Source organism: Camellia sinensis, chromosome 15 (assembly GCF_055761805.1).
Source record: "Camellia sinensis isolate YWXY chromosome 15, ASM5576180v1, whole genome shotgun sequence".
Classification (NCBI taxonomy): domain Eukaryota; kingdom Viridiplantae; phylum Streptophyta; class Magnoliopsida; order Ericales; family Theaceae; genus Camellia; species Camellia sinensis.
In genome coordinates this window covers 15,297,710-15,369,798 of record NC_138975.1, presented here as the reverse complement: position 1 = coordinate 15,369,798, position 72,089 = coordinate 15,297,710, and the positions used below count along the sequence as shown (strand labels likewise).

General features: G+C 37.4%; 3 protein-coding genes and 2 long non-coding RNA genes across 6 annotated transcripts; 4 read left to right on the top strand and 1 right to left on the bottom strand.

Moving 5' to 3' along the window:
- Positions 1 to 16,107: 16,107 nt before the first annotated feature.
- Positions 16,108 to 29,460, top strand: HSP60-3A (heat shock protein 60-3A). Its single transcript, XM_082909562.1, has 17 exons — positions 16,108 to 16,342; positions 16,473 to 16,604; positions 17,101 to 17,260; positions 17,660 to 17,835; positions 18,271 to 18,366; positions 25,810 to 25,914; positions 26,381 to 26,467; positions 26,596 to 26,685; positions 26,858 to 26,938; positions 27,015 to 27,083; positions 27,172 to 27,249; positions 27,754 to 27,849; positions 27,930 to 28,029; positions 28,116 to 28,219; positions 28,308 to 28,413; positions 28,883 to 28,961; positions 29,055 to 29,460. The coding sequence occupies exons 1-17, from the start codon at positions 16,283 to 16,285 to the stop codon at positions 29,158 to 29,160; spliced, it is 1,725 nt and encodes a 574-aa protein (XP_082765688.1). The 5' UTR covers positions 16,108 to 16,282; the 3' UTR covers positions 29,161 to 29,460.
- Positions 29,461 to 30,563: 1,103 nt separating this feature from the next.
- Positions 30,564 to 32,862, top strand: LOC114278704 (Pentatricopeptide repeat (PPR-like) superfamily protein). The gene has a single exon (XM_028220808.2). The coding sequence runs from the start codon at positions 30,564 to 30,566 to the stop codon at positions 32,709 to 32,711; it is 2,148 nt and encodes a 715-aa protein (XP_028076609.2). The 3' UTR covers positions 32,712 to 32,862.
- Positions 32,863 to 32,889: 27 nt separating this feature from the next.
- MED9 (mediator of RNA polymerase II transcription subunit-like protein) lies at positions 32,890 to 41,752 on the bottom strand. Of its 2 annotated transcripts, XM_028220809.2 has the most exons (6): positions 41,165 to 41,752; positions 40,978 to 41,040; positions 40,502 to 40,582; positions 39,937 to 39,995; positions 39,771 to 39,852; positions 32,890 to 33,262 (listed from the first exon to the last, which is right to left on the bottom strand). In XM_028220809.2, exons 1-5 carry the CDS (start codon positions 41,459 to 41,461, stop codon positions 39,795 to 39,797), a joined length of 558 nt encoding a protein of 185 aa, XP_028076610.1. In that variant the 5' UTR covers positions 41,462 to 41,752; the 3' UTR covers positions 32,890 to 33,262; positions 39,771 to 39,794. The 2 variants fall into 2 exon arrangements, with proteins under 2 accessions (XP_028076610.1, XP_028076611.1); XM_028220810.2 differs by lacking the exon at positions 40,502 to 40,582.
- Positions 34,705 to 36,643, top strand: LOC145813703 (uncharacterized). Its single transcript, XR_014356922.1, has 2 exons — positions 34,705 to 34,958; positions 35,007 to 36,643. It is a non-coding gene; the product is annotated as an uncharacterized LOC145813703 (long non-coding RNA).
- Positions 41,753 to 50,387: 8,635 nt separating the features above from the next.
- Positions 50,388 to 53,649, top strand: LOC114278706 (uncharacterized). The gene is made up of 2 exons (XR_003635039.2): positions 50,388 to 50,761; positions 53,209 to 53,649. It is a non-coding gene; the product is annotated as an uncharacterized LOC114278706 (long non-coding RNA).
- The last annotated feature ends 18,440 nt before the right edge of the window (positions 53,650 to 72,089 follow it).

Below are 72,089 nucleotides of genomic sequence, written 5' to 3'. Positions count from 1 at the left end.
TTTTACAGTACGCTCGAGCGGGAAAGTTGACGCTCGAGCGTGTACCTTTGTTGCATAACCGCTCGAGCGGGGAAACCTGTGCTCGAGTGAGACTCTGTTTTTCTGAAATTCCGAAACGCCTTTTTGAGTACATCTTTGCATCCTCATCCCATTCTAGGCATTCTTAGGCCTAGTTTAAGACATCTTTGAGGGTATAGATGCAGAACACACCGAGGCATTAGGGTTTAAGCTATTATCTTTCCCAGCTGTGCAGCTTAGTGTGTTCAATCTGTTAACTGTGTAGGGTTGGCGACTGGAGAGACACGCTCTAGCATACTGTAGCCCCAAACTCTGTGAGTAACGATTGTGTAAAGATATGTTCGCAAATGATTATCTTCTGAACAACTGAATTGTACTGTTTTTTGAACTGATTTACTGTTAACTGAATGAATGTATGTCCCATATTCTGAACTGTATTGTGGCATCCTTAGCACCCACTGTTTACTGTTACTGTGACAGAATTCTCTGTCGATTCCCTCGTGGAACCACTACTGTTTACTGACTGATGGCCATCATTACTGTTCGGTCTTTAAGACCTACTGTTTACTGCTATGCTAATGGATGTACCACATATGACTGAATAACTGTTCTGACTGAAAGACTGAAGTATTGTTTAATGAACTGCTTTCATTACTGTAAGGTCATTCATTCTTAACCTCTTTACGCATTATGTTATTCACTGGGCTTTAGCTCACTGCTCATATATATATGTAGGTGTACAGGCACCAGACCGTGGCTAGGGGCGTCAGGGTTACTCCAGTTTTGTCAAGCCAGCCTATGTGCCTCACTGCGAGGTTCCAAGCCTATTTTGCCAAGGCTTAGGGGTGTTTTAGATTCCCTCTTCTGTACTGTCTTACTGTTCTGTATAGACTGAATGTTTACTGTACTGTTATCAAGGGATTAGGTCCCTGTACTGTGTGACTGTAAATGTGGTATAGACTGTACTGTTTGTATGTATGAATGTATGAAAAATCTTTTGGCACACAGACTGTCACAGCTCAATGGACATTATTCATTTACTGTATTGGCTTCCGCCAGGCCCTATACTCTGTTTTACTGTATTACTGTTCTGCAGGCCTTCGGTAATCTCGGATTACTGGCCGGTTACGGTGCTAAACCCATAGGGCCGGGTTTGGGTCGTGACAGATTCGCTAGGTAATTGAGAGTATACCTGTGTAATTCCTTTATATCTTCTTAGTGGATTGTTTTGTGGCTGTTTGACTGTGGTTTTTTTATCACAATTGAAGGTGTCCAATTGTGGTTTTTTCACATAAAATCGTTGTGTCGATTTGTCCTGATTGTTTGATTGGGATTGTTATATACTGCTTAAAATTGATACATAATCACAAATCAAAATCTAGGGGATTTCTAGATTTTTCAAAAGGCATTGTTGACATTAAGCTGCCTTAAGGACCAGCCACGACTGACAGCTAGACTGAGAACAATGCGAACAGTTGTTGGTTTGACAATTGGACTAAATGTGTCATGGTAGTCAATGCTAGGGCGTTGGTGGAAGCCCTTTGCAACCAAGCGAGCCTTGAACCTGTCAACAGAACCATCAGATTTGCGTTTAGTTCTAAAAATCCATTTACATCCAATTAGATTATGACTGGTATCCGGAGGAACCAGTTCCCAAGTGCCATTCATGACTAAAGCATCATACTCTCCAAACATAGCTCGACGCCATTTATGATCTTTGAGAGCTTGGGTGAAGGTGGGTGGTTCAAGATCCGCACCATTGGTTAATTACGTATGAAGATTCAATTTGGTGATGGGTTTGCGAATATTGTTTTTTGCTCTAGTAGTCATGGTGTGGATGGGTTGAGGCGCAGGTGGGTCTAGTGGCGGTGGCGGTGGTGGGGAATTGTGGGTGGTTGATGGGTCAGGGAGTGGAGGTAGAATAGATGTGTTGGGCAGGGTTGGTGATTGTGAAGCTTCACTAGGGAAAGGCGGCAGAGCGTCCATTGCAGATGACGGAGTGAGTGGTGGTACCAAAGACAAGGAGGGAATTCGAAGTGGTGGAGGGATCCAAGTGGCAATAGAATCTGACGAAGAACAAGAGGAAGGAGCAGAGAGACTAGTGAAAGGAAACACAGACTTAACAAATCTGACATGCCGAGAGACATATAGTTTGGAGATGGATGGATCAAGGCAGTAGTAGGCACTTTCACTTAAAGAGTATCCAAGGAATACACATGGTTTGGAACGAGAGTCGAGTTTGTTGAGTGCATATGGTCAAAGCCAGGGATAGCATAAACAGCCAAAGATTTTGAGTTTAGAGTAATTAGGAGTTGTTGCAAAAAAAAATTCATATGGAGAGAGGAGGTTTAGGGTGGGTGTGGGCATGCGATTGATTAAATAAACGGCGGTGGCGAAAGCATAAGTCCAATATCTTAGAGGAAGAGATGCATGAGTTAGTAGTGCTAATCCAATTTTGACAATGTGAAGATGTCTTCGTTCAGAAAAACCATTGTGTTCAGGTGTGTGAGGTGGGGAAGTGAGATGGGAAATGCCATTTGTCGAAAGAAACTGGGCATGCGCAATATATTCACCACCATTGTCAGAGTAAATTGTTTTGATGGTTCTGTCAAAGTGTTTTTCCACAATTGCTTTAAATCTAATAAAAACATCTTTCATGTCAGATTTTTGTTTAAGAGGATAGAACCAAATATATCTGGTGAAATGATCCACGAAAATGACATAATATTTAAACCCATCAAGTGATATAACTGGGGAAGTCCAAACATCAGAAGAAATTGTTTCCAGGGGTTGTGAAGAGACAATTGTGGATTGAGAGAAGGATAATTTGTGGCTTTTATTGCATAAACAAGCATTACATGAAAAATCAGAGGATAACGAAAAGGAGAGATCGAGTTTATTGTTAGACACAATCTGTTTCAAAATGGGAAAAGCTGGGTGTCCTAATCGATGATGCCACTCAGATGCAGTTGTTTTGATGCTGGAAAAAGCAAGCAGTGGTGGAGATACCGGCCACTCATAAACGCCATCTTTAGTTTGGCCCTACAGAAGTGTTGCCCTCGTGTGAATGTCCTTAACAAGAAAAGTAGTTTGTAAGAATTCAATTGAAACATTATTTGAGGTGCAAAATTGAGAGATTGAAATGAGATTTTTTTTCATGGCAGGAACACAGAGGACATTATTCAATTGAAAAGTGTGAAGAGGTGTTTTAAGAGAGGAAGAACCGGTATGAGTGATGGAGAGACCCGATCCATTGCTGATCATAATGTCATCTAAGCCATTGTATGGACCATGCATGGAGAGGTTGTTTAGATCAGCTGTAACATGGTGAGAGGCACCACTATCCAAGAGCCAGGATGTAGGATTGGGATTATTGGTAGCATAATGAGCCCACGGTTGCCATGGAGTAGCAGAGTGATTGTTCGAAGCAGGGCGAGTACTGTTGAATGTGTTAACTGGGACTAGCTGATAGGAAGGGCACCGTTTGGCTGTATGACCTTGAATTCTGCAGATTTGGCAATAACCCATATATGGCCGAGATGGACGAGTTCCTGGAGTTGTGGGTTGTCCGTTGTTTTGGGCAGTAGGATACCTGGGTGGATGGCTATTGGAAGGATGCCATGAATTATTGTTGCTTCCTGAAGATGTAGAGGAGTGCCATGTTGGTAGAGGTTTGCTAGTGGGATTAGCAGTGGCAGGAAACGGAAAGGGGTCTTGTTTGGGAGTGATCATCGAAGCTTCAAAATTAAGTAATTTTTCATGTAGTTCCTCAAATATGATAGGTGTGTCTCGAGCTTGGACAGCACGTGTGAGTTCTTTGTATCCATCGCCAAGGTCATCAAGTATGTGGTCTGTGAGGTCTTCGGCATGAAGTGGTGCTCCAAGAAGAGCAAGCTCATCAGCTTTGGCTTTTATGGCTTGCAGGAATGATGTGACACTGCCAGAGCCTTTGGTGATCATCTTGAGTTGGCTCTTGGCCTGTTTGATGCGGCCACGAGAAGGCGTGGCATAGGTGGTGGCCAAGATGTTCCATGCTTCGCGAGCTGTCTTGACTTGAGCAATAAATGGTATGATAGTGCGGGAAATGGAGCCAATGATGGCATTTAAGATTAACTAGTCCTGCCGTATCTAGAGGATGTGATCAGGGTTGGGTTAAGTTGTGCCATTTTGTGTGAGAGTAGCTGAAAGACATGGCTTAGAGCCATCAATATAGCCTAAGAGATCATAGCCAAGGAGGACGGTGCGAAATTGCAGTTTCCATGAGAGGTAGTTAGTGGAAGTGAGTTTTAGAGGGGTTTGGGCAACAACATTAATGCTGATAAGGGTGTTATCAGATTCATTGGTGTTTAGAATGAAGGGTGAAGGGTTGGCCATGGCGGCTCGAGATAACAAACGGAAGGGGAAAGGAGAGAGAGAAAAAAAAAATTGGAATTTGTTATCTCTATTTTTGCTCTGATACCATGATAGATTATCAAAACCTCTCACAGTAATTATTGATTGATCAGTTGTATAAATACACAAGGAAATAACAAGAAATCCTACAACCTAGGAAGTTGTTACAAACTGAAACTATATCTATGGAAGACAGCTAAGTACATTTGAATAATACAATCTGCTAAGAAAGAATAAGTCAAGCAAAGCAGTTAAGAACTACTGATTTTGTGCTATTACACACCAAATCATCTGCTAGCACAAACTCCAGGCTCCAAGTTGGTAAGTAACCAACATGTAAAGCAAAACGAAAACAAAACAAACAAATCATTCATCCATAAAGAAAACAATCATAGCAGCCCAGCCTAACATAACACACCCCTTGAAGACCATTCATCCATAAACCCCTCTGTTGAAGCATTAGTTCAGCATATAACAATCCACAGCTAAATAAAACAGATCAAAACAGATCATAAAGTTACTATTTCAGCAAAGCACAGAAATAGATTCATGAAGCTGGCATTAGTAGCAGAACAGATCAGCAACAAACCTACTTCTCTGCAGCAACAATAGCAGCAATACTACCTCTGCATCAGCAGCAAACCATTCTCAACCACCAATAGCTTCTGATGATGGACACCAAAACTAGGCTATAGCAGCATCTCACCAAGCAACATCTCATCACCAATGCATTAGCAGCAAACAAAACAAAGTATGTCAAAACTAAGTATATTAAAACAACACCAAAGGCATCACACAGCACAACACCAAAATGAAGATCCCACTCGGATATGTTCCTCTCAAATGCCACAGCTCCTCCATTACTGATACAATACTTCACTTAGTAAATGCCTTCTTCCCCTGCACCAAACAACAACATAAAGGATAATAAACAGAACACCTACTGAATTGGGCACTCAACCAATTTGCCAATTCCCCAAGCACTTCCTGATCTGTCTTAGATTGAAAATAAAGTCTTGGACTGAAAAGTTGAAATCCTTCAATACTAGTTTCAATATTGGATTCAGATTCTATTTAGGTGAAGCTGTAGTTGTACTTTGGTAAATATCCCAACACTTCGGATTATTATGGGTTGACAAACCCTCAATCTGATCAAACTTACTCAAGCTTCGTTTGGTTTTAAATTTTTGATTAAAAAAAATATAAAAATATAAAATTAACTACATAGGTCAATAAAATAAAATGTTACATCTAAATTATAATCATTACATTTTTTCTTTTGCGAAAGTCAAAAAAATCAAAACAAACGAGGCTAAAAAAGTCGACTAAAAAAGCTAATGCCAAACGAAGACTCAATGTATCGCCTTTAGAGTAACTCTAATGGTGTATTTTTTTTATTATATTAAATTTGAGTAAAAATTTGTGTAAAAACTTCATTTGATATTAAGTGCTCTAACGAAGGATTTTGAGTTTTCATCAAAACACTAGTTAACCAAGCGATGTTCGACCAGTCGACTAGCCATTGTATTTTTTTCACACATTTTTGCCTAGAGGTGGTCATCTGGGGGACATCCGGTGATGAAAATCCAACAGCTATGAACATTGATTTGATGAAAGCTCCCAAGCGTCCTCAATTTGGTGAAAATTTTTTGATATCCTCGATTTAATACTAATCTGATGAAACCATTGGAGTAGGAAAAATGTTATTTTTTCATTAAATTTGATGAAAGAATCGGTGAACCATTGGAGATGGTCTTAGGTCTGATTATATTTGTGAAGAATTTTTTTTTAAAAAAAATTAATAAATACAATTTTTTTTTGAGAAAACTGGTGAAAAGTCCACTGTAGCAATTGTCTAAAGCATTAGGTCTAGTCAAGGTTGCAACCAAGCCGAACCGAGTCGAGTTTTAGTATGTTTGGGCTCTCAAGCTCAATAAAAGTTTCACGAATCGAGCTTGAGCTGAGTTGGTTTAGACTTGACTCTAGCTTGAACCTGTTCACGAGCTTTAACGAGTCAAAAAGTTTATAAATTTATACTTGCGTATGAAATTAAAATTACAATTAAGACTTTTTTTATATAATAACATACTAAAAAAAAGTCAATATTTTACCAAAATAATAATATCTATCACCTCTATCTTATAAATGTATTATCTATAGTTAACTATTATTTACATTTATATTTTTTAAATAGATAAATAACATATTTATCTTATTTTTTTATACATATTTTTACATTATTTAATATATAAATAATAAATGTTAAATGAGTCAGCTAACGAGTCGAGTTTTAGTATATTTGGGTTTGTTTAATAAAATATTAATGAGCCCGAGCTCAAGCTCGAATGCAAAAAAAAAAAATCGAATTCGAACGAGCTCTTACCCAGTTGAATTCGAGCCTATCCACGAATGGCTCTGTTCATTTGTAGCCCTAGGTCTAGAGATATTTTTATTAGTGAGAGATCACCATTTGTAAAACAGTTTGGTGAAAAGTTCTTTTATTAGTTTTGGAGAACATTTTACTTTCAATTTTACCTTTTAATTTATCAGTTGATTTTGCATTGACTATCTGATCAAATTTTTTTATTTGTTCAATTTTTTTGTCTATCTGTTCAAATTTTTGTTCTATTTTTTCCTATCTGTGTAAAATTTTATTGGTTGAAATTCTTATCATATCTTTTCCTATTTGTTAAAATTTTTGTTTTAATTTTTTTATCTATTGAAATTCAAACTTTTTTTTTATCTATTTATTTTTTTTTTCGCTTGTCTATTGAAATATATGTTAATTCTTGTTCTAATTTTTATCGATACAAATTTATCTGTTTAATTTTTTATCTATCCAAATTTTATTTCTCTATCTGCTGAAACCAATACTCAAATATTACACTGATATGCATAGATCCAAAACCTTATTTTTTATTTTTTATTTATTTTTATCTGTTGCAATCAACAACAACAACAACAAAAACAAAGAAAAAATGGGTAATCAACAACGACAACAACAATGGATCTATTACAAAACTGAGCTCAAACCTAAGAGGAAAAAGAAAAAAAATTTAACACAGATCTGTTGAAAAAAACAACTCAGGGGCCTTCATCAAACGCAACTGGACTCAACAACTCTTTTGAACGATTGCCAAATCGCTGATTTGAAAGAAAAATAATGGAGAATCCAAAATCAAAAGTAATAATAGATCAATAAGAAAATCACCAACAAAAAACAAGTCAGATCTACATTAAATTTTTGAAAAGTGAACCAAAATGGAAGATCTATGGAAAGGCAAAAATAGACTTCACAGTTAATTGAAAAAGTAAAATTAGACCTTCACAATGAACTCCCAACTCTTGGTAGCATGTACTGCTTACAAGAGCTTGAAGCTTTTTTAAAATTTTTTTTATAATAATTCGCAACAATATATATTAGAAAAGAATAAAAGTATAAGAGATCACCACGACTCTATTTCTCTGGAAGCATAGATTATTGAAGCACCATGACTACAAGCGAAGTCAGGGGCTTTATCACGAGCATAGAGACCATACGAGCTCCGAGAGTTGAGCCAACCCTATTTCTAGGTAATACTTGAGATTTGAGAGATTTCAAAGCTGTCTTTGAAGACGAAGAGGAAAGACTCCAAATATGATGTTGGCATCGCCGGTGGCGAGAGCGGTGAGATGGTTTTGAAGGAAAAGTGTAAGGATCGAACATGTGAGGATCTTGGGCATAGGACGATCGAGGCCCGGCCTTGAGGGCGGGCAAGAGAGGCCTACGCTTTGGGTCCCCAAATTTGGGGTAAAAATAAGGGCCCCAAATATAATTTTGTGTTTTAGATTAAAAAAAAGCTCAAATATTATAGGCCCAATTGAACATGGGGCCCCAAAAAAAAAAAAACACAGTCCATAGATCTTAAGAGCTATAGTCTGCGGCGCCAAACTAAACTAAAAAAAATAAAAAATAAAAAATAATTTAGTTAAATAAACACAAACAAACCAAAAAGAAAGAAAACAAGTTGTTACATTCAACCTCTTTCTCTCCTCCATATCCAGCAGCAGCAAAGAAAGAGATAAGAAACGCAGTGTCAGTCTGTAGACGTCCCCGAACGTCTCGGGAAAAATCCCGTTTTGTTCATTGGGCGTACTACAGTTCGGACTCAATGTCACAGTTCTTAATCTGATCTCACAAAGTGCAATACGAGATTGATAAATCACCAAAGAGTCCAAATCCGGCAAATCATTTTGAAAAACTGTTTTTTAGAAAGAAGTGCCAAACATAGACTGCTTTGTCCGATACAGAGTCGCCATCTAAATATTTTATTTTGGGAAAATTTAGGAAACCCTGACTCGTGCCTAAGGCCACGTGTCTATCATCACCAAAGTTGCCTCGGCTCGGGAACTTGGGTACGATTGGGGAAGGTCATGCAATGAGCACCCCCGCTCGCCCGATCAAAGATCGGCCACTACTAAACATGATATCTTGTTTTTGAAAACGTATGTGTTCTTATTCTGGTTTATTAGCCTAGAATTGCTATGTGATGTGCACAGCATACAAGTATAGACTGGATCGTCTAAGTTGGAACAAAACATCTCATGTTTGTTTTTTAAAGCGGTTTGCTATTCACAAGTAGACTAAAATGCGAATTTTGCCACCCTCAAGTGGACTTAGAAAATATGGTGATTTGCCACTCTCAAGTGGGCTTAAAACTCGCAATCGATGAATTGTTCCAATTTAAATAATCCAACCTTCACCCACAGGCATTCAGGCAGGTGTATCATATAAGCAGTTAGCCTTATGGCAAGCATGCTATCATGGCAGTCACTCACACACATGTAAGGATGCTAAAGCATAAACACTCACCGAGTACTCCAAGCTAAAACAAAAACTAGTTAGTAATCAATGCATGATCCTAGTTCATGTTAAGATAGCTAATGCAACACATGCAAAATGCATCTAAGATAGGCTCGACTATTCTAAGATGGCATATGAGATGTTACAGATAACATGTATTCAACTTGAAATTGAAATACAATGTAGTTAGTATGATGCGCCGAGCCCGGTGCATGCAAGACAGATGAATGAATGCAAGCATGCGAAGCATAAGGATGCTAATTGAAACATGCCCTAAAAATAACCATCGAAAGCAGGTAAGTAAAAGGGAGAAAGACGTGGAGTTGGAAGACATGCATCACACACACGCACACTTATTACAAAATTCGCCCTCTCGACGAAGGGTCCGAATAAATAATACAAAACCAATTAGCTAACCTAAGTTAATCTAATTAAACTAGTTATTACACAACAAAATGAATAATAAGCTACAGTTAATTATTACACAACATTAACTAAGGGCTGGTTTGGGGTATTCTAAAAAAGTGTACTTTTTGTCTTTTTGGACTAAAAAAGTTGAGAAAAAAATATGGAGGTTTGGGTTAATTTTTTAGCTTTTTATGAAAAAATGTGTATTAAAATATTGTATAAAAAAAGTGTGTAAGAGATGATTAGTGAGAGGTGGGCCCCAGCCGTACAACCGGCTGGAGTGAATTGGCTATGGAAATTATTGCCTAATTTTTGTACAAAGCGCTGGACGGTTTTGTTTGGCCTGTGGGGGTTATCACAGGTCCCATTTTAATAATCTGAACCGTTCAATGTGTGTAACTCGTCGAACACTATGTATCTATAAAAAATCACATTAATCGGACATCGATAGCTATCTGATCAGACTTATTTATTTTTCAATCATTAATTATAACACCATCCATTTGTTGTACATAACTGATTTGATCATATAGTTATCGATATCCAATCAATGTGATTTTTTGCAGACATATAGTACTCGACGAGTTCTACACATTTAACGGTTCAGATTATCAAAACAAAATCTGTGATAGGGCCCACAGGCCGAACAGCGGTGTGTGTGCAAATCACACCCAATCCTTTCATTTAGGTGCACTGCCGCTGCACAGCAACTGGCTTGTTGTCAATTCGGTGTGTACTTGGGCAGAAAAAAATTAATTTTTTTTTTTTGGTGAATAGTGATATCTTTTTGGATTTTGGAGTAACTTTTTGGATTTTTGGCTTATATAGTATAAGCCAAACCAGGCCTAAGTAAGCAATCTAAATGAGCATACAAACTAAATGAATGTGGGCTGCCTTAGCTCTGCTTTGAATGACAAAGGATGCATGCATGCTTGAATTACCTTGTTCGAAAATCTCTCACGACGCCCCAACTCGCCTTTGTTTGCAATTGATCTCAGAAACTTGCACAAAGCTCCAGAGAGATGAAACTCCACCCTGGGAATCTGTGGGAAGGCTGCTAACTAGCTTATAGGCATGGGAGACCAACTACCGACCACCTTTTGTGGTGGAAACCAAAAAAAGTGGTCGGCCTGCCAGTAAATCTGGTCGGCCGACCAGTTTCCTCTCCTGGTTTCTGGTTTTCTACAACAAAGAGAAAGAGAGAGGCACGACAAAGTATTTGCAACACGTGTGTGCACGACCACTCTCCCCATCATTGCATAAGCTCAAGGGAGTGTAGTCCTCGACCCTCGGGCCACCAATCACGCATTTCGATCCATGGTGGTCGAGGAGTCGAATTGCATGACTCAATGTGAAATGAATGCACATACAAGCACCTAAAGCCAACAACTCCATCATGGGTAGTCAAGAATGTCGGCGACCGGGAATCGAGGCACGTTTTGTCACTTTGAGTACGAGACGTCCCTTGTTTCCCGTGTTCGGACTAACTCCTATCCCAAACACAATGCAACAAACATGGCATGCACAAATGCAACTCTAGCATGCAATCCTAATGCAATGCAACTAAGTGATGCAAACATGCAAGAGATAACATACAAACATGTAACTAGCATATACAATGCTATAAGCTACATGGCATGCACAATGCTCATGACACTAGCATACACAATGCACATGGAACTAATATGCACAATGAGATGAACAAGGCATGCACAATGCAATGATCAATCATGTGACAACGTGGCATACTCAATGCTATGAACTACAATGGCATACTCGATGCAAAATGGACTTAAACCAAAATGGATGGGCCTCAGCCACACCAAAATCGGTTGCCAAAGATGATGAAAACAAGGCTCCAAAACTCATGCAAACATGCCCAATGCAATGGCTCCAAGCCTAAGGCATAAAACACAACTTTCCAAATGCATTAAAAAGGATGAAATATGGAGTGCAAGGACACATATTCCGACTCTGAAATGGCATACAAAATGACTTCAAATGATGTAAACAACTCACACAATGCATGTTGAATGGCTCAAGCACCGAAACTAGTGAAGTGTATTACACTATAGGCATGCAAGGCAATGCTCAAATGGCCAAACCAAATCCAAATAGACCCTATGTAGGCCAGAATAGTGGCAAAAATGAACTAAGATGATGGCTTGAAAGACACAAAAATGAAGCTCATGCAATGGCTCACAAATGGGGTATAATGATGCAACTCTCAAGCACATTGAAAGAGTGACAAACATGAGAATACGGCCAAGAAATAAGCTCTAAAATAACATTCCTCATAATGCCAAAACATGCAAATACCTCAAGTTAAGCATGCAAAGGACCTTAAAAACTCAAAGCTAGGCAAGGCTATTACACTACAAGCATGCATGGCAAGCATCATTCGACCAAGAGGCCTCAAAACAGAGCTAAGGCAGCCCAAAATATGAACAATCAGTTTGGATCAAAGCCAAAATATGCTAGAATAGAGGGCCAAAACATCATGCATTTCAAGCTAGTAAACATGATTTACACTACAAGCATATGAAGCATATGAGATGCTACCAAACCAGCCAAAAACAGAATCAAGGCATGCCAAATGATGGCCAAAAACCCACTGAGACATGACCAATACATGCAAGAATGAGGTGCTACTTTGATAAACCATGAAAGGGATTATTCTACACATGCAAGAGGCAAACACAAGGTGACCAAACCAGCCATAGACAGAGTCTAGGCAGGTCCCAAAAGTCACCAAAAAGGGCATGAACCAAGCCTTGAGGTATGAAAGTATGTGCTCCTTTGAAAGGCTAAAAATGCAAACAAACAAGGCCAAAAGAGAGAGGGTCTCCCCTCTCTGATTTAGGCCCTCAAAACTATATGCCAAGTGAAGATCAACACAAAGGTCTCATGGCATGGCACAAAACAAGGCTAAATAGAGCATGCAAGAGGGTAGATGACCCTCAACACCAAAAGAGCCTTAAACAAACATGAAAAACACTTAAATATGAAGCTTTTTTCAGTTGACAACAAAGCCTAAATATGCATGCAAGTATGGCTAAGAGAATGATCAAGATAGAGCTCAAAAAGAGGGAAAATGAGTTACCCTTGAAGCTCAGCAAAACTAGCAAGTTTTGGGACCAAAAACCAACTCTTCAACCTCTGAAAATACTCTCCAAGAACCTCAAATCAATGGTGGAGGTGTGTGGCTATGAGGTATGGTGCAATAGGTCAAGAACAATACACACTTTGAGCCAAAATATAGAGATATAGAGAGATATGTATTTTGCCTTCAACAAAATTCTAAACCCCAAGAAGGGAGAGAGGCCTCCCCTCTTGTAGAGAAACAACTCTCAAGCTTCTAGGACAAGCTAAGAGCTTGTTTAAATCCCTCCATACACGTGTATGGAGGATACAGTCTGTGCCCTCCAGCTGGCACAGCTGGCATCCACAGACTTTGCAAAATCTGCAGGAAGGCCGCCGACCAGAAAAAGTGGTCAGCCTGCTACTTTTACTGGTCGGCCGACCACTTTTTCTGGTTTCCCAGAACAAAAGTGGTCGGCCAGGGTAATTAGTGGTCTCCATATTGAAAGCAAGCCAATGGTGTGGTGGGAGACCAATAAATGTGGCTCAAAGATTAAGAAAATCAGTTTCTCGACAAGAAAATCGGCTGGCGGGGAAAAGTGGTCTCCAAGGAGAAAAGGTGGTCTCCCACCCTTGTACCACCTCCCAAACAAGGAAAACAAGGTTCATGCCAAAAATGAACCAACACGGATGCAAAACGAGAGTTCGAGAGGTAAAACGCACGGCCGGGTGCCTCGAAAACTGGCTGTTGAGCACCGAAAGTGGTCTCCCGGGCCACAGTGTCCCTCTAGACAGAGGAAACAAGGTGTGTTCCAAAAACATGCCAAACGGAGAATGTTAAGTGGTCCCAAGCCGAGGCGGGCAGCCGACGGCTCCGAAAATCGGAAACTAGTCTCCAAACGGGAAAGTGGCCTATGACCACGAAAAGTAGCCCATGGCCACTGAGAGGTGATCTACAAGATCTCTCCCTTCCTCCGGGAAGAGAAAACAAGACTTGGTCCATAGACCGAGTCAAAGTACAAAGGGTCCTGAGGCTCGGAGGCAAGGCTCTCAGCCGAAACTTTGAAATCTCAAGACAAGCAGAACATGCACCATCACCGAGCGCTCAATCGATGACGTCTGAGTCTTAAGGTCGGTCAAAAATGGGGTGTCTACACAGTCTGTGATTCCTCTCCTCCATATCTGCCACCAGCAGTAGCAAGAGAAGAGAAGAGAAACACTATGAGTCCTCTCCTCCATATCCGACGCTGAGCATCAACAATTTCGGATAGCAAAACCGTGAGTCCCTCCCCTCCTCTCTTTATTTCTCTCTCTCTCTCTATATATATCACATTTAAATGGAGACAGATGTTGCCCTAATTTTTCCCTAATTTCTGCCCTATATAATTTGTTCTTTAAATTAGTGGCATTTGGAGATAAATTGATGGGTTAGCTTTGTTATCCATTGAAAAGAATATGGTAGATAAATTTGATTATGCAAGCTTCATTAGTGATTTTACAGCTAAAAATGAGAGAAGAGTAATGTTTATGTGATAGTTGGTTCAATTGTAAACTGGATATTGCTAAACTATAAAGCAACAAGACCATATATTTATTTTTTTGAGTATTTGTAATGATTGCTTCTCATCTTAATATATGAAAGTAATTTTTTGTTTATAATTTTAATGATTATATGTGCAAGTAAACTTTTTTTTTATGGCTACAAACAAATAAAAAAGTTGATGTTACTTATCATTTTATCCATGAACTTTCTTCTTCTTTTTTTCAATGTAAGAGGTGTCCCATTTCCGAAGTCTGCCTTGGACCCCCTAAATTAAAAGACCGACATAGAGAAGATAGATGAGAGAGAGAGAGAGAGAAGAGAGGAGAGAGATGAGGTCGTGGTAGAAATTGCTATTGAATTGGGGGTTACGGTTGGAATGGAATTATCGGAGACGAAGCAGTAACATTGTAGAAATCTAGATATATATATATATATATATATAGAGAGAGAGAGAGAGAGAGAGAGAGAGAGAGAGAGAGAGAGAGAGAGAGGACCGGTTTTGATTTTTTGATAGTGTTTTCATATATATATATATATATATAGGATATTTTAGTCATTTAACCTAACCTTGTCCTTATGGACAAGCTAATTCAACACTGGACATTTGGCCAAATAAAATTCAAAATTGAATTTTTGAGCCGAACGTTCATATTTTTATTTTATTATTTTAGTTTATAATTTTTATACTTTTTAAGTATATTTAGATAAATGAATATAAAGAGTAAAAAATTGGTTAAAAATAAAAATAAAAATTACTAAAAAAATGAAAAAATGGATTAAAAGTAAAAAATATTTTTATTTTTTCATTTTATTGTATTTAAGTGAAGTTTTTAATTTAAATTTTTTTTTTCCCTGGAAGCACCTAATCTAACGTATTTAAAAGTAAAAATATTTGTGAAAAAATCTAAAAAAAAATAATAAATACAAAAAATATAAAAAGATGTATTGAATTTTTATATTTAATGAATTTAAAAAAAATTAATTCTATACTTTTTAAATGTATTTATTTTTTAGAGCATGAAAAGTAGATATATTAAAATAAATGAAACAACATATAGATTAAAATAAAAAATCAAGACCCTATAAGGCAAAATAACAAGCAACAAACAATAAAAGTAAATTCGCAAAAAAATTGGCTACGAGTTAGGAAAACCACCTTGCCTCTCATAAATTGGTTTAGAAAGTTAGATATGCATCAACCAAGTAAGATCTACGTCAACATCAGTTGTCGACGTCGATGTTAACATTGACGCCGTCCCTATCATTACTGTCCAATTTCGTCATTGCCACCGCTGTATTTTAGAAACCTCCAAATGCTAGAGTTGAAGAAGAAGAATATCAACAATCGTATGAGAGAAGGTTTGAGAGAAAAGAAAACTATTATGGGTGTCGAAAATTTAAAAATTAATGTCAAAATTGAGAAAAAAACACTCAAAACGTATATTCAAATATAAAAATTCCATATCTACACTTTAAAAGTATAGATCTATACTCTAAAAGTATGGATCTACCTTTTAGAAGTGTAAAGAAGGTCGTCGGAGTATTGGTAAAAATCTTTAGATTTTTTGAACCATTCTTTTTTTTTTTTTTTTGGAACCAGGTAAAAATCTTTAGATAGGAAAGCTCTCAATGTGCTCTCTCTCTCTCTCTCTCTCTCTCTCTCTCTCTCTCTCTCTCTCCAAGCCTATTGATATATTTTTTTTAAATAAATATATTTAAATTAAATAAATTTAAGAATTCAAAAAAAATTAATTTTTTTTAAAAATCACTAAAAAATAGAGATTAATAACTTATAAAAACTATTTGCAAAACAAAAACATTTGGTCAGGGTTGTAAATGGCTTATTTCATACGGGTCTATTTATATTACCAGTGGATCCGAAGGGTTTTAGGCTTAAACCCTAAACCCATCTCTGCTTCAAATTCAAACCCACCTCAATCGAGCCCCCTATTGAATCCCCATTTCTTCTTCAACCTCTCTCCCTCTCCACCCACGCCATGTACAGAGTTGGTGCAGCCTTCGCTTCATCGATCAGGTCCTCTGCTTCAAGGACAGTGGTGAGTCTTTTCCGATTTACACCTCTTTACTGGGTTGTTGATGAGATTGGAAAGATGGGTTGTGAAATTAAATAATGTGTTTTCATTTTTGTGTACTGCAAGATTTGATTTTTCATATTTGATCTTGAAGGTATGTAGTAGAGTTATACATGGCAGAAATTATGTTGCAAAGGATATCATTTTTGGTATTAGGGCTCGAGCGGCTATGCTACGGGGTGTTAATGAGCTTGCTGAGGCTGTTAAGGTCACTATGGGACCAAAGGTAATTACATGCTTTCCATTTTTTGTTTTTTTTTTTTTGGGTCAAATATAAATATACAGTGCAATTTTAGGATGAAATTTTATCTCAAACCATCAAATATTGTGACCCAGTTTAAATTTTTGTAGCTAGATTTTATAATGTTCATTGTATGGGAGATAAAGTGTGTTGGTGCATTCCCTTCTAACCTCTTTGCCTACTGCTTGGTTGCTTAGAAATTGTGGAGAAAAATTAAATTAAATTAAAATCTTATCAATTAGTTAGGGTTGCGGTGAATGCATTAAGAGCCTTTTTTTTGGGGTACTTTCCTAACATTTACAGGGAATGAGGATTGCTGAAACCTATGCTTGCTTTCGTTCTATTAGGAACACAATTTTAAACTATCACGTATTGGGGGTTAAAAGTTTAACTATGAGTATTACTGGGATCCCATAAAACTGAATGAAAAAGGCTCAAAACTAACCCAGGCTTCTTCTTCTTCTTCCTGTTTTCAACTTAGGGTCGTAATGTAATTATTGAGAATAACCGAGGAGGTCCTAAGGTCACAAAGGATGGTGTTACTGTTGCCAAAAGCATAAAATTTGCGGAAAAGGCTAAAAATGTTGGTGCTGATCTTGTAAAGCAGGTCGCTAGTGCAACTAATTCTGTGGCGGGAGATGGTAATTTTTCACGGTTACTCTTTACTTCATGTCATGAACATTGTTGGATCTCCATGCTTTAATTAAAGCACCATGTGGACATGTTATCAGAAGTCTTTTCTTGCTTTTGGAAATATAACAAAGAAGTTACAGTTGGTTATTTACCTTGAAATTGCTATTTTGAGAAGGGAAAAAAACAAAAAAGAAAAAGAAATGTTTCATAGTCAGAGAACAGTAGTCTTAGTGAAATAAAAAGAAAAGTATTCTTTCCATCAATGCAGTTTGATTGGGTATGGATTTGTGGTGCAATTTAAAAAATCTATCTTGAAACAATGGTCTTCATAGTATATTCATTACGTAATGTCTAGTATGTCAGATGATAAATTCTCATCACAGGAAATGTATATTTATATGCTACAGGTACCACCTGTGCCACGGTTCTGACACAAGCAATATTCAAGGAAGGTTGCAAATCAGTAGCTGCTGGTGCAAATGTGATGGATTTGCGTAGTGGTATTAATTTGGCTGTTGATGCTGTTATAGCTCACTTGAAAAGCGGAGCCCTGATGATAAGCACACTAGAAGAAATAACACAGGTAATAGGTTTACAAAATAGCAAACTGTATTGTTATGGTTGCATTTGATAAGGAAAAATAGATTTAGGAGATAAATATGTATTCCTCTCATATGTTGATATTTTGTAAGAGACAAATTAGTTGATGATCCGAAGTACTGGAAAATGCTTTCATTGCTTTCTTCTATAAATCACTGTCTGGAGTGTAGGTTGGCTAAATGGTCTTGTTTGGCCCTTTTATCTGTTTTTTCAATAACCATACCAACACAAGCATGAGAACATTTAGAGATTCGAAGAACCATTTCGTAGGTTACTTAAATGACTAACTAGCTGCCAGTTGTGTTTCTTACTTTTTTGCTCATCAGTTCTTATACTTTCCAGATTACATAAAGATAAGCATTCTGCTGGTCTTGTATACTCATGTTCTTGTTGTTCCCTCATCATACATGTGAGTTAGGTGGCCACAATTTCTGCCAACGGTGACACTGAAATTGGGGAACTGATAGCACGGGCAATGGAGAAAGTTGGGAAGGAAGGAGTCATTACTGTTGCTGTGAGTACTCTAACATCTTTTCATGTGATAGATAACGTTTAATCAATTCTGTTTAATGCAGGATCTACTAGTAAAGAACTAGATACTTACAGAAATTTATTTCAGCGGAAACTTCTTCAAACTTTGATTACAAGACTCGATTACAAGACTTGACTTCTCAAGACTTTCTCAAAGATGATCTGTGCGATTCTGTCACCAGCTCGTACTATAAATTCCTCCTGATTATGATTAAAAAGGAGTACTTTAACTTCACCTCTGTAATCTGGATCAATTACTCCTGCTCCAACATCTATTCCATGAATTAGTGCTAGTCCAGATCTGGGAGCAAGTCTTCCATAGAGTCCAAAAGGAATTTCCAGGGCTATGCCAGTGGAAATTAACATTCTTCCTTGGGCTGGGATGACGTACATGGCTATCGATGTTAAATCGTAACCAACAGCTCCATCAGTTGCTTTGGCTGGCCTAGTTGCCTGTGGTAACAATTTGATAAAATGGACAGCATCAAACTCTTCATATTCACTCATAGGATAGCATGTCCGGCAAAGTTTCTCCTTCTTGTCCTTCTTCTTTCTCCGTTGTGGGGGAGGATATGAGGATTCAGCATCGGAATCAGTTTCTGGCTGTGGTTTGGATGATCTTCGTCTTTCACCACCTTCCGTTCGTCGTTGAAACTCTGCATATCGGGTACTAGCTTGTTCCAGAGTTTCTTTGAAGACATTTGGTTGTTCTTCAAAGAACAGTAATGTTTCTTGCCGATTACGGGATTCATTCTGAATAGATTGAGTGTCTTCGTCAGATTGCATGGTTTCATTATCATTTTGATCATAATGAACTGGATCTGCACGTTGAGCGGCTACATAATCTCCGAATCGCAAGCTGAAATTTCCTCCTGGCAAATTTCGGGATACAGCAGTGGTTGGCTGTTGAGGATGTACCCTTCTGACCGGTGGGCGTATAATCCAATTGCGTCCTCGTAAGACATAGTTGCCTGTGGTAACAATTTGATAAAATGGACAGCATCAAACTCTTCATATTCACTCATAGGATAGCATGTCCGGCAAAGTTTCTCCTTCTTGTCCTTCTTCTTTCTCCGTTGTGGGGGAGGATATGAGGATTCAGCATCGGAATCAGTTTCTGGCTGTGGTTTGGATGATCTTCGTCTTTCACCACCTTCCGTTCGTCGTTGAAACTCTGCATATCGGGTACTAGCTTGTTGCAGAAGAGACTGGTACTGTACAGCACGGGGATGAAATTGTGGATCAATCCAACGGCTGGATGGCTCAGTCTGAGAGAGGAATTTTCATCTTTGTTGGGCTGAGGATGAGCCCATTCTTTCTACAGATCTCGAGCATGGACTCTATATGCTTTACATGTGTCTTTTCATCTGGAGAGAAAACCATAATATCATCTATGTAGACAGCAATGAAGGCCTCTGTTGTTAAAGATTATTATATTATTTGAAATATTTTTACTTGAATATTTGAAAATAACCTTTAAACCAGGGCAAAGGTAACCCCTTTAAACCAGGGCAAAGGTAACCGTATATTAACCAAGGCAAAGGCTATTGAATGTTTCACAACTCTCCAGCAGTCTTTCAAAGAAAAATGGACTTATGTTTCAACGCTCTTTTGAGCTGTTGAAGAATCACTTCTATTGATTTAAGCTGTTGAGACACTTGTCTTGATGTTTGAGACACTGAACTTAAGACTCTATTTATAGACCTTAAGAGATAAGATTTAATAAAGGTTGAGGATACGTGCCGAGTGTTCATTGGACCTCATCGACGCACTATCGCGAACCTTATCAAGAATCTTATCATTCTAAAGACATATCTCTTTTACAAAATCAATTATCCCCTATGTACATTTTTCCACCCTTCAATTTCTTATTTGCCTTTGATTTTGAATTTATACCATTGAATTCAACGGTATATATTTTTACTCAGACCAGTAAAAGGGTTATGACAAATATTTGGGAAAAGAATATTCAAGAATGGTATGAGAAATCTGAGACTTCACGCCTAAACTACCCTTGGAGGAAGAATCCAGATGATTATCGGGTGCAACTTCATTCGAGCAATGTATGGAGGCGTTCGGATCGAAGGAGATAATGTTACATTTTACGAAACAACCTCATCAGCATGACGACATCGAATAATTCGTTGTCTATCTCCTTCAGTTCACATGTTTGCTGATGGACCTCAGGTAGTTTGTCTCCGTACTGGTTATCAGAGGTTGCAGCTCTGGCAATGGCTTCGAGCTTAAGCTGCTGTATCTTGAGGAGTTGCTGTAGGGTAGTTCTGGCTTGGTCAATGGCATCGTCTTCTTCATTGGAGAGTTGTTCCTGGATTTCTGCCATTTCTTCCATTGAAATTCCGGAGTCGTAGGTAAACCGATCCTCGAGTTGTTGCAGAAGAGACTGGTACTGTACAGCACGGGGATGAAATTGTGGATCAATCCAACGGCTGGATGGCTCAGTCTGAGAGAGGATTTGGGCCGCATGTTAAGCCCATTATATTCCAAAGTCAGACCCAATGGTGAGAAAAGGCTCAATGCTCAAGACTGGGATTTAATCCACAAGATCAAGGCCAAGATCCAGAAACTGCCAGATCTGTCAATTCCTCCACCACAGTGTGCCATTATTCTTGAAACAGACGGATGTATGGAAGGATGGGGAGGAATCTGCAAGTGGAAACCCATTACCAGAAGACAGGAGACCAGAATGCACCACATGCAAGAGAGATTTATCCTCATACTCGAAGGCTTTCTGTAATAAATGTAATGCTTTAACATGTGCACTATGTGCCAAGCATTACTTCAAGTTGGAGGCTTTGATTGCAAAAAAGACAACAACAACAGCCTCAGTATCTATTATCCTCATCATCAGCTGTGACCTCTCATTATAATCCTCCACAGGATTCAATGATGGGTCCCCCAGGCTATCCACCAGCCACAGGATATGGTCCTTAATGTAATGTCTGGCATAGTTAAGAAGGCCCAACCAAGAGCGTAAGCCCTTAGTTTCCTTAAGAGTGTCATCTGGGAATTGGGCTACCTTGGTTACCACATGTGGTTGTAGCTTTATCTTTCCTTGCCCAATTGTTGATCCAAGAAAATCCATCTGTACTGCAGCAAATCCTTGAGAAGCAACATAAGACCTTGTAATTGATTCCATATTTCTTGAGCTGCTCCATTAACTCTTCAAATTTCTGCTCAAAATGAGGGCTGACGTTAGTGGAATAGAATAGCCATTCTGATGAAGGCTCATAATAATGATCCACTGTAAAGTCTTCTTCTTCTTCAAGCCCTTCCAGAAGATTCATTGGACCTCATCGACGCACTATCGCGAACCTTATCAAGAATCTTATCATTCTAAAGACATATCTCTTTTACAAAATATCACATATACGACAGAAAAGATGATATTCCTTCAGCTTTTCTCAATTGTTAGTTGAGTAGTGATTGAAGAGGAATTTCATCCAAGGACGACACAGACATAACTGGACAGACTGGACCCACCACGTTCTTCCATTATTGATTACAACATTATTAACAGACACTGTTGTTGATATTATCAGAAACGAAACAACCTCATCAGCATGACGACATCGAATAATTCGTTGTCTATCTCCTTCAGTTCACATGTTTGCTGATGGACCTCAGGTAGTTTGTCTCCGTACTGGTTATCAGAGGTTGCAGCTCTGGCAATGGCTTCGAGCTTGAGCTGCTGTATCTTGAGGAGTTGCTGTAGGGCAGTTTTGGCTTGGTCAATGGCATCGTCTTCTTCATTGGAGAGTTGTTCCTGGATTTCTGCCATTTCTTCCATTGAAATTCCGGAGTCGTAGGTAAACCGATCCTCGAGTTGTTGCAGAAGAGACTGGTACTGTACAGCACGGGGATGAAATTGTGGATCAATCCAACGGCTGGATGGCTCAGTCTGAGAGAGGATGATTCTTTCTTCTCTTCGCAGGAGAGGATAAGTTCTTCGATTTGCTGAAGGCCGGCTAGAACCTCCATATCTTCCGGTGCCACCTCGGTTGGCCATTCTGTAAATGAAAACAGTGAATAGACAAGCCTTGAAAGTGCATCAGCTAGAGTATTATCAGAACCATTAATGTGTTCTAAAGATACATCTATGCCTAAGCCAGTGATGTAATCTGTGAAGGCTATCCATCTGGACCGTGAAGGTTTATGATCCACTGTTTTGTTAAAGAAACTGATTATGGCCTGACAATCAGTTCTTAGAGTCAGCTGCTGTTTATCAAGATAATAAATCTTGAAGGATTCCAAAGAATTCATGCACGCGTAGATTTCAGCGTCAATCGTTGATTTGATGGGATTAAACTTCCCACTAGCATATGCACAAATCCTTTCCGTTGATCGAGGATCTTTGGCAGCTGGTTTCCACTTGCAGATTCCTCCCCATCCTTCCATACATCCGTCTGTTTCAAGAATAATGGCACACTGTGGTGGAGGAATTGACAGATCTGGCAGTTTCTGGATCTTGGCCTTGATCTTGTGGATTAAATCCCAGTCTTGAGCATTGAGCCTTTTCTCACCATTGGGGCTGACTTTGGAATATAATGGGCTTAACATGCGGCCCAAATCCTTAATGTAATGTCTGGCATAGTTAAGAAGGCCCAACCAAGAGCGTAAGCCCTTAGTTTCCTTAAGAGTGTCATCTGGGAATTGGGCTACCTTGGTTACCACATGTGGTTGTAGCTTTATCTTTCCTTGCCCAATTGTTGATCCAAGAAAATCCATCTGTACTGCAGCAATTTTCATCTTTGTTGGGCTGAGGATGAGCCCATTCTTTCTACAGATCTCGAGCATGGACTCTATATGCTTTACATGTGTCTTTTCATCTGGAGAGAAAACCAGAATATCATCTATGTAGACAGCAATGTATTCTTCAGTTCCTTTGAAACATAAGTCCATTTTTCTTTGAAAGACTGCTGGAGCATTTTTCAATCCAAATGGCATGACAAGCCATTCATATAACCCAAGGGGTGTCCAGAAAGCAGTCCATTCAATTGAATCAGGATGCCAATTTTCATACCCCCGTGTTTGAATCACGATCTGCACATGATTGTAAAAATCCCCAATAGTCATCATAGTATTTGGAACTATGTAGACCATCTGTATTCCTCGTGTAAGATCAACCTCCATAGATGCAAAGGTTGCTTGGTCTCCCGTCCATCTAATTTTGAAACATTCAATAGCCTTTGCCTTGGTTAATATACGGTTACCTTTGCCCTGGTTTAAAGGTTATTTTCAAATATTCAAGTAAAAATATTTCAAATAATATAATAATCTTTAACAACAGAGGCTTTTACTACCCTGATAAATGTTTACGCTACCATTGCCATAAGAAATAGACTGGCTCTGATACCAAATGCAGGATCTACTAGTAAAGAACTAGATACTTACAGAAATTTATTTCAGCGGAAACTTCTTCAAACTTTGATTACAAGACTCGATTACAAGACTTGACTTCTCAAGGAAAACCTGAGTTAAGGAATTAATTCCCTTTTCAAGTTTTTCTACCTTCCTGTCAAGCTGCTGAATTGAGGTTTCTAGGGACTGAATCTGAATTTGCTGACTTCTAAATTCCTTTAGATTAACTTTACTTGAGAGACAGACACGATCATAAATTACAGCAATATTATGAGCTAGTTCTTTAGTGGATGGCTTACTGGTTGTTGTAAGATCAAGGTAGTTTAGGCGTGAAGTCTCAGATTTCTCATACCATTCTTGAATATTCTTTTCCCAAATATTTGTCATAACCCTTTTACTGGTCTGAGTAAAAATATATTAACTAGTCTGAGCTATCTAGGGCTTCCAATTACCAGAAAGAAGCGCTATAGACTGTATTTAAAAATCAAGGTCCAAGTAGTTCTTACCAAATTCAGTTACTCCTTGAATTTCGTAAGCAAATCCAACATTGGGAGTATTGGATAATCTTCCTACTAATCCTCGAGTTATCAATAAGTTGGCTTCACCTCCTTGCCAATTTTCATACCCCCGTGTTTGGATCACGATCTGCATATGATTGTAAAAATCCCCAATAGTCATCATAGTATTTGGAACTATGTAGACCATCTGTATTCCTCGTGTAAGATCAACCTCCATAGATGCAAAGGTTGCTTGGTCTCCCGTCCATCTTGTGTCTCGGAGAACTAAGACAGCAAGATTCCCTTGTTCTATCCGATGTAGAATTTCATCCAAGGACGACATAGACATAACTGGACAGACTGGACCCACCACGTTCTTCCATTATTGATTACAACATTATTAACAGACACTGTTGTTGATATTATCATAAACGAAACAACCTCATCAGCATGATGACATCGAATAATTCGTTGTCTATCTCCTTCAGTTCACATGTTTGCTGATGGACCTCAGGTAGTTTGTCTCCGTACTGGTTATCAGAGGTTGCAGCTCTGGCAATGGCTTCGAGCTTGAGCTGCTGTATCTTGAGGAGTTGCTGTAGGGCAGTTCTGGCTTGGTCAATGGCATCGTCTTCTTCATTGGAGAGTTGTTCCTGGATTTCTGCCATTTCTTCCATTGAAATTCCGGAGTCGTAGGTAAACCGATCCTCGAGTTGTTGCAGAAGAGACTGGTACTGTACAGCACGGGGATGAAATTGTGGATCAATCCAACGGCTGGATGGCTCAGTCTGAGAGAGGATGATTCTTTCTTCTCTTCGCAGGAGATTTCAGCGTCAATCGTTGATTTGATGGGATTAAACTTCCCACGTTCTTCCATTATTGATTACAACATTATTAACAGACACTGTTGTTGATAATCCGGCCAAGTAAAAGTCGACACCGTACCACTGCGATTATCGTAAACTCTGGTACAAGCCCTTCCAGAAGATTCACTGATTGGCGGGTCTGAATCTGATTGCGCGACCAGTATTTCATAGGATCTTCACCTATGATTCCATATTTCTTGAGCTGCTCCATTAACTCTTCAAATTTCTGCTCAAAATGAGGGTATTTTCTTCCAAGGCTTCAGCTGGGATGGATTCAGAGTCTACTACGCAAGTTGTTGCTCCTGTATCAAGAATTGCGTGTAGGATCTACTAGTAAAGAACTAGATACTTACAGAAATTTATTTCAGCGGAAACTTCTTCAAACTTTGATTACAAGACTCGATTACAAGACTTGACTTCTCAAATACCAAGTGTAGTTTTTGGAACTTGTCTTGATGTTTGAGACACTGAACTTAAGACTCTATTTATAGACCTTAAGAGATAAGATTTAATAAAGGTTGAGGATACGTGCCGAGTGTTCATTGGACCTCATCGACGCACTATCGCGAACCTTATCAAGAATCTTATCATTCTAAAGACATAACTTGAAAAGGGAATTAATTCCTTAACTCAGGTTTTCCTTGAAAACAAGTTACTTGCATTCTGACTTGCAAAATTATGCAGGATGGAAATACTTTGGAGGATGAATTGGATGTGGTGGAAGGGATGAAGCTAGGAAGGGGTTATATATCTCCTTATTTTGTTACTGATCAGAAGACCCAAAAATGTGTATGTATAGCTCTTCAATGATCTGGCTGCTGATGATTTATATTTTAATTTCCCAAAAGTGTAATACTACCATTCCCTAGTAAAATGAGGTTTTTTGACTTTGAAGCATCTGCTGATCAATTATCATAAACATTCCCTTACAGAAAAAGAAACAGCTGAAAGGCAGATAGTCTATCTCATTTCCTACTTTTGATCATAATCACTTTTGGGAGAACTAAACTATAATTGGCCACAGTCATTTCATGCACTATCCCTGTTTCGTTAATCCGAGTCTTGTTATTTATATGACCCTATCTGTTCCAATTTCATGATATCAATTGCAATTTGCATGTTCGTAGGAACTGGAAAATCCCCTCATCCTTATCCATGACAAGAAAATTTCAGACATGAACTCACTTGTCTTGTTATTTATATGACCCTATCTGTTCCAATTTCATGATATCAATTGCAATTTGCATGTTCGTAGGAACTGGAAAATCCCCTCATCCTTATCCATGACAAGAAAATTTCAGACATGAACTCACTTGTCAGAATATTGGAGCTGGCTGTGAAGGTAATCAACCTTTTCTGGTGGGGTCCTCCACGTGGGGCAGTGGATATTGGCAAAGCCTTGAGGTTGTTGAGGAACTTATAATCAATAATTCTTTTTTTGTTTTCTCTCTGTCTTTGCTTGTTCAACAGAAACATCAACCCCTGCTTGTAGTTGCTGAGGATGTGGAGAGTGATGCACTGGCTATGCTCATTATAAACAAGCATCGTGCTGGGGTTAAGGTAATGGATTGCCTTTGCTTTGAAGCCAGATTTCTTGGCATATTGCTCCAATAGAACCAAATTTTTGATGTATGAAACCCAATGGTTGAACTTTGTTACTTATAATGCATGTTTGTTGTCAACAGCCACAATTTTACTCATGGACTTTAAATCTGTCCTCCACATTCCTTAGGTTTGTGCCATTAAAGCACCTGGTTTTGGGGAAAACAGAAGGGCTAATTTAGCTGACCTTGCTATTCTCACTGGTGGAGAGGTAAATCAAACATCTAAATCCTAGGTTTTTATATTTTGCATGCTTAGTTTATTGGATTCATTGTGTTTATTTTCAGGTTATCACTGAAGAACGTGGCTTAAATCTTGACAAAGTTCAAATGAACATGCTTGGTACTGCAAAAAAGGTTTGTGACTACATGAATCTGTATGAATGTGCATGCGTTGATTTTTACACGAACACTCTGAGACATGTTTCTTAGATTTTTGGAGCAGGTCACTGTTTCTCTTGATGACACTATAATTCTACATGGGGGTGGAGATAAGCAGCCGATTGAAGAAAGATGTGAGCAGGTATTGGTGGCTTGGGAAATATGCTGATTTGTTTAGGCTTTTGGTTTGTTTATACAGTCCAACAATTAGTCAGAACTGCATGGGTGTTATTTATGATTCTCAGGGGTTTACGTATAAAGCAAGATTAACATTTACATTGAAAGTGTATGTATAAAAGCCAAAGTGCCTCTATGTATTATTAGATAGTCACATGAAATTTGCTCTGCTGTTAAATCCAGTGAAAGTCATATTTTGTTGAATCAGGATACTTGATATTTGGAGTTTTAAACTTCCATTTAATGGGAGAAATCTATTTCTTATTCATTAATTTGAGCACTGAATATTGGTACTTATTTTATTTTGGGTCTTAGGGCGTGATCTTAATTGAAGTTATGGATAACTCCAGAAAAATTCTCAAGTATTTAATTGAAGAGACGTAGAATTCCCATGTTATCTTGTAGAGTCTAAATGCCATTGATTTGCATAGAAAAATATTAATGAGATGCCATTTATATGTTTGAATAGCTAAGGGCTGCCATTGAGAAGAGTACTGCTATGTTTGACAAAGAGAAAGCACAGGAGCGGTTGTCAAAGCCATCTGGCGGCGTTGCTGTTTTCAAGGTAAATATTCTTTACCTTACAGAATTTCCACTGTTGCATATATTTTTATGACTTCATTGCAAGTCATCTTCTTCTTTCAGGTTGGAGGGGCTAGCGAAGCAGAAGTTGGAGAAAGGAAAGATCGGGTTACAGATGCTTTAAATGCCACAAGAGCAGCTGTGGAAGAGGGAATTGTTCCAGGCAAGTTTGTATTTTGCATTTTTGATGGTCAATTATGTTTTATTCTCAATCACCAGAATCACAACACGACAAGACTATTTTGATAGGTGGTGGTGTTGCTCTCTTGTATGCCACCAAAGTTCTAAAGAACCTTCAAACAGCGAATGAAGATCAGAAGAGAGGGCTCCAAATAATTGAGAATGCTCTAAAGGTTCATCTCTGAAATTTCCCTCCAAAATTCTTTTAAGTGAGTATTTGTAGTTTCATATTACCTTGACATTGGATAATTTGGTTTGTAGGCTCCTACTTTCACTATAGTTTCAAATGCTGGTGGTGATGGTGCTCTGGTTGTTGGCAAGCTTTTGGAACAAGACGATCTTAGTTTGGGTTATGATGCTGCCAAGGGTTTGTTTCTGTAGATGCCACTTAATAATCCTCTCATCCTCATAATTCTGTCATATTGAGCTGAACTTTGTCAACTGGAATCTTGAATCATCTGACATAGCTGAAATCTTGACACATTTGTTGCCTGAATTTGATAGAAATTTTCCAGTCCAAAGATTAGCAACCTATTTGATGTGATACTTGGATTTTCTTTTATTGTCTATCTCCTTATTTCCAAGCTTCCAAACAGCATTATGGTCATGACAAGAAAATTAGTTCTGATTAGTTGATCTAAACTTAACAAATCCTAAGGGCTGTTCTAATTGTGTTTCTCTAGTTTGTATTTAGATGGCTTGTTTTATTTTTGTAATTTGCTTTTTCAAATCTTCATTGACATTGTCATGAGCATCTAGGTTATTAATGTTGTAATTGAAACTTCTCGAAGTCAATCTTTTGAGCTATGTGTTGGTTGTTTTTTGTATTGAACCAGGTCAGTATGTTAACATGGTGCAGGCTGGAATTGTAGATCCTCTCAAAGTTATTAGAACAGCCTTAGTAGATGCTGCCAGGTGAAGATCATATTACTCTTATATTACATTGTTGTGCATTTTCTTCAAATCTTTTTCAATATCACAAACCAAAATTGGTGTTTGGGTTTGCAGTGTTTCATTGTTATTGACAACAACAGAAGCCACTGTTGTGGACCTTCAAGGAGAGAAAAATCCACTTGCAAATCGAATGCCAAATTTGGATGATATGGGTTACTGATTCAGTTGACGCTGACTCAGAAGTTTTGAATATCGTTGAGAAAGCTATGCTAGTAATTCATGGCATGTTGAGGTGTTGTGTCATTGTTTCTAGAGTAGCCAATTTTTTTCATTCGACAGGCAAGGGGATTATGATAATTACAAGAAATAGCTGTTAATTTTTAGTTAACCAAAGGATGGGAACACCATTGGAGTGATGCGTAACAGAGCTAGTGCCGTTGTATTAATAAATGGAATGTGCTCTTCATTTAGAAAAGGACAAGTCGTATTGACTTCAATGAAAATGGGAAATATTGAACTAGTGTTCTTGCCTGTTGATTCAAATATTTTATGGTATGCTTTCAATTTTTAGGCATGGTTTGCATGATAAAGATGGAATTCTGCATGATAAAGATGGAATTCAAATGTTGAGCAGATGATTTTGATTGTTAAGATCTTGAAACCAGAGGATCCTGTGGTGGTGGCAAGGTGAAAGTGGAGGTAGAGGTGGTAGGGTGGTGACATTTGTGATACTTTAGTTTGGAAAATATTTTTTACATTTTACATTTTAAAATTGAAAATTATTTTTTTAAGTAATTTTTTTTCCGTTGATCACAGAAATCTTTTCAAATGTGTAAATTTTGATTGATATACAAAAATGCATATTTGAGCTGTAATTAGGAGAAACATTGTCCATATTTGTAGTGAAGAGGATAAAGGCCTTGCTTGGTCATCACTTATAGGTTAGTTTTATGATTATATTTTTTTAATTTTATTAGCTTAAAAAAATAAATAAATTGTAAATGCGTTTAGTGTAGTTTTTAATACGTCATTGCTACATCGACACAATTTCTCCTCTCTGAATCCCTCAAGTGATGTGACAAATAAAATTTGAAAAATTGACTCACATTTTAACATTCTCTCAAAATTTTTCTTATGTCTTTCCACCTTATTAGGGAGATTTTGGAAAGGAGAAATTGTGCGGATAAATTGTTTTTCTTTTTAGTAAAAAAGGCTAAACTTATTTAGGGCCAATTTGGAAATATCTTTTAATTTATTTTGGATCACATCATCTCTTTATTTTTTTACACGTTTTTTTTAAAAAAAAAAAATCAAAAGTCAAAAGTCTAACTTTTAACTAAACTTTCCAAAACAATTAAATAAGCTAAAATATAACTTTATTTTTATAGTGCAAATATGTCTATACATATTTAAGGTTTCAAATTTATTCAAATAAGTTTAAAAAAAGCTATAAATTTTAATTTAAAAAGGTCTCTCTTTTATTTATTTATTTACCAAATAAGTTTAGAGAATCAAATAAAGTACAAATTCAAATGCTACCCTACCAAACAGATCATTAATATGTCTGGAGATTTCAGTTGATAAAAATGCCAAAAATTTGAAACGTTCTTGATCACCACCTCCATGCTTCATGGTTGTGCTTCGTCAAGGCGTTTGATTTCAGTCCCTCCATATCTCCATCTCCCCAAACTCACCTTCCCATCAATTCTCAGCAATTGGGTCTCCAATTCCCTCCTCCATCAACAAACCCACATCAAATCATCCAAATCCTGCACAACCCACAGCGAACTTCTCGATGTCTTCGATCACCTTCTTCGACAATGCACAACAATGCAACAATGTCAGCAACTTCACTCCCAAATTCTCGTTACTGGGTCGTCCAATTCAGCATTCCTGGCTGCCAGGCTTGTCTCCATCTACGCTCGTTTCGGGCTTCTTGATGATGCTCGAAAAGCATTCGAAACAACCCCAATTGAATGCTTCTCAAACTCGCTTCTATGGAACTCAATCTTCAGAGCTAGTGTAGTGTATGGAGAATATGAAGAGGCTCTTAAGCTTTATCTTCGGATGCGCAAACTTGGGGTTGGAGCTGATGGGTTCACTTTTCCTTTGGTTATAAGGGTTTGTGGTGTGTTTGGCGATTCTAGATTGTGCAAGATTGTTCATAGTCTTGTTTTGCAGATGGGTTTTCAATATCATCTTCATGTTGTGAATGAGTTGTTGGGTATGTACGGAAAGGTTGGGGAAATGGGTTACGCTCGCAAACTGTTTGATAGAATGTCTGTTAGAACCCATATTTCATGGAACACTATGGTTTCTGGATTTGCACTTAATTATGATTGTAATGGTGCTTTTGAGATATTTTGTCAGATGGAATTGGATGGTTTGGAGCCGAACATCGTGACGTGGACATCATTGTTGTCAAGTCATGCCAGGTGCGGGCGTCATGAAGAAACGTTGCGTTTGTATGGTGTGATGAGAGGGAAAGGAATTGGTACTACTGCTGAAGCACTTGCTGTGGTTGTATCTGTTTGTGCCGATTCAGGTGCACTCGACAAGGGTGAGGTAATCCATGGTTATGTTGTTAAGGGTGGTTTTGAGAATTACTTATTTGTGAAAAACTCACTTATATGTATGTATGGTAAACATGGAGCGGTTAGAGATGCAGAAAATCTGTTTTCAGAAATGGAATCGAAGAATATAGTGAGTTGGAATGCTTTGATATCGTCCTATGCAGAATCTGGATTGTGTGATGAGGCTTTCACTATATTTTCACAGATGGAAAGACCCAATGTGATTAGCTGGAGTGCTGTTATTGGTGGATTTGCTTCTAAGGGGCGTGGGGAGGAGTCTTTGGAACTCTTTCGGCATATGCAATTAGCTAAAGTATCGGCCAACTCCATTACAGTTTCCAGTGTTTTATTGGTTTGTGCAGAATTATCAGCACTTGCTTCTGGCAGGGAAATCCATAGCCATGTGATTAAAGCTATGATGGATAGGAACATTTTAGTGGGAAATGGATTGATTAATATGTATACTAAATGTGGAAGTCTCAATGAAGCACATTTGGTTTTTGATAAAATTGATGGTAGAGATTTAGTTTCATGGAATTTAATGATTGCAGGGAATGGCATGCACGGACTTGGTGATGACGCTTTAAAAACTTTCGAGCAGATGATTAAAGCTGGATATAAGCCCGATGGGGTTACTTTTGTCGCTGTTCTTTCTGCTTGTAGCCATGCTGGGCTTGTTTCAAAGGGTCGTGAGCTTTTTGATCAAATGATAAGAGGGTTTAAGATTGAACCCCAAATGGAGCACTATGCCTGCATTGTAGACCTTCTCGGCCGTGCGGGTTTTTTGCAAGAAGCAAGTGAAATGGTGAGAAACATGCCAATGGAACCCAATGCTTATGTCTGGGGAGCTCTTTTGAACTCTTGTAGGATGTATAAAAACACAGATGTTGCCGAAGAAACTGCTTCTCGGATTTTTAGGCTAAAGTCTGAGACAACAGGGAGCTACATGTTGCTCTCTAATATTTATGCTGCAAGTGGGAGATGGAAGGATTCTGCAAGGGTGAGAATCTCTGCAAAAACAAAGGGTCTAAAGAAAATATGTGGACAGAGTTTGATTGAGGTGAAGAAGAAGGTACATATGTTCTCAGCAGGGAATACATTGGAAACGGGGATGGAGCAAGTTTACGAAATGCTAAAGGATTTGGACCTTCAGATGAAGATTGAAGGCTATTTACCGGCAGAGAGCTTTGTGCCATGAGATTTAGGTGAAAGCTTATTCACCACTAAAGAAATTCCTGCAAAAATCAGTTGAATTTCCTGATTTCCTGTCATAACAGATGTACACAAAACCCTAATCCAACATTTCCAAACCACAAATAATTTAATAGAAAATAGCTTGTTTACTGGATAGATGAACAATCCTTCTGCATCCTCTATTACTGAACTCATCCATGCAATTTCTATAAAATCTGGAATTTCACATTTCAAATCTAGACTTGCACACCAACTATGCCCTCTGAAGATGCCTTGTATACACAAATGATGATGATCCACCCTCCATAGCCTCAAATGGCAGAAATTATAAGGAGGCATCACCAAAATAATTATAAAGCATTTCAAATTTATTCATTGCAAAAAGAATCTGTCCAGTGGCCAAGGAATGCAAATCAAATGCCACAATTATGAGAATCTTCTACTATCCTAGACCCATGTGCACAGAGAGAGTAGTAAACCTTTCTGAATAGCTTGTCTTCCTCCAAATTGGCAAAGTTCAACAGCTGCTTTGCATTTGTTAACATCAGCATCTACCTGAAGTGATTTCATATCAAGATCAAGACACGTTATCATTGTCGAAAATTATTGAACAATGTTTTATTAGCATATTTTGAAAATTAGAGGCAGCTAATGATATCGGCAAGACGGGGGGTTTAAAACAAATAATGTATTTTGAAGTATGAAAGGAAGCTACTCTGGGAATAGTGATTTCCAAATTCTCCATGATAATGAAAGAAATGGTTTGCTATGATTTACAGCAAATGTCTAAATAATAAGACTACCAGCTATCAAAATGAAAAAATGCGTCATGTAAATTTATTCTTTTTTTAAGTCAAACAGAACCGTGAATGACACCAATCAGTCTATCCCAATAACACTAGCAACTAGACTTGAATAAAAACTTCTCAAATGTAGGAGCAACCAACAGAACTGAAATAAACTGATCACAGACAACCGAATCATTACTCCCGTGATATGGGTCTAAGACACGCATCAATTCACCCCCCTAACCACGCTGTGTCAGGTGATCATTTACAGCAATATACCCACGTGACCAATACTCTCAAAACCTTAGCCTTCTATAGTTCCACACAAGAAAAGTTGTCGTAGTCTCATAGATAGATGCTATAGAAATTTGTAGGGCTGTTCAAAAATCCGTTCAAACCGGTAATCCGGACCAAACCAGACCGAATCGTACGGTTTGGTTCGGTTCTATTAAGAATTGGTTCGGTTTCGGATTAAGAAATATGAGAACCGTAAAAACGGTTCGGTTAATGGATTTTATAAAAAAACCGTGGTTCGAACCGAACCGAACCGAATTTTAAAAGATATATATATAATATCAAGTTTTATTTTTATTAATTAGTTTTTTATAATTTTAATGATATTAGGATGGTATAGATATGTAATATTAAATAATGCCTTAATATTATTAGTTTTTATCATGAGTTAAATGTAATTAGTTTGAGTAATTATTTTGCTAATATTAACAATTTATTCTTGTAAATAGAAATTTTTAGAACCGTAAACCAAACCGAAACCGAACCGTTTTTTCGGTTTGGTTCTGGTCCGGTTTTACAAGTGTAACGGTCTGGTCTGGTTCTCAAAATCACAGAACCGTTAGGATCGGTTCGGTTCTTGGATTTTCACAGAACCGAACCAATCCGGACCGTGTACACCCCTAGAAATTTGAACTACAGAAGCCAATTCTAAATAAATACATACAACTACAAGGAGAATTGTCCAACAGAATCATGTGGGATATTAGTATTTGGTAACTACTTTCCTGATAGTCATTCCAATTCTAGTCATGCATAAGTCAGTCATGCTAACACATTCTTTAACAAGATAGGACCAGCATTTATCATCAGAAAAGAAAGGACACACTTTAAAGTGTGAGCAGATATGTTGGGATTTCAACAGCGTGAATGCAAAATGAAAAAATGGCATCATTCACAAGTTCTAAATATTGGTGCTGTAGAAAAATTTAATGTATAAAGAGAAATAGAGAATTGTATAGATATTGATTGTATTATTGATTGATATATTGAATGTTACAATGATTCCTATATATAGAAGAGTAGGTGGTAGTAGGTGGTAGATGGAGTAGGTAAAGTGGAGGTGGTAGTGGTGTAGTGGGTTAGGTTTAGTGGAGTAGGTGAGGTGGTAGTGGTGTAGTGGGTTAGGTTTAGTGGAGTAGGTTTAAGTGGGTGAAGTAGGTGGAGAGTAGGTGGATTTAGTGGAGTAGGTTTAAGTGGGTGAAGTAGGTGGAGAGTAGGTGGATTTTAACAGCCCCCCGCAAACTCAAGGGGGATAGGAACTAACCAACTTGAGTTTGGAGAGAGTAACAAAACAAGAAAATACATAAAAATAAAAGAGGATAAGAGACACTGTATGGTCGTGTCAGACCATTGGTGAAGACACTGGATGGTGGTGTCATAATGTTGTAGAGGACACTGTATGGGGGTGTCATAACCATGTAGAAGACAGTTTATGGGGTCATGTCGGACCGTTGTAGCAGACAATGGTGTGACAGTTGTTGTGACAGTTTACGGAGTTTTGCTGGACCCTTGTAGAAACTAACCGGAATCAATGTCGGGACAGTTTATAGAGTCTTGTCGGACCCATAAAGGAGCTAACCGGAATCAATGTCGGGACAGTTTACAGAGTCTTGTCGGACCCTTGAAGGAGCTAACCGGAATCAATGTCGGGACAGTTTACAGAGTCTTGTCGGACCCTTAAAAAAAATACACTGTATGATGGTGTATATAGGCTGCCCAAATATATATATATATATGGATATATATAGTGAGCCCTCAAAAGTCGCGCCCTCAAAAGGCGCGCCCACTTTATCAAAAGATGTGTCCGACAGAAATCATCGAGCGGCGAGCCATCAAAAGGCGCGCCAGACACGCGGCGATGCACGTGACCGACAGAACGCGTGTCGGCCTCTTCGTCAGGGTCTTTATAAACCGAAGCGGAGGCTGAGGCTTGGAAGCATAACAAACCAGTTGAAACCTCTGCATTCTCAGAGAGCTTGTCTCGAAGAGCTGCAAATCTTGAAACACTCTGTAACCAACCCTGTCTGACAGTACCAATCGGTAATCGCTGCTTCTCTGAAACACTTAGCAACCCAAAAACATGGCCTCTTCTTCCCGTCCAGCTACCCAGAACATGGCCTCCTCTTCCCGTGGTCTACTCACGCTCTTTCCAGAACTGAACGAGCCCACAAGAGAAATAACTGGTGCGGTGGCCAGTGAACCGCAACCAAACACCTCTGGTTTTGCTCCGTTGAACTTTCCGATGCGGTCGGTGGAGCAAAAAATGGCGGTGCAAACTGATATTGAGGCCAATCAGTATACTCTGAAGTCATGTGTGGAAACCATGACTGCGGTCACAAACTTGTCGCACCGGCTGCAGAGCAGGACAAATGAGGTGCAACAGTTAAACTCCCAGCTGGCTCTGCTCCAACGCATGTATAAGGATGCGCGAGCAGAGATAAGTGTGCTAAAGATGGAAAATAAGGAACTGAAGCGGAAGGCCACCGTTATGTTCCGATTTGGAGGTCAGCCATATGCTGCAGTGGAGGAGCAGGGAGTAGTGATCGTGCCCAGTGGAGTGGGTGCGGGAAACACAGAGGCAGCACCGGCAAGGGCCGCCCAGGACGGAGGCAAGAAAAAGCGACCCGCAGCAGAGTAGAGAAGCAAAATCCCGCCTGTGGATGTGGTTGTTTTGTGTGTGTGTGTTTTTTTTTGTTTTGTTTTTTTTGTTTTGTTTTGTTTTGTTTTGTTTTTGTTTTTTTTTTTTTTTGGTGTAAAATGCTGATCGGGGTTGATCCCCGGCATGAAGAAATGACAAGTTTGTAAAATGTTTTTTTTTTTTTTTTTTTTTTTTTTTTTTTTTTTTTTTTTTTTTGGGGAGTGTTGTGTTGAAAAAATAAAAATAAAATGAAAGAAAACAAGGGAGAAAGAAAATAGATAAAAAAATATGTATAGATGGATTATATGAAAAATATCAGGGTGATTGTTTCAAAAAATAAAGTGGGGGTATGTAAAAAGGAGGAAAAGTGATTTGGAAAAAATAAATAAAAAATAAGTGATTTTAAAATCAAATGGAGGAGAGTTTGAGTAATAGAATATAATAAAAAGAGATATATATATATATATATATATAAATAAAGTAAAGAAGGTGGGGAACAACATGATAAGGGTGTATTTTAAAATGATAAATAAAAGAAAGTTGAAGACAACATGATACCGGTGTGTATGGATGTGATAATGAGAGTGAAACAAACTTGGTGAGTGTGATTAAATAAATAAAAGAAGAATGGGTGTGCTTTCCTTAGTGCTCCTCTCTCTGCCTTCAAAGTCGAGATTGGTCTCTCCAAACGAAGGCTCAACATTCAAATCATTGTAGTCCTCTGAAAAGGTTCTAACCATGTGCCACAAAATTGGCTCCACCATTATTTGCCTGATAGATAGATGGCTGGAAGCCCTTGACAACACCAGCACCACATATGGACAAATGCATACACACACAATCACAGCGCTGGCACCACCGATGAGTATGGTGGATAGCCTCCTGTGGGCCATCTCTAACACCTCATCATCTCTATAACCAGATACTGATATTAAACAGAATGTTAATATAAATATCAGCAGCCCATAATCGTATCTTGCTTTCATTCTTGGAAAAAATCTTATGAATGTCACTACTGCAGCTAGTATGAAGACGAAAAAGCCCAAGTAGTATGGGCTCACATATTTCTCCAGAAAAACTAGCAATTCGATGAGCTCCAACGCCAAGAGTACCAGCAAGCAGTGTTGCAAAACCCCTATTTACACCCCTTCCAAGTGTTGCACCCACAGAGAAGTCAAAGACAACAACAATAGTAAGAACAGGCCACATTGCAGAGACACCAAAACCATCATAGAGAGGGTCACAGTAGTAGAACTAAAAGGTTGAGAAGGTGGTTGATCTTTGTATGTAGAGAAGTCGCCTCTGGTGGCGGCGAACTGGAAGCTATATGTATTGATAGAGATGACAGCGGAATAGGTTGAGGTCCGGCGGGCGGCTAAGGTGAGGTTGCCGCCCGCCGGGGAAGCGAAAATACTAGGTTCTAAACCTGCTCTGATACCATGTAGAAAAATTTAATGTATAAAGAGAAATAGAGAATTGTATAGATATTGATTGTATTATTGATTGATATATTGAATGTTACAATGATTCCTATATATAGAAGAGTAGGTGGTAGTAGGTGGTAGATGGAGTAGGTAAAGTGGAGGTGGTAGTGGTGTAGTGGGTTAGGTTTAGTGGAGTAGGTGAGGTGGTAGTGGTGTAGTGGGTTAGGTTTAGTGGAGTAGGTTTAAGTGGGTGAAGTAGGTGGAGAGTAGGTGGATTTAGTGGAGTAGGTTTAAGTGGGTGAAGTAGGTGGAGAGTAGGTGGATTTTAACAGGTGCATAATGTCCAGTATATCTCACATACTAGAGATCCTCGAATCACTGGTTTTGTTGGCCCCGGTGTCCCACATCGGGAATGGAGGGGGAGTTTCTGGACTATAAAAGTAAATATCTGGACCTTTATATAGCATCGAGGCCTTTTCCCGGGTGGTGAAATCTCTACTAGAACTCCCCAGTTAAGCATGCTTAGGCTGGAATAGTTCTACGATGGGTGATCCACTGAAAAGAACAAATCCGTGCGGGCGTGGCCCACCCACAGCGGACAATATCGATGACATGTGAAGGGTTGGGGCATTACAAATGGTATCAGAGCTGACTCTCCAGAGTACCGAGTGTGAGCTCCCGGCGTCTCTTGGTGCATATGGGCGGGCTTGTGAACTAGTAGGCATGGGGCCGTGCGGGCTTGTGAACTAGTAGGCTACTGCATGGGGCCGTGCAGCCTTAAGGGGGGTGGATTGTAAGACCTCGGTATCCCACATTGGGAATGGAGAGGAAGTTCCTGAGCTATAAAAGTAAAAATCTAAACCCTTATATAGCATCAAGGCCTTTTTCCTGGTGGTGAAATCCCTACTAGAACTCCCCAGTTAAGTGTGTTTAGGCTGGAGTAGAGTTAAGCGTATTTAGGCTGGAGTAGTTCTGAGATGGGTGACCCACTGGGAAGAATAAATCTATGCGGACGTGACTTAAAGCAGACAATATTGATGACATGTAAAGGGTTGGGGCATTACTGGTTTGGTTCCAAGATTGGAAGTAATGTTTTTGATACAAAGACAAGAAAAGGACACAAAAAAAAAAAAAAAAGAACTTGGCACCTGAAAGTGTCAAGTGATTGCCAACAATGCCAAGATTTCATTTGGCAATCATGGTTGGGGCTAAATTAGCCACTAAAAGACAAAATAGGATAAAAAGCGAATAAAACAAAATGTTACATCCAAATCATAATCATTTCACTTTTACTCTAACAAAAGTCAAAAAAGTCAATCCAAACGAACTTTTTAGTCTCAAACTAAAAAAGTCCCAACTCCAAAAAGCCAACCAAAAAAGTTTTTGCCAAACGACAACAAAGGCACTAGAAGATACACGAGAAACCAAATTCTAGTATACGATCTCAGTCACATCCATATTTCGAGTTGGAAATCAGAAAATTTGAAGGATGAACCTTAACAAAGTCATTCAACCACAATGATTTCAACGTGGCAAGTAGATGCAACTGGTAATATAATTTTGAGCCATTGCAGGATCTTCAACTGATAACCGAAAAATTATAGACTTCAAATTACTTGTCAAATACTAGGAAAATACATATAAAATTATAAATCAAACTTCATAAAATTATAACTAAACTTCAAAAGTTGGTTAGAAAGTTGGGGTTTTGAGAAATTCAGGGGAAAAAAAAGCATCCAAAAATTAATAATTAGTGTATATATTGATATTACTTTCCAACATCATTACACAGTCTTGTCATTCCTCAAGATATGATTGAAGGTTACAGCTAACTAAGAAAAAAATGATCTCTACACTCATTTTTCTTGGGTTTCTTGTTAAGAAAGAAGGAAAAAAGATATTGAAGTTGATGTTCTTACCCCATCTAGAAAGATGACGAGCAATTATGGTTCGGCCTTGATTAGCTCTTCAACAGAGTTTCTATACTTGGCAATGAGATCCCTGGAATTAAACAGTAAAAACGAACGTTTTCAACAACGAGAGCATATTATGTGAGTGGCAAATCAAAAGCTACATGCCACATACTTCCGTTGATTCAACAATTGTTCGCTCTCCTCAAACTTGAGCTTTTGCCCCTCAACTGTCTGTAAGCAATATTCAAGAAACACACAAATTAGAAGCACTCATCACTCATCTGAATGCGTCACAAATGACAAAATTGCAATGACAAATTACAGAGAGCATGCATTGTAAATAACAATTCATCCAATCTAAATGATACAGTCCGTTGATTTGCCCTAATCACTTGCCTCTTTCCACACAGTTTAAGTTTGTCATTTGTGACGACGACTAAACAATCAAGATCACATTATGCAATGTTCAAAAAAGAAGATCTTATTATGCTCAAAAGCATCTAAATGCATAACAAATTAAAATTGCAATAAAGATTTATTGAAAGTAGCAATTCTTCCATCATAAATGATATAGTCCATTGATTTGCCCTATTCACTTCCCCCTTTCCACACAGTCTGCGTTTATTGTTTGCGACAATTAAACAATCAATATCTCATTATTTCTAGTTAAAATCATCATTCCACATCATGGCATTGATGTATCAGAACGAGACAAATGGGGATGAACAGTTAATTACCATTGTTTTTGCATTGATTGATCCTGATATTGAGTTTAGCAACTGCTGGCATTTCTCAAAGTGGTTGTTCAAATCAGTAACCTTTTAAAAACACAAATAAATAAATGAGGATAAATTACATCGATAGTCCCTACATTTTATCCCTCGTGTCATTTTGCTCTCTATAATTGCAATCGGCTCAATTTTGACCCTTAATTTTAAATTTTATGTCAATTTGGTTCAATTAATAATCCCAATTAGGGTTTTTGAAGAAAAATGGTCATTGAGTTGATTGTGATTAATAAACAAATTTAAAATTTTGCCTATAAAAGCAAAACACATGTTTATGTTGCATTATCCATAAAAAAACAACAATTGTAATCAATTAGACGACAAAATCATAAATACACGTCTAAATCAAGCCAATCGAAATTACAGGACAAAATGACACAATGGTTAAAAGTGAAACCCTAAAAAAAAGCCCTCAAAATACAAACCAAAGCATCAGAATTTTGATCCCGAGTTCCGTTTTCAATGGCGTCTGCTAAATTCTCTACCAACTGAAACATAATAGACATTCAAAATCAAAACAACTAAGACTGAAATTTTTTGAATTTTGATAAAAACAGAAAAGAAAAGAAGAAATTTTAACCAAATCAAAATTAGGGTTTACGATGAATATACTTGAAGGAGATGGAAGTGAGAAGCCAGTGATTGGTGTTGTTGCTGAGAACGCTGCTGCTGTTGTTGTTGTTGTTGTTGTTGTTGTTGCTGCTGCTGCTGCTGCTGTAATTGTTGTTTCTGTTGTTGAAATTGTTGCTGTGATTGTTGCTGATAAAACTGCTGTTGTTGCTGATGAAATTGTTGTTGTTGTTGGAGATATAGATGGTCCTGATTGGAGTTGGAGGGTGTAGTGGGGTTACTGTGGACCGGAATGTTTGGGATCATCGACCAGCTTCCGCCTCCGTAAGAATGATCCATTAATGGCCTTTTTTTTTTGCTAACCTACGCCTCTGAGGAGAGAGAGAGGAAGAAGGAGAAGAAGATGGTGAAAAGCTATGAGAGACGTGTAGAGTTACTGTGATCCGAACCTTATAGCCGTTGATCGTATTTTAATCTTCGAAATCTGCACCGTATGTAAGTGATTGATCAGCCGTTGAATGCCATGAATCTTTTAGCATTCTGATATAACAGTCAGGGAAAGGGCTTTGATCTCCGAATCAGGATTCTCCCCTTATTCTCTTTCTTTGACTTTTTATTGGTTAGGTTATTGGGCTCGTTTTAAGTTTAACCATTTATGTTTTAAAATTGATTATGTATATTATACTTGTAAAAAATTAAGATATCAGAAATTACGTATTTAGATTATCGAATTAAAAAAATATATTTTAAAAAAATTTAATAAATAATTTTCTGAATAGATATTTTCTGATATCTAATCAACTTAAGTTTTTACAAGTATAATATACTTAATAAATCTTAAAATATAAACAGTTTGAATCATCGAAATTGGACTAAAAAATTGAACTAATAACCTAACAAATAAGGAATCGAAAAAAGAAATCAAGAAAAGGATCTTGATTCCTGATCTCCTACCATGGGCTCTCACTGGCCTCAGAATAGTTGCCTTTCATCATTATAAAGACTATGTCGTTTAAATAGCTAGATCGATAAGACTGTGTAACAAACTGTCCACTCAGCTAAAATCACTGTCTAATTTGCACTCAATCGTCAACTAATCCTAAGTTAAGTTGATATGTAATTTAAAATTTATAATTCACTTTGAAAATTATCCAATTCCTTCATAGCTAATAAATATATATCTTTTAGTTTTAATCTATCTATATATCATATAAGTAGAAGGAGATTTTTAGTAAGAAGAGCTAAGAGAACTCCAAGTGCTGAGGGCATCTCCAACGCTTCACCAAATCTATCATCAAATTTAAATTTGGTAAAAAAGAACATCTTTTTATGCTCTAATGGTTTTACCAAACCTTTATCAAATTGAGAAAATAGCAAATGTTTCACCAAAGTGAAGATCTGGGCATCTTTCACTAGTTTACTGTGCAAGGTGATCTGATACGCAAGATGACTGGCAAGACATCCGGCCGGTTGACCCCCAGTCATTCGGTTACTTGGAGAAAGAATAGCTTTTGTCTATTTCACTGACATAAACCTTTCAAATCATAGTTAACAATCCATATGTTAATACAAAGCCATTCAAAAGAACAATAAGCCTAGATTAGTTTTCCATTGAAACACTATTGTGATTTTTTTTTTTTGAACCAAGAAAGTAGAACATGAAAGACAAGAAGCAGAAAGACAAACAAACTCAAAGCTCTTGCAGCGGAAGGACAAGAAGCAAAAAAACAAACTTGAAGTGGGTAAAAATTAATCAAGTCTTGGTGCTAGACCCAATGCGATACTCACTCCAAGGTGGAGCTAGGTCGGACCTCAGCCCTATGGCCAACACTTGCTCCGAAGCAAGACAATCATAGGAGTTCGGCCCAATGTACGAGCATCACTCAAAAGTGGGCCGGGCAACATGGTGGACCTTCCAGATGGACAGAACCACTCCGAAGTGGGTTGAGCAACATATTGGACCTCCTGGTTGGACAACCATTCTAAAGTAGACCAACTTAGAGAAGGCCAATTCATTAAAGATCTTTCTTGGGCCCACAAGAGACAAACAACCCTGCTCCTCCCCCTCTGTATGAACAGAACGTGGAGACATGGAGGCGCAGAGGGACAAGGTGCATATATGACAGACCTGCATCCGAATGGCAGGCGGAGTGGTCGTCCTCCTCCAATGAGAGATGTCCGCTAATGAGACAAACAAAACAGACCTGCACCCGAGTGTCAGGCGGAGTGGTCGTCCTCCTCCAATAGGAGACGACTACGAATAAGACATATTGGACAGATGGCGGAGAGAAAAGGACTTGAACGACAAACAACCTTCTCCTATAAAAGGTGAACACTATTCACTCTCAAGGGATCCGAAAAATACACACACTTAACACATATACACCCATTCTCTTTTCTTCTTCTTCCTAAGTCCCTGACTTTACCATCGGAGGGGTTTCCGACCAAACCCCGGTCGGGCAGCCTCACCGTTTGTTATTCTGTGCAGATCTTCAATTCCCAAAGCACGCTGTTCATCCACAAAGTTCAACCCTTCTTCATAGTGCGGAAATCATCCCCGCACAATTGGCGCCGTCTGTGGGAAAACCACTGTTTGCTTCGTGACGACCTCCGGCGATGGGAATCGAAGATACACCCCACTCTGGGCTAGCAGAGAGGACTCCAATGACGGAGAGAACCAAAGATAAGGGTCTGGCATTCCCTCCAGCGCACGATGACCTTATGGACCACGATGATCAGACACCCAATGCGGCGGAGCGACGCCGTGTCATTGCCGCTGAGACGTCTCAACGCCTTTTTGTTGAGAAAGACCACCGTGACCGCATCATCGACTCGATGGGTTTGGAGATCACTGAGCTTCGTACCCAATTGTTGAAGTTCATGGCGACCCCAGCGGAGCCAAGAAAATCCGTTGGCGGACCATCGCAAAGGAGACGTACCTCTCCGCCGCCTCACAAGGAGCACTCTAGCCGTGGCCCTGCTCATAGAGAGCGTGGCCGGCCGATTTCGGTGCATAGTGAAGGGGCCAGCAGTAGGACGAATAACCTACAAAAAAATAACCCACGAGAGAATTCTCATAAAAGGCAAAGGACCGTTAGCCGCCTATCTGAAACCTTTCATTGTCGTCGCGACGAGCGACCACACGATTTGAGAAGTTGGCTGAATGATAACAGAGAAGAGGCACGACGGCTATGCAGAGAAGGAGAACGTCGACGAGATAGGGAGCAGGAATGCCAGCTCAATAGGGAAAGAGATCAGTTAGACCGGTCTATACACCAACAAGAGCGTCGTGCTCTAGACCGGTTGGTGTCCACCCCCTTCTCCCCAGAGATAGAAGCTGTAGAACCTCCACGGAAGTATAGCCCGCCGAAATTCATTCTCTATGATGGGAAGACGGACCCTTTGACCCATATCAGCCATTATCGCCAGATGATGTCCCTCTGGAACCGCGACGACGCACTCATGTGCAAAGTCTTCCCTTCTAGCCTTGGAGAACTTGGCCTCCGATGGTTTGACAAACTCCCCAATGGCTCGATTTATGACTGGACACAGCTCTCTGAGGCGTTCTTAGCCCGATTTGTCTCCAACAGCAGAGTCCCAAAGCAGTTAGATACTTTGTTCAATATCCGAAAGGACCGGAAAGAGACCCTACGCCAATACGCGCGACGGTATTGGGAGGAGTATGGTGACTTGGAGGAAAATGTTTGTAGTGAACAATTGGCCGTGCTATACTTCAAGCAAGGCCTATCCCCTTCGCATAAGCTAAGACAGTCGTTGACGAAACGACCTACCCCCACCATGAAGGATTTGAGGGCTCGAATAGAGTAACAAGCTCGTGTGGAAGATGACGTTGCTTCGGTACATGTCGCGATTGCTGAAGAAGTTAGACCACCTCGACCGCCTAAGACTGAGCAGCCAAGGAGGGATAAGCAGTGCAAGAACTATGGCCAAAGGAACCGCTCCACAGTAGAAAATGAGGAGGAAAGGGCCAAGTCTTATGAAGGTATCACCACCGTCTTCAAAGAGCCAATATACAGGCTCGTCGAGAAACTTAAAGGAGAAGCCTTCTTTGTTTGGCTAGCTAAGATGCCTGGAGACCCTGCTCGGCGCAATCAAACACTGCGTTGCACCTATCATCGAGAGAAGGGACACAAGACGCAAAATTGCAGAGCTCTCAAACAACACTTGGAGGACTTAGTTACGGCAACAATGGATAGACGTTGACAAGACGAGGGAAAAGCAGGGACTAGACCAAGCCCCTCCTGAAAAAAAACCATGCCCCGAGGTTGGTCATCAACGTTATCCATGGAATGACTGACCCTGAAAGAGAATGAAAGATGATTTATATAAAAAAAAAAAAGAAGGAGCTTTTCAATTTAATAAATCACACAATCAACACTTAACACTAAAAAATGAAAGAGTTTTCCAATTAAAAAAAAATCACACTCAAGTGGTAAAATATTTTCTATTAAAATATTTTATATTTTTCACCATAAAGTATAAAATGATTTATATAATTAAAATTTCAAAACATGTTTTTTTTTTTTTTTTTTTTTTTCGCCATGGCCATTACTGCTCCACATATATATCAAATCTCATTATTTTCATAAACACTAAACATTAGTAGAGTTTCTTTAGGACTGAAGCTCTCAACTCAATTGTGAGAATTCTAAAGGCTTAAACTAAATTTGTTGACTTCTAAATTTTTTTGAAAAAGAAAAACATCCATTGGTTACTATAAAATAAAATTTAAAATTTTATGAACATTTATCAATATACACAAATGATTTAGGGGTTTAAAATTTAAAATTTAAAAGTTTAGTCAAGAACTATGATTTAAGAAATTTTTTCCTAAAATAAAAAACCTACTTACTTAATGAACCTTTATAAACATATAGGATATTCAAAATTCCTTTCTAAAAACCTACATAGACATAGGAAACATGTCTCATTACTTTTATATAAATTAAGAAAATCTCTTAAAACATATTTTTCTTTACTTCCTTTTTACATGAAAAAGTATCCTCCCTACAATTTCATTTAATTTTTTGGCCTCATTTTGCATTCTTTTTTTTTTTTGATCAGCAAAGAAAAATTCATTAACAACATGAAATTAAAGGTACAGGAAGATGACATATATTGAGAGAGATTCGGAAAGTACAGATTACTCCTACTACTGCTACTCGCAACCATACAACCAACCTCTTGGCCTCACGATTTTTTTTAAACAAAAAAAAAGTTAAGAAGGACTTAACTAGAAAATAAAATACATGAATCCCCACAAAATCAACCCACACAACCCAAAACCAAAAACCAACACCAAAACACTCAAGCTGCTCCTGCAAACCTCTTTTCAACAAATTAAAAATTTCTTTTACAACACCCAACACCCATGCTGCTGCACTCCCAATGCCCACACCACCCAAACTAAAATCTTTTCAACAGCCCACCAAAGCCAAGACCCACGCCTGACAACACTCTACCATAGCATCAAAAGCATTCTGCACGTTTTGCTGATCCGACCGAGACCGTTCCATGGCCGGCAAACTCCATAGCCAACAGCTTCATGGCTGGAAAAAACTCCCTTGACCGAGACACTAACGTCGAAACACATCCAATGCCCACAATGTTAAACACCCATCTTTACTTCCACGGTCGGAACACTTCTTTTCCGATTCAAAACTCCGAACACTCACAGCAACCGAACACACCCGAGGACGATCAAAACCCACTGCCACAGCTGAACAAGACCCATTGCCACAGCCGAACAAGACCAATTGCCATCTCCAGTTCCATGGTCGGACACATTTTTTCCGATCCAAACTCCGAACACACCCACTGCAGAAGCTCCAAAGTTGACAACCCAAAACATCGAACAACTACCAAGGCATCTCCATACATCTGAATGAAGTTCACCCCTCAAACTCCCACTCGAAAAGGAATGCTTGAATGAAATCTTAGATCTGGATCGACTTCAAAACCCATGTTTTCCCCCAAGCAAAGCACCGAAGCATCTCCATAGATCCGAACCAGAGTTCATTCCTCAAACTCCCACTTGCAAAGGAGCGCTCGAATGAAAATCCTAATCAGATTTGAACATCCTCTATTCCGGTCCAAAACCGACCTCCTTCTACTCTGTTTTGACCCCTATTCCAAGCAACCCCTGTTGAAACAAAACATACAACCCCAAAGACTCATCCAAAAATGGGCAACAAACACCAAAAAGTTTAAGATCAGTAATGCACAAACACAACTAAGTGGGAAAACATTGTGGGAATCAAGTTATTATAAGGAAAAACCAACACACAAACACAAGAGGGAGTTGGACTAGCTGACCACCATAGCCAAAGGCGACGGCCGGCCGGCCAAAAGTGAGGCCCGAGGGTGGAGGTTTTTAGAGAGAGAGAGAAAGATATGCTTCCTTCAACTTCTATGCTAACTAACAAATGATTGTCGGCTTCGATGTGAAGATAGACAAAAGAGTGTTAAAACTTTTAAATATTGGCAAAAAATCAACCCAAACTAAATTTTTCAGACTCATTTTTAATATTTAATTCAGTATTAGAATTCCCAAATTAGCTCATATTGACCATGAATCGATAAACTATGAAATAATTTATACATAATATTTAAATTTATTATTATCAAATGTTTTTACTAATTAACTGTTAATTTTTTAAATTAAGTGTAAGATTAAAGCTAAAATATGACATCTAATTTAGGGCAACTTTATCTTAGATAATTTTTTAATATATGAATATATGTAACTATTTATTTCATAGTGTTAACATAAATATATAATTTTTCTACCTAAGTTTAAATAAGTTAGTAGATATGCATAAAATATGTTCATATTTTTTTATTTTTATTATAAAAAATACTTATAGATATTTATTTACCAATTTATAAAATAAATAGGTCAAATGATACAAGACAAATTTTAATGATTAAGTGATTGTCATGTCATGTGAAAAAAAATACAAGTCATTTATATGTAACTCTCATAAAAATAAATAAAAGTTTATTGATAATAAATCATTTTTACTAGTATATATTTTAGATAAATTTTATATTATTATTTAATTTTAAAAATTAATTTTTGATTATTTGTTTATATCTATATATAGAATGGGTAATATGCTAGTAAAATATTAAGGTAAAATACAAATACAACCCTCTAAAATTTGTTTAAAATACAGGTTATTCCATATAATTTTAAAAATTACAAATATCTCATTGTTAGAATTTTTAATTAGGATAAATTACAAATACATTTCTTGTGGTTTGCTTAAAATACAAATTGACTCTTGTGATTTAGAAAATTATAAATATCCCATTGTCAGAATTTTTTATTTAACATAATTAATTAAAAAAAATGAAATTCATAATTATTCTCCTATACAATAACAAAATTACTTAAATTATTAATTGAAATATGTTTATAATATCATTAAAAACTATTAATTAACTTGATGATTTATTAATAAAATGGACGATTTGTTAATTATTTTTCACACAACAATAAAATTACATAAATTATTAATTAAAATATATTTATAAAATTATTAAAAATCGTTAATTGATTGGATCATTTGTTAATGAAAGAGATAACGTGATTTAATTTATAGAATCACAAAAATAATTTATATTTTAAACAATTTTTTTTTTTAAAATCAATTAATATTATTATATATATAAAAAAAAAATTATACAAATTAATACTACATAGTATACAAATATTTGATAATAATTATTTAAAATATTCTCCAAACTGTTCAAACTCTAGTTATGAATAACATATATAGTTTACCTCTTAGTTGAAGTCGGTTCCTTCGTGTGTCGCTGGTAGTCATTGGAGAGAATCGGGTCGGTGAGAGAGAAAAGAGTAGATCGGTGATTTTTGTCTACCATTGGAAGAAGTAAGAGAAAAGAAGAGAAGAGAGAGACAATTAAAAACTCTGATCCTGTTTGTTTGAGGTTATAGAGAGGGGATTAGAATTGATAGTGAGGTGAGACTCAATCTTTGTGTTTCTTTTTAGAGATAGAGAGGAGATTTGTAATCCCTTCTAGATTATGAATCCCTTTGGAAAGGGGATTCGGATGGGCCTCCAGCATTTGGTTTTAGAAAAATAATCCGCTGGACTATTTATTTATTATATGTTGGGCATTTTTTTTAAACATTAATATTTAATTTTTTGTATTTTTTGTTAAGTTTTGATTCATACTTTTATTTGCTTTATTTTTTTTCTATTTATTTTTGACATATTAGGCAATTTTTTAACATTACTGTTTAATGTTTTTTTTATTTTTTTATTATTTTATATAAAAATAATTTAATAATCCCTACACCAATAACTATCATCAAAACAAACACAATTTTACTTGATCCTCTCACTATGAATTCGCTCAATTCTACCTCTGAAAATAAATGGACCCTCTGAGAGAGAGAGCGAGAGCGAGAGCGAGAGAGAGAGAGAGAGAAAAAGGGGGAAACACTAGGAGTGTAAAAATAGCCCGCGGACCGTAGGCGACATGCGGCCCAGGATGGGCCCGGCCAGTTTAGGCTCGGGCTCGAGCCCGAGCACCTAGGCCTAGGTCAGGGTCATCATTTTGAAGCTCGAACCGGACTGTGGCCCGACCCATCGACCCGCTTAAGGCCCACTCAAGACTTGGCCCGTCCGAGTCCCTGTGTCTTTTTTAGTAGAAAATAATAAAATTTTAGTAAAAAAAATTAAAAAAAAAAAAAAATTTAGGCCGCCCAAGCCCAAGCCCAAGACCAGGCCAGGCCCAGGCTCATCGGGCTAGCCCGAGGCTCGGCTCACCGATACGTCTAAGGTCCGAATACCCTTAGGCCTAGGGCTGGGTCTGGGCATCGTGGACTAGCCCGGCCAAGCCCGAATTTTAGCGAGAGCCCGCGAGGTATGACATGGGCCAAGCCAAATTTAGGAAATAAGGTGTGGTCTATCCGCGTTATTTAGGGTTTTATTGGTAGTCTCAAATTGGTGGGATGAAGTAATTTTATAAGAAAAATATTAGGAATTTTAAAAATTTTATTACAATTTTTATTTTTAAATGTTCTACATGAAGGTAGGATTCACAGGTACTTTGTGGATTTATGTGAGTTCCATATTCATGTCAGACATTTAATAAAAACAGTAATGCTTTAGACCCCCACAACATTTGTGAGAGAGGGAAAAGGGAGAGGGAAAAAAAAATATAATGAGTGGTCCCAAATCAATTGAGGATTGTGAGAGTTACAAAAAATGGAAATCTCAAGTATTTTTCTAATAAAAATTTTGGTAAAATTTTTAGAATCCCTACTATTTTGGGGTGTTGAAAAGACTTTTAAAAGCAGACATTTAAATTTTTTTAACTTTTTAAATTTTTTTGTTTGAAGAGAAATGAGTTAAAAATTAGAAATTAACTTTGAAACCTCCTTTCAAAATTCATCTTTATATCCAGATCGGATCAAATAACATCGTGAACCAAACGGATCGAAACGACGACGTTGTGTGTTGACTCCTCCTCCTTGTTTCTCACTTGCTGCCCTCATTTCTAGTTCAGGGCTCTCTCTCTCTCTGTCTCTCTATAAGGGTTGTTGTGATCGGAAGGAAGTGTGATCGAGCTCCTCTTTTTGTGGTTTGGGTTCGATTTCTATTACTCATTTTGATTATTATTTAAGTCAATTTTGTTTAATTTGTGGTTTTGTTTTTGTTTTTGTTTTTTTACTGTTTAACATGAATGCAATTTGGGTTTTTTTTTTTTTTTTTTTTTGTTCTTGAATTTGCTTGCTAATTAGATGAATTCTGATAGATAGCTTAGTTAATCTAGGGTTTTGGGATTATTTCTTCCTAATGTAATGAAATCTGAAGTAGACTCTGTTTGGTTCCCAGGAAAATTTCAATGTTTTAGGGTCTCATAATTTAGTTTGGTTAAACCTAAGTTGGAACCCATTTTGAAAGCTGCAATTTTTAGGGAATCTTTTGCAAGATGATTTTCAAGAAGAAGCTCTTTAAAAACTCTTAAAAATGTTTTGGAAACTTCTGAGAAACAAGTCTTACATAATTTACAACTATTCTTACAAATTCTTTAAAATCAATATTTAATCTACCATTGAAGACTTTGTTAGTGTTTTGTGAAGAAAAATCCCTTGAAAAATCAATCAAAAATCCAAACACTGTTTTAAGTTTTCATCTTTTCCTCCACAAATATAAAGTTATTCCCTTGTCTCCCTTTTTTGTCTGATCCATTGAAAGGTAACTACTTAATATCTGTTTGTGAAGAAATAAAAGTTTAGACTAGTTCTAAACCTAACACTTACTGTTATTGGCAATGAGATTGACGATACGAGTATATTACAATTTTGGATCATTAAACATAGTAATAAGTTACTCTTGAAACAAAAAATGTTATGTGGTTATAGCTTCTTTTGTCCGGTATCTGATTGCTATACTTTTTGCTATGAATTTTGCTAGAGAAGTTAGAGTTGGATTCCGACCATCTGCTTGGTTTTGGTTTTCAGAATTCACTTTTCAGAAAATTTTACTTTTTTATTTTCTGTATTTTTTTTGTTTTCACTGATTTTTTTTTTATATTTTAAGCAATTTTTTTTAATTTTTAGACATACCCAACATAAATACACTTAAAAAGTATAATTTTTGTGAAAAAAATCTTAAAAAAATTCACTAAATACCAAAAATACAAATAAAATAAAATAAAATGAAAATGCATTTGTTTTTCATATTTTTGTGTATTTATTAATTTTTTAAAATATTTTTTCACAAATGTTTTACTGTTTTGATATATTTAAGTAAAGTGCATCTAAAAAAGTAAAAAAATTACTTAAAATTTTAAAAATATTCACTAAAAACAAAAAAAAACGCAGAAAACAAAAGACTCAATTTCTAGAAAATTGAATTTAAAAAATTAAAACCAAACACACTTACGTTTTTTCAGATGTTGAGGTGATTGTTAAGGTGGACTGTTTGTTTAGTGGATAACGCGCATCCTGGCTTTCTGCATTGGGTGAAACTTATGCCAATTTAATCAATATATCTTTGGTGGATCGTCATGGAATCAATACTGATGTTTCATATTCGGTGTTGTTGACTTTTTTAGTAATTGGTTAAGTTTTATCTTTTAAGGCTTTGTGGTGGAGGTAAAGAGTTCTAGAAGACGTGGAAATAAGATGGAGGCAACTAAGCCAAAGCTGTGAGGCCACGGTTTTGGGCATAGTGTGGATGTTCTGATGTAGTTCAATTGATGGCTAGCAGGAAACTTTTGTACTTATCTGTTCTATCCACCCCTCAATACTCTCTCCCCCTTCTTCACCAAAGATAAAATCAAGATCAAAATAAAAAGAAACACATGGATTAATGAAGCTGTAAGGCCAAGGTTTTGGAACAATTTATCACGATGAGCAAAGAAGCATAATGTACCATCTTGTAGAGGAGTTCATTTAGGTTATGTTTGGGTCATGGATTCGGATAAAGGATTTGGAAAGGAAAGGGAAATGATGAAAAAAATTAGTTTATATTTCATTAACATTTCACGCACCTTTTTCCTTTTATTTTTCAAATCCCTATTCAATTCATGATCTAAATAGAGCCATAATTTTATATACTATAAATAAAATGACCTGTTACAGAAAAGGTGGCATCAGGGAGGTTGCGAAGTTTGAGCATGTCAAGGTTAATTCAATGCTGTGACATCTTTGACAAGGTTAATCAGTATTGAGAAACCTCCCTTTTTTTTTCTTTTTTTTTTCCCATGAACTATCCAATTTACATTTCAGAAAATTGATAACCTCTGTTCTGATGAGGTTGATTATAATGATAAATTTATTCACTCTTTGGAGATTGATGAATAAAATTGCTACTAGGCAAGATTGTGCTGCTCTTTTAAGCTTAGGTATAGAGGCATTACTTAAGCACAAACTTTTTCCTTTTCTCTTTGAAAATAAATCTAGAGATTGCTAATTTTCTTGGATTTTCTAACCAATCTATCATGACCCGACATTTGTTTGTTATTATTAGCATCGTAAATATATACATATTTTTCTTCTGATGTTGTACTCGGGATTGCAGGTACTGTAAGATATGACAATAAAACCAACAGTAGCCCTGAGGCCTCTACTTGTAGGAGGTGTTGCTGCATTTGCAAAAATTGCTGGCGCCATGAAAGCTGCCGGTGGTGTCAAGTTGGGGGCAGCAGCAGCTGCCATGACAGCGGCAGCAACTGCAGCTATGTCGGGATCAAAACAAGAACCGGAGGATTCTTCTAAGCAATCTACAAAGTGACATTTTTTTTTTTTTTGGGTGCAGATTTATGTGTTAATAATACAAGCATGTTCTAGACAGCTAGTTGTTTTCAGTGAGCTTGTTGGGGGATATGGAATGTTGCAATCCAGATAGTTGTAGGATGTATGAACAATTGGAGTTGTGTCTTACCCAGATGTTAATTTTGTAGAAACAAGTCATTGATCTTTGTGGGAAGAAGTTACTTGAAATGGAGAGTTTTCTTTGCTATTGATTGATTCTATCACTTTTTTTATGCTGTTTCATAGTTTACTATGCCATGTCGCCTGTCATTGATGTCCAAGTTTCAACAAACTATCGAAGCACCGTGGAATGGCTAAAATTTTGTATTAAAATGTTAGTTAACTGATAAAAAGTAACAAAAGTGGAATTTAATTTTGTTCTCTCTCGTCGAGTGTCATTGCCTGTCTCTTTTTTTTTCTGAGTCTTATATATGTATATATATACTAGCGGTTGGGCATACACGATGTGTGTGCAAATTAAATAAAGAGAGATAAAAGAAAATAATAATGAAATTAATATTATAATGTGTACTTAGTTTAAGTGGTATGAGTCTTCATACTTAAACCCATGGTCATGGGTTCAATCAAGCCTTGTCCATCTCTTTGTTTAACTTTTTTTTAAAAAAATAAAAAAGAAGACTGCCACATGGCATGAGGAGAGTAAAGTAAGCTTCAGGACACCATATTATGTGTTCACTTTATAATAGTATAGATAGATAGATGACATCTCCACAGTTACACAATCTAACAAGTCTCTGAAAATACGCGTAAGAGAGAAAAAATACCCCAAGTTTTGTTAACTAATTTTTGTCAATTAACATGTGGCACTGCTAATGACTTCAATACACTCATTCAAGATGCTCTAATGGTTTAAATTACGGTACATTTGGTGTGTCCTTTCAATAATAAAGGGTCACAATTATTTTGTCTCATGTTTTTGTTGGCTTTTTTTGGCTCTCAAGGATTAACAGTGTAAGTTTAAGCGTGTCAGCAAAAATTAATCAGTTCTTATAGAATTTTTAATTGCCAATCAATTATCAAACGATTATATTGAAATTCTTTCTGTAACAACCCGAAAATTTAAGTTATTCTTTAAATTTTATATTAGTATTATTTAATAAATGATTTCAAAAAAATAATTTAAACTTTATATTATTATTTGATATTATTTTCTGAGTATTATAATATTTTTATTATATTTTTTCTAAATCAAAATATACTAAAACGTAATTTTTTCTGTACCAGAAAGAAAAATGTGCCCCCGCAAGTATCTTGCTCCTCTTGCTTTGTCGCCTATATATATAGATGACTAGTAGTTAATGCATCTCACCAATTCCAACTCTCTCATTCTCCCTCTCGGCTCTCTAGTTAGTTTTATAACCCTTCGAGTTTAGTTTGGAGTATTTAGTGGGTCGCAGTGAACGAAAGATAAAAGTTAAGATTAATATAAAGGTGAATTATATTATATCTTAAGTCACCATAATATATTTTACGTATGTTTTGAGTTATCATAATTTATTTTATGCTATTTGTGTTTTATCAATTATATTATTTATGAACCTTATTTTGTATAATAAAGAGAAACCCATGGATATAACTATTTATTAAATATATTTTGAGCAACTATTTTATAAGTACTACCACAGAGGTCCCATATCTTGGAGGACTTAAATAACCAGTGACCCTCTGATTAGTCACTTTGTGACCCTCTATTTGTCATGGATCCATTAACACTCTGATTTCTGGTGTGAAGCAAAGTGCTAGACGGAGCTAAGTGCTACACTATTGTGGGAGCCACCTCTAGAGTTCATACGAGTCACATCTTGAGTCTATACATCTGTTCTGTTCTGTACCTTGGTCATGATTTTTAGTGTGGAGCAAAGTGCTGTACGAAGCTAAGTGCTAAGTGCTACACTATGGTGGGAGCCACCTCTAGAGTTCGTACGAGCCACCTCTTAAGTCCATACATCTATTCTGTTCCGTTCTGTACCATGGTTATGATTATTTTATTTATATGATTTCTGTGTTATATGTCAAATGATCTCTGTATTATATACTTTGTATTTTAAAGTCAAGATTTGTTTAACTAATAATTATCCATGGTGAATTTTATGCCTTATGCTCTCACTATAATATTTCTCACTTTGCCATGTGGTTATAGTTGTTTACCAATTTTCAAGAAACAATGCAATTCAGAAATAGCTTTTGAAGAGTCTTAGACACGGGACTGCGGAATAAACACACTCAACACTTTTATGGTATTTTTATATGTAAATATCGGTCTTTTTGGTCATAAATTTTGTCATAAAAATAGAAACTTTGATGATTATTTTTGTACCCTTACTAAAATATTATTTCTGCTCGCGTTTAAGAATTGGCTGGAGGTAACTTCAGTTACTGGCCATCATGATGCTTAACCCTTGGGTACGAGGAGCAGGTCGTGACACTTTCAACCTCAATGAAGAGGACTTTTACTGGTGACTTGTTTTAGGAGAAATTGATAAAAAATAATAAGTACAAAACAATTCAGAAATTGAATTTCATTAAGTAAATATGAACTTACAATAAAAAGACCCAGCCTTAAAAAAGTTTACAGTAGTGACTACTTGAGACTATTCTTAAGAAATGAAGTGCAGTACATTAATTGAAGAACTGGAAATGTAAAACTAGAAAGAAATATGAAGTAAATAAACTAGTTTCTGGATCTGAGTCTGGGTCTTTCACAATGTAGCCATGAATGGCTATTTATAGGCAAATATTTGTAGGAAAAAACTTCCAACAATACCTATCTAATAACCACCTAAAACTACCTACTCTTCCATCTTCATTCCCACAATGCCACATATTCCTCCATGTCTTCATAACTTCCTTGAACCTCCAATTCATGCTCCATGTTCTCCACTTTGTCCTCCATGTTCTTCCACATTATACTTCATGATCCTCCACATTCTCCATCATCCTTTCACATATGTTTAATGATTCATAACTTCTCATAATCTTCAAATGAGTAGGAGAATGCCACGTGTCCTGCAATTTATCAATAATAATAATAATAATAATAATAATAATAATAATAATAATAATAATAATAATATTAAAAAGGAAGAAGAGTATCAATAACAGAAACAAAGTTGGAATAATATGAACACAAAATTATAATTAAACCATTTAATTTAATTACAAATACTGAAAGTAACTTACAATTACAATTGTTACAAATGCAAGGATCTTTAACAGGGTACACGAGGTGTTGATTCTCACTCAGAACTCTCAGGTTTTTCTAAAACGAAGAATGTTGAATGAATACATTTGATTACAATATATAGAAAAGAAAATTAACTATGAAGCATGTGACTGGGTTTATTGAGTGAAGGCAGTTGGCAGCATTGGAGACTGAGCAGGCTGTCGGTTGCTTTCGGCTGATTGATTGAACAGTTGATGCAGCTTTAGCAAAAGTTGATTGATGAATAATAAAAGTGAACAGTATCTTTTACTATTCATTACTTTCGGCGGAGCATGTGATTGAGGGAATCAATATAAATACAAATTGACAGCTTTTCTTAAAAGAGTATTGATTGAAGCAAATTTGTATCTATATAGAATCCAATGTTGATTATAAATCAAATGGATCCTGAGCATCTTGGAACTCTGGTCCATAAGGGTCTTGATTAGTTGATCCTTGTGAATTGTTTGAACTTTCTACTGAACTGGACTGTTTGGTTGGTGCAGGAGGTTCATCATTAGATGGTTCATCTTTTAATTGGGCTTGGGCCTGATCTATTAGGAGACGGGCCATCTGCAGGAGCTGATCACTGGCTGATCCAGGTTTAACCTTGGGCTTAGATGGAGCAGCCTTTGATTTATCTGATTTGGGCTTTGATTGAATCTTGGGCTGAGTCGATACTACAGGAGCTTTGGACTTAGCCTTGGACTTGGATTTATCAGTTGAGGATGCAAATTTTGATTTGGATGATTTGGGCTTGGAACCACTAGATGAGGGGCTTCCAAGGTTGATTGGAGGAAGATTGGGACTTCCTTGAGTGATTGCAGTAGTTGGGATCTGCTGAGCTTTAACCATTGCAGGAGTTGGAGCAAGTTGATCAGATAGGAATTCAGCTTGGACAATTTCAACAATGCGATGCACTGTGAACTTATCCCACCATTTAACAGAGTGTTGCCAGATAATTATATCATCAGAAATTCCATAGTGCCATTTGAATATCCAAGGAATTTTATATTTGGATATAAAACTAAACAATAAAGGAAATTTCCTCTGCTGAGGTGTAAATGGGAAAACAGTAGCAAAATAGTTGATTTGTTCTATCAGAATATCAGGGAAGATATCTGAAATGGCGCCATAATGAGTCCACCATCTCAGAAACCAAGAAGGTAATTCTGATTTGAACTTTTGATCAAATTGAATGAACTAGGAGTGACTGAAGGTTTCATTTTGGTACAAGAAGACCTTGAACCAAGCATCAATGTAATCATGGTAACTGTATTGAATAGAGTAACCAGGTAAATCTCGAAGTTGATAAGGAGAACCCCATTCAGCTAAGGAAACAATGTTGTGAATATAAATAGAATGATACAAAACCTTACTAGCATTATCATAAATGGGTTTAATTAGAACTGATTGATGATTGACCAAAATGTCTTTATAGAAGGTAATTGTTTTTTCTGGATGCATGGGAGCAAAATGTCACCCAGGGCCAAAGAATGATTTAGCAAGTTCAGAAACAGTTTGACTCTTGGGATGACTAGGCTCTTTAAAAAAGAGATTAGTAGTGGTTGATTTAACACAATCAGATTGAACAGACCTGATTGGATTAGCAGGAAATGGAGTAATTGAAACTGCTTGGCTGGGAGAAGCAAAAGGATCAGTAGCCAAAGCAGAAGAGTAATTGGGTCTAGGAATGTTACCAAGGACTTGGTAACGGTTAATCATTTCAATTGGATGGTATTGGGTTACTAGCTCCAAAAGAGGAATAAATGGAGGTTTATTAGAAGATGGGACCAAAGCCTTGGAAGGAGGCCTTGGGCGAGACATCTGTAGAATTGAAACAAAATTAGTAGCAGAGATTAACAACCAGAAAGAAGATCTAAGTAATTCTGGTAGTAATTTAAATAGTTAATGTAATCAGCAAGTAAATTGTGACGAGCTTGAATCTGGTGGTAATTGATATACTGAGCACGTTTAGTAGTTTTTCTGGCTGATTTGAGGCGAGCAATACTCTAGGTTAATTGGGTGATCAGGGCTTGGTAATGGGTAATTTGTGTTTTAAGATAGGGAATATGTGGAGTAGCACTCATTCCTAACCCCCCTGTAAAAATTCCCGAGTAAGAAAGGAAGAAGTGTATCAATAATAAACTTAAAGGAATACTGGGACTTGGATGATTTGGATGATTTGGGGAAGCCAAGTTATGTTGCTCTCTATTGCTTACTGTTTTGCTACTTCTCATAAATCAATTCTATTTTCTTTCTGATTAATCTGTTGTCAGTCATCTTAATCTATCAAAATTATCTGTGTCTTTTCACGTTGTTATTAGTCACCCACTTTCGTCTCAATCCTTGGTAAGTCCTTTGGTTAGGTAGGTTGGATTTTAGGGGTCTTTCGAATAGGGTATGTATGAACACAACGTATGTGAAAACATGATAAATTTAGACAATGTATTAAGATTCCTGTAAAACAGTTTAATTAAAAGAAAAATGAATCGATTATTTAGAAGTAACTCTTCAGTCAGTTCTAGGTCATCAATAACTTTGCCCTCTTTACCTAATCAATGATTAGTAATTAGTGAAGAAGAAGTAGAAATACAGAATGATAAAATTGATTTAAGTTGGAATATACCAAAATTATCAGTTAAAGAGATTTATAAAACTATATTTTTACAAGATACATTCAAAGTTAATCTGCATGTTAAAACATTAGAACAAGTTTATGCTTTGGAAAAACCTCGAGAAACTTGTCGCTTATTTGATATTAATACTATTAAACGACATTTAAAATCTGGTCATAATTTCATTCATTTAGGATTAATTCAAGTTAGAATCAAACCATTAACTCTTTAGGGAAAAAATACTTTTGTTTTATTATGTTTAAGAGATGCTCGTTTTATTGATTATAATGATAGTTTAATGGGAATGATAGAAACTGGTCTACATAAAGGACCGATACATTTTAATTGTTTTCCTGATTTTACACTTAGTTTACGTGATCCTCATATTTTAGATGCTTTAACATTAAACATCCAATTACGTGGTTCATTTACTAATATGAAAGAAAAAACTCATAATATTGTTTTAATTTATCGTGTTCATTATAAATGTATTAAAACTAATTTAAATGTTCAAGCTTTACAGAAAAGTCCAAAAGATAAAACTCTATTAATTCAAACCAGTAACACTGATACTAATATAAATATACCTCAAATGATTGAATGGAAAAACATTACTCTCCCTGATCAATGGATAACTGTTAATGAAAATTATAAACATAACCAACAACAATCCACTAGTCACGATATCCAAGATATTTAACAATATACTGATGGATCTGTTCGTATTAAATTTAATCGTAGTCAATCCTCTAGACATAGTACATCCAGTGTCTCTACTGAAATTGAAACTGAAGATGAGATATTTAATACACCCTTATTTCGAAAAAATAGTCAAATTAATCTTAGTCAAACTTCCAATAATAAACTTAAAGGAATTGATAACTCTACAACTTCCCAGTTTAGTAAACCTGTTTATTCACATCCTGTCCATTTGCCTGACGATGATAATGAATCCCAAGAATCACCTACTCAAACTGATTTTGAAGTTATATCTCCAATCAATCCTTAACTAATGACAATTAAAAAAGATTTTACTCCTGATCTTGATAAACTCCTTATTGAATTTCGATCTAAAGAAAATAGAATTAAAAGACATGCTTATCGTACTAAATATGATTCTGCTCAACAATCTCGAATAACTAGAAAATGGTATGATTTTATGATTGAATATAGTATGGAAATGCATTTCTTTGAATATTATGACAATTATTACAAAAAAGTTAATACAATCACAAAACATAAATGGAAAACTTCTCCTAATACAACTGTTAGTTCTAGTCATCCTCCTTTAGTTAATATAATCATTCACCATCAAGATTCTGAAGTCCCAGCCTCTCATTTTAAGTTGCCTGGTACTGACCCTGACATTAAAAAAGTTGTTAAACAAAATAATTATACTAATCAATGTTTAAAAACGATTGGTTCCCAATTAGATAAAATTGAAACCCATTTAGACTCAACTATTGTTACTTCATCTACTAAATCTTTAGATCAACCTTTGCTTAATCTCCTTAGTAATCGATCCAAAAGAACTAGTTTAGTTACCAATGATAATTCTACTGTTAAAGCCATCGAACAATTGCTTTCCAAATTAAATACTTCTGAAACAACCTCTCCTTCTTAGGATAAAGGTCTTAATGTATTAAATCAACAACCTATTGATACTGTTTCTAATCCATCTGAAACTGAAACTACTAATAATGAAATTAATCAATTAGTTCAACAATTTCAACCTTCTACTCTAAATAAAATTCATTATCCTAAAGTTAATCCTCAAACTACCAAAAATTGGTATTCTCGACCTACTCCTCCTGATCTCCAATATGAAGAAACTAATCTTTCTAATCAATTCTCTGTCTTTGTTAAGCGATTATACGAATGGAATATTGATGGTCTCAGTGAAGATCAAATACTTCAAAAACTAAATCATTTATCTATGGTTACTAATAGTTATCTTAGTAATTACCCTGAATATACTCAAGCTGAAATTGTTTTTTAATTACTTCTGGTTTTACTGGTATGCTCAAATCTTGGTGGGAAAAATATCTTACTGAAGATCAACGTGAATCAATATTATATGCTAATCAAAAAAATGAAAATGATCTACCTATTTTTGATGAAACAATTGGCTATTACAAACCTGATGGTATTAATACATTAATCTATACCATAGTAAGACATTTCATAGGTACCCCTACTAATATATATTTTCGCATACATGATCAACTTAGTAATCTTATCTGTCCAACCTTAAGTGATTTTAGATGGTATAAAGATGTATTTACCTTTAGAGTTATGTTAAGAGAAGACTGTACTAAATCTTTTTGGAAAGAAAAATTCATTAATGGATTACTTAGTTTATTTGCTCACAAAATTAGAGATATTCTTAGTCAACCTACTGGTATAATTGAATATGATAATTTAACTTATGGTGATATAATTAGCACTATTCAAAAAGAAGGATTAAAAATGTGCATTGACCTTAAACTTTGTCAAAAAGCTGCTAAAGATAAACATAAAGCTAAATATGAATTAGGAAATTTCTGTGAACAATATGGATTACCTCCTGTTGCCCCTTCTCATAGAAAATCACATAAATACTCCAAACATAAACATAAATCATATTCCAAAAATTCTAATAAATACAAAAAGGATTATACACTTTCCAAATCAAATGATAAATTCTATACCAAACCCGAAAAGAAATATTACAAAAAATCACATCCAAAATCTAATTATAATAAATATATTACTTGTTATAACTGTGGACAAAAATGTCATTATTCTAATAAATGTAAAGAAAAACAAAAATTAAAAAATAAGGTTAATCAACTTCAAATTGATGATATATCCAAAGATAAATTATATGAAATCTTCCAGTTAAATCAATCTATTAATACTTCTTCTTCTGATCATCAAAATACTTCATTTGATTCTGACTCCAATTCACCTAGTGATAATTCTGATAATAATATTACCATAGGATGTAATGATGTTTGTTGCAAGCCAGTTAAACAAATCACTGTTCTTACTAAACAAAATCAAGAAGAATCTGCTCTTATTGAATTAATTAGCCGATTAGATGATCCAGAATTAAAACAAAAATATACTAATAAATTAAAATCCTTATTATCCAATCCTGATAGGAAACCTAAACCTGATAAACCAAGTTTATCCAAAACTTTAAAAAGATTTAAAAATAAACAAAAAGAAATTACCTTACAAGGTCTACAATCTGAAATTAGTCACATTAAACAAACTATTATAGAATTACAAAGTAAAGATAAATATTTAGAAGATGAAATTATTACATTAAAACTTAATAAAAGTTTAGATAATTTCCAAGAAAATTATAATGAATCTCCTCATGAATCTGAACATTCTGAACATGATTCTGATCCTACTAATCCTGAAAATCTATTATTTGATAATCGATCACACCAATCTCATTCTCGTAATCTTAAAGATAAACGTTTAAATCTAATCAATAAAATTCATATTCAAAAATGGTATTCAAAAGTAAAAATTGTTGTTAATAATTTTGAATTAAATGTTATTGCCTTAATTGATACTGGTGCTGATCTTAATTGTATTCAAGAAGAATTACTCCTTACTAAGTATTATGAAAAATGTCATGAAAAGTTAACTTCTGCTAATGGTAGTAAATGCATATTAAATATAAATTACCCAAAGTTCATATATGTCAAAATAATGTTTGTTTTAAAACCTTATTTGTTTTAGTTAAAAATATGACTGATAAAGTTATTTTAGGAACACCATTTATATTTTTATTATATCCATTTACTACATTTAGTGAAGGAATAACTACTCATGTTCTGAATCAACCTGTTGCATTTAAATTATTATCTCCGCCTGAACTATTAGAATTAAATCAATTAAAAGATAGTTCTATTTCTCATACTATTAATCGATTAACTCGTCATTTATGATATCTTAAAGAAGAAATTAATTATAAAAGAATTGATCAACAATTAACTGATCCAGTTATTATTTCTCAAATTAATGAGTTTAAATTAAAATTAGAAACTACTGTTTGTTCAACTTTACCTACGACATTCTGGCATAGGAAAAAACATGTTGTTACATTACCATATATTAAAAATTTCAATGAACGACAAATGTCGACCTATTCAAATGAATCATGAATTACTTGAAATGTGTAAAAAAGAAATTAATGAATTACTAAAAAATCGAATAATTAGCCCAAGTAAATCACCGCGGTCTTGTCCTACTTTTTATGTTAATAAAAATGCTGAATTAGAACGAGGTGTCCCTCGATTAGTTATCAATTATAAACCATTAAATGCTGTTTTAGAATGGATTAGATACCCAATTCCTAATAAAAAAGATTTGATTAAAAGACTTAGTCAAGCTGTTATTTTTAGTAAATTTGATTTAAAAAGTGGCTTTGAGCAAATTCAAATTCATCCTAAAGATAGATATAAAACTACATTCACTACACCCTTTGGTCATTATGAATGGAATGTAATGCCATTTGGATTAAAAAATGCTCTAGTCAATTTCAAAATATAATGAATGATATATTTAACCCATTTAGTCATTTTTCTATTGTTTACATTGATGACATATTAATCTTCTCCAAATCAATTATTGAACATTGGAAACATTTAACTGCTTTCTTTTATACAATTAAAAGTCATGGTCTAGTCATATCTGCTCCTAAAATTAAATTGTTTCAAACTAAAGTTCGATTTTTAGGATATGATATTCATCACAAACTAAAAGTTACTAATTTTTAACTTTCAGCAATAGTTTGAAAAATTTATCACAGAAAAACATCAGTAATTATAAGTTTTAGCGACAATTTATAAAAACTGTGACAAAAAATATAGCGATCCCGGTTTTTTACCCGACTTTTATGGCGTTCCGGATTCGGGTCTTGTTGTTTAATGTTGTTGTTTATGTCTTTTCCTCTTCCTACCCTTTGAATTTGGATTTTTGAATGTCTTGGGCGTGTTTAGAACAGGTTGGTTGCTACTTGATTTAGAACCTTGTTGCCCAGAATTTTGGTTATCCGTTCGAGCGGGCCTTCTTGCACTCGAGTGGGGTTTGCAATCATTCAGTACTTTGTGCGTCTGCAAAAATACTGCAGAAATGTTTTTCATCTCGAACGGAGTTTCTTACGCTTGAGCGGGTTTGAGCTCCTCTCTGGTGCTCGAGCGACTGTCTGAAGTTTATAAAATACTGGGCGAGTATATTCTACGCTCGAGTGGGTCTCATTGCGCTCGAGCGGGTAGTGCCTTGCTGTTGTGTCTTGGCGCTCGAGCGGTCTTTATTGCGCTCTAATGGGTCAAATTTATGTGTCTGACGCTCGAGCGTCAAACTCTCCGCTCGATCGGACTGTGCGTATATCCGATCGCGAAAGTGACTTTTTAAATCACTTTTTCTGTCCTTTCTCTCTCTAAAACTTTCCAAAACCCTAAGTTGAAAGCCTCTCTCTCTAAAATACTCTCTCTCTCTCTACATTTTGACCTAGATTTAGTGATCTCTTCACCCTCTTTCCTTTGATAAAAAGATTGAGCTCTTCAAGATCTCCATTTTCAACCAAGTAAAAGTCAGTTTCATCACTTTCGAAGTTTACCTCGTGCTTGGCTCTTCTCCCTTGGGTTTTTACACTTGAGATAGGGATATTCTACTCTCCTATATGGGTTTTAACATAGATATTTGTCATTTGGTATAAATGGTGGGATTTGGAAAGTTTGGATGAAGTTAGAGTTTGAAATTGAAATGTTTGAAGGAGGGGTTTTCTAATTTGGGTTCCCTATGGGTATGAGAGGTCTTGAACATGTTATTGCTTGGATATAATTGGTGATATTGGGTCTTGGGTACCATGCAAGTTAAAGGGGGAAAATGCTCTAATTTGAATTAAATAAATTATTTGTATGATTAATGAAATCAAGTGTGGAAATATGAAATTGGTTTGGAAATTATGAGATTGGGGAAAAATGTGATTAAATGGTGTAGTTGAATGGATAAATCTCTCACCTATGGTAAAGTTGATAAATCATTTGTTTGATAGATTTATTTATCTGTTTAGAAATAACTGTTTTGGGCTATCGGTGGCGGATAGCCATGATTGTTGTGGAAAATGCATGATGATTAGGTAAATTGAAACAAATCAAATGGATTATGTCATTGAATATGACGGTTGGATTAACACATTGAATATGTGATTTAATTGGACATTGTATATGACAATGTTTAAATACATTGCATATGTATCTTGTTTGGGAGGAGATAGGGGATGTACTCCATTGTTTGGGAGGAGATAAGGGATGGACTCCATAGATAATTAAGTTAGCCGGAGTGTCCATAGTGAAAGTCCCAAAATCTTATATATATTTGGGTGTCGGTTCCCTCGGATGTAGTTCCGTAAAATGGCAAGTGAATGGAAGTGTATGAATGATGTTTATGATTGAAGTGTTGATAAATGAGTTGTAGTCTCGTTTCGAATTGTTTGAATAACAATGAGCTATGTAAATGAATTGATTTTGATAAATAAAGGGGAGTGGATTGATTAGGATATCAATGTTGATTTGTAGTGGATTTGGTGTAAGTTGGTTTACAACTGTTAAACATTTATCGGATGCTAATGTTTTAGTTAATTCTCATATGTTGTTTAGTATATCTCTACTAGGCTTTGGCTCACCCTGCTTGGGACACCATTTTTCAGGTACAGGTGATATGCCGCCTCCGAGATTTTAGCTTGGGAGGTTTTAGAGTTGAAGACTCCCTTTTGTTATTCGTTTTGATGTTAAATGTATATTCAAGCCTAGGGCTTTTTATGTATAGAGCTAGGACTCTTTTGTTGTAACCAAGTGATGACTTGGAAAGCTGTAAGCCCGTACGGCATCCATTTTGTTGCGATTATGTAATATCCATCGTAATACAAACTTTGATGAATGAAATGATGATATTTCTATCATGCTTGATGGATTTATTGAATGGTTGGGTTATGTCTTATTTTGAGGGCGTCACAACTTGGTATCAGAGCATATTAGGGGTTTGAATACTTTGGGTACGTGGGAAGTGGTTAGTACCACAATGGGTTTGTCTCGCTTGTTTGAGACTTAAGTGTAATGTTATGTGTTTATATGATAACATGTTTATGTGACTATGTGGGTATGAGATTTAGTTTCTAGGATGTTGATCGGGTCCATGGGTTTCTAGGAGTCCTGTTGGAAAGGCACTTGGTCACTGTCGTTTCTAACTGAAACTTTAGCAACGCTACAGGACGGTCATTATCCAGAAATGAAATTCGTAAGTGTTTATGTGATTATGTGCTTATGTGGAGTGAATTACTGTTGTCCATTGTGTTAGGACGCGAGTGAAATAGTTTCGGCACATTTGTGAATGTGCTAATCCCTTTGTTACCTTTATTAGGATGTCAGGACGAGGTCGTGGTGGTAGGCTTGGTAGGCCTAGGAGGCAGGAGATACCTATACCGGATGAGATTCCGGCGCAAGAGGAGAGAGTTGGTCAGGCCAACGTGGCCGAGCCAGTAAGTCAGCAAGCCATAGGCGCCTTAGCCTGTGAAATGGCCAGAGCATTGAGGGAATCTATGGACATTCTCAAGGCTGAGAATCAAGTCCCGGCCCAAGTAGCTGAGGCAGGGCCGTCTTTTTTGAAGAGAGAGTTCTTTCGGTCGAATCTGGATGAATTTTTGGGTGATCCTAAGGATCCACTAAAGGCGGATGAGTGGCTTGAGCAGATGACGAAGACGTTTGAGATGCTTGGCATCGAAGATGGGGGCTTGCGAGTGACCTTGGCGTCCTTCCAGCTGAAGGGGGACGCGGATCAGTGGTGGAAGTATGCGCGGGGGCGCATCGGAGGGACTTGGGAGGCCTTTGTTGAAACTTTCCAGGACAAGTTCTTGCCTGCTACAGTGAGGGAAAAGTTGAGGGATCAGTTTTCGTAGCTCAAACAATTGAACACACCAGTGGCTGAGTTTGAGGCCACCTTTACTAGCTTATCTAGGTTTGCACCGGAATTAGTGGCGACTGAGGAACGCTGTTGTTTGGAGTTCGAGAAGAAACTGAGGACTGGACTAATGTTCAGAGTTGCCGGGTCCATGATTAGGGATTATGGGCGCCTTCTGGAGGCTGCAGCCCATTTTGAGACCATTATGTATGCGGAGGATGAGAGGATGAGGGGCTCTAGGAGGAGTTAGGATGGCTAGGGGAACGGTAAGAGGCACAGGTGTTCTAATCCTCAGCAGTCCTAGGGAGCGCATTCGAGGTTTACCTTTCCAGTACCGAGTTTAGGTTTTGGGAGAGGCGGTCAGAGAGACATCGCCTGTTACAAATGTGGTCAGATGGGCCACAAGTCTCCAGTTTGCCCACAGAGAGGAGGAGGGCAGCGTGCAGCATCATCTTCGGCTCGTTCTCAGGGCCAGAGTCAGGGCAGGGGCCAACCGCTCACTTGTTATCAGTGTGGGCAGGCGGGGCACTTAAAGGGGTTTTGTCCGCAGTTGAGTGGCATATCTGGTGCGTCTGGTTCGAGGCAAACACAGAGTTACTAGCCAGCGCAGTCAGTTCAGGCCTCAAGGGCCAATCAGGGAGCCTCTTCGACTCAGTCTGTGCAACAGTCTTATGCTCCGAGAGGTGAGCAGGTAGATCAGAGACCTTCAGGGCGCGTGTATGCTGTTACAGCGCCGGATCTTGTACCGGCTCCATTTGTTGTGAGAGGTACCTTTTTGTTTTGCAACTCGGTTGCTAGTGTATTGATTGATACAGGTGCATTCCACTCTTTTATATCTTCTGCATTTGTATCTGTTTTGGGATTGGAGTTGGTGCAGTTAGCATCTCCTATTTGTGTGGTATCACCAATTGGGGGTGAGATGGTTTTGAAACAGGGGTGTCGGGGTTGTGATATAGAGGTCGCCGATCGTCGGCTTCCCTTTTCTTTTGTGTTGATGGATATGTTTGGGTTTGATGTAATTTTGGATAGCGACTGGTTATCATCATACCGAGCTATTATAGATTGTTACCGCTAGAGGGTTACTGTATGTACCTTGAGCGGCGAGTGTTTCCATTTCTTAGGAGATCGGGTTGGTAGGGTTTTACTGTCGGTGTATGATCCGCGAGGGAGGAGTGAGCTTAGTTGTCTTCTCGCTAGCTTTATGAGTAGTGAGTGTGATGAGACTCGGACTGAGTTGCCAAGGGTGGTTTGTGAGTACTCGGATGTTTTGCCCGAGGATCTTATTAGTTTACTACCCCATCGAGAGATCGAGTTCTCTATTGACTTAGTGCTTGGTACGGCACCGATTTCCATGGCACCGTATTGTTTTGCCTCAGCCGAGTTGAGTGAGTTGAAGATTCAACTCCAAGAGTTACTAAACAAGGGTTTTATTCGCCCTAGTACTTCACCTTGGGGAGCACCGGCCCTCTTTGCTAAAAAGAAAGATAGGGCTTTGAGACTTTACATTGATTACTGAAAATTGAACCGGGTTACGGTTAAGAACAAGTACCCTATGCCTCGTATAGATGATCTGTTTGATCAGTTGAAGGGATCTCGTTGTTTCTCTAAGATAGACTTGAGATCGGGTTACCATCAGTTGAGGGTCTGGGAGGAGGATATCCCGAAGACAGTATTTCGTACGCGGTATGGCCATTATGAATTTCTGGTGATGCCTTTTGGGCTTACCAATGCATCGGCTGTGTTCATGGATTTGATAAATCGGATCTTCCGAGAATTCTTAGATCGTTTCGTGGTCGCCTTTGTGGACGACATTCTGATTTATTCAACCTTCTATGGGGGAGCACAAGGAACACTTGCGAGTGGTGCTTGAGTTGCTTAGAGCCCATAAGCTGTATGCTAAGTTTGGGAAGTGTGAGTTTTGGCTAAGAGAGGTTAAGTTCTTAGGCCATGTGGTATCCGGGGAAGGGGTGACCGTAGATTCATCCAAGATAGAGGCAGTGCAAGATTGGACACAACCTAAGAATGTCTTCGAGATCTGTAGTTTCTTGGGGTTGGCCGGGTATTATCGTCGGTTTGTGAAGGATTTTTCTAGGCTAGCTTCGCCTTTGACTAGATTGACGCGGAAATGGGTCAAATTTGTGTGGAGTGAGACTTGTGAAAAGTCCTTCCAAGAGCTTAAGGTTAGACTTACCACCACTTTAGTCTTGATTATTCCAGAGAGGGGTTTGAGCTATGCAACGTATTGTAATGCCTCACGAGAGAGTTTGGGTTGTGTATTGATGTAAGAGGGGAAAGTAGTAGCCTATGACTCACGTTAGTTGAAAACACACGAGAGGAACTACCCTACTCACGACCTAGAGTTAGCGGCTGTGATATTTGCCTTGAAGATTTGGAGGCACTATCTTTATGGTGAGAGATTCGAGGTGTTCTCGGATCATAAGAGTCTGAAGTATCTGTTTACACAGAAAGGCTTGAATTTGAGGCATAGAAGGTGGGTGGAGTTCATAGAAGATTATGACTTCGAGTTGCATTATCATCTTGGAAAGGCCAATGTTGTGGTCGATGCCCTAAGTAGGAAGTCCATTAGTGATGTAGCTTGTATTGCTATCTGAGAATGGGAGATGTTGGGTGCCCTTGGTGAGTTTGACTTGCATCTAGGCGAGTCTGTTGAATCTGCAGTCATGTTTTATGTGGTTGCACAACCTACGCTTGTGAATCAAGTGTTAGAAGCACTGAAGGGTGACTTTGAGGTAGAATCCCTCCAGGAGAAGATCTCCAGTGGGAAGGTAGAAAAGGGTTTGACTATGTATCCCGACCTGAGTGTGAAATACTGAGACCGTTTGTTTGTGCCGAAGTCGTGCCGAGAGGAAGTACTCCGAGAGTTCCACCATTCATGCCTTGTGGTGCATCCGGGAGGCACAAAGATGTATCATGATCTGAGTCGCTAGTTTTGGTGGAGGGGTATAAAGAAGGATGTGGCGGTGTTTGTATCAGGGTGCCTTATTCGTCAGCAAGTGAAGGCCGAACATCAGAGGCCAGCGGGTTTGTTACAGCCCTTGCCTATAGCTGAGTGGAAATGGGAGCATGTCACGATGAATTTTGTGGTGGGTCTTTCGAAGACTCAAGGGGGTAGTGATGCCATTTGGGTGGTAGTTGACCGGTTGACCAAGTCAGCGCATTTTATTCCTATGTGCGTAAGAGATTCAATAGATTACCTTGCTGACTTGTATATTCAGGACATAGTGAGGTTGCATGGGGTCCCAGTGTCGATTGTCTCAGATAGAGATCCGTGTTTCACTGCCCGGTTGTGGCAGAGCTTGCAGAGTGCCTTTGGCACTAGATTGACCTTTAGCACGGCTTACCATCCTCAGACTGACGGGCAGTCCGAGCGCACTATTTAGATCCTTGAGGATATGCTTCGAGGCTGTGTCCTTGACTTTAAGGGGTCGTGGGAGAGACACCTACTGTAGACGTCCCCGAACGTCCCGGGAGGAATAAGTCCCGTTCTGTTCATTTAGGCTCACTACAGTTCGGACTCGAATAATTGTCACGGTTCTAAATCTGAACCAAAGAGTCCAAATCCGGCAAATCGTTTTGAGAAAATAGATTTTGAAAGAAGTGCTAAACATGGACTGCTTTGCCAGATACAGAGTCGCCACCTAAATGTTTTATTTTGGAGAAATTTAGGAAACCCTGACTCGTTTGCCTAAAGCCACGTGTCCGTCATCACCAAAGTTGCCTCGGCTCGGGAACTTGGGTACGATTGGGGAAGGTCGCTTCGTGAGCGCCCCCGCTCGCCCGATCAAAGATCGGCCTCTACTAACCATGATATCTAGTTTTGAAAACTTTATGCGTTCTTATTCCGGTTATTAGCCTAGATTTACTATGTGATGCGCACAGCATACAAGTATAGACTGGATCGTCTGAATTGGAACAAAACATTTCATGTTTATTTTTTAAAGTGGTTTGATGGTGCTACCCGCAAGTAGGCTAAGATGTGGATTTGCCACCCTCAGGTGGACTTAGAAAAACATGATTTTGCCACTTATCTAGTGGGCTTAAAACTCACAGTCAATGCATTTATTCCAATTCAAATAATCCAACCTTCACCCACAGGCATTCAGGCAGTTATATCACATAAGCATATAGCCTTATGGTAAGCATGCTATCATGGCAGTCACTCACACACATGCAAGGATGCTAAAGCATAAACACTTACCGAGTACTCCAAGCCAAAACAAAAGCTATGTTAGAAATCCATGCATGATCCTAACTATACAGAAATGTCTAATGCAATACATGCAAAATGCAACTAAGATAGGCTCGGCTATTCTAAAGATGGCATTTGAAATGCTACAACTAACATGTATTCAACTTGGAATTGAGATACAAATGCAGTTAGTATGATGCGCCGAACCCGGTGCATACAAGACAGATGAATGAATGCAAACATGCTATCATACTGTATGCTAATTGAAACATGCCCTAATCTAACCATCATAAGCTGATAAATAAAAGGGAGAAAGACGTGGGGTTGGAAGACATACATCACACACACGCACACTTATTACAACATTGCCCTCGCTCGGAGGGTCCGAATAAATAATACAGTCCCAAATGAATAAATAATACAGTCCCGAATAAATACAGAATCCTAATTAATTAAAAAATTAATATAGGAAAGCAGTAAATTGGTACCCAAATCCATGGACTGCCTCAGCTCTGTTCCAAATGATGAATGATGCATGCTCGGGTTGCCTTGTGCGGAGAATCCCTTGCGATGCCCCGGTTTACCTCTGTTTGCAATTATTCTTGGGATGCGTGCCAGGCTCCGGAAGGTTGCTG

Excerpts from the sequence above, each read along its gene's own strand:
- LOC114278704 (XM_028220808.2), top strand. The coding sequence starts at position 30,564 with ATGCTTCATGGTTGTGCTTCGTCAAGGCGTTTGATTTCAGTCCCTCCA.
- HSP60-3A (XM_082909562.1), top strand. The coding sequence starts at position 16,283 with ATGTACAGAGTTGGTGCAGCCTTCGCTTCATCGATCAGGTCCTCTGCT. Across the intron at positions 27,084-27,171 it reads TGCTTGGTACTGCAAAAAAG|GTCACTGTTTCTCTTGATGA; the intron begins GTTTGTGACTAC and ends TTTTTGGAGCAG. Across the intron at positions 28,030-28,115 it reads GGAAGAGGGAATTGTTCCAG|GTGGTGGTGTTGCTCTCTTG; the intron begins GCAAGTTTGTAT and ends CTATTTTGATAG.
- MED9 (XM_028220809.2), bottom strand. The coding sequence starts at position 41,461 with ATGGATCATTCTTACGGAGGCGGAAGCTGGTCGATGATCCCAAACATT. Across the intron at positions 41,041-41,164 it reads CTCACTTCCATCTCCTTCAA|TTGGTAGAGAATTTAGCAGA; the intron begins GTATATTCATCG and ends ATTATGTTTCAG. Across the intron at positions 39,853-39,936 it reads CAATTGTTGAATCAACGGAA|GGATCTCATTGCCAAGTATA; the intron begins GTATGTGGCATG and ends GTTTAATTCCAG.